Source organism: Malania oleifera, chromosome 2 (assembly GCF_029873635.1).
Source record: "Malania oleifera isolate guangnan ecotype guangnan chromosome 2, ASM2987363v1, whole genome shotgun sequence".
NCBI classification, from domain to species: domain Eukaryota; kingdom Viridiplantae; phylum Streptophyta; class Magnoliopsida; order Santalales; family Ximeniaceae; genus Malania; species Malania oleifera.
The window spans coordinates 32,937,179-33,009,267 of NC_080418.1; the positions used below are offsets into that span (position 1 = coordinate 32,937,179).

The window sequence follows — 72,089 nt, forward strand, 5'->3', positions numbered from 1 at the left end:
TTCTCATTTCTTCTTTTTTATCATTTTCATGATTGGAAGTAGGCGTTGATGGTCAAGCTGAGAGATGCACCTGTTGAAGAGGGGAGCCAGCAAATGAGGAATTACTAGATAACCACTCAGGTGCTTGAGGAATGAGCGGGGGCTGGGTGAAAGGGCTTGGAAGTGGATACATTGCCCCCACAGCATCGTCTTCGATGGGTGCATCGGCTCGTGCTGAGATAGAACGAGCACGTCGAGAGGCCGACGCTCGGGCGAACAAGATGGATCAGTGGGTGCAAATGGTGGAGTTGGAGAACCAGGAGTTGAGACACTTGGTGTCTAACGTCACATTGGAGAACTAGAGTTTGAAAGAAAAGGTGTCCACCTTTGATGCCATGCTCACAGCTATGATGAACAGGCAAGCACAGTTCAAAGAAATGATGTGCCAATCTCGATCAGATGATGTAGGTGGCTCCTCTCATCAAAAGGTATGTCATTATTCTATTCTTGTGCATTAAAAATTCAGCATTTATACCGCATAGAGTAGGATTTTTTAGATAATACTCTAATACATGGATGTTTGAACTGATAGGTAAATCCGTCCAGAGCATGTTTGAACTAATAGGTAAAAAAAAAGTTTATTTCATGATATATAGCATATTCTTGCTGCTTATTAATTTCAAAGATTAACTTAATTTTGTATGCATGTTGCTGCATATTCTCTTGCACATTAATTGGCCATCTCACTATACATAAATATATTCATCATCACACAAAGATTTAGAATCACACTACACATAATTTATTTGCATAGTGTATGTGTGCATATATATATATATATATATATATATATATATATATATATATATTTGTAGAAGCGGCCTTAAATTTTTAACTATTTTACGATAAGGAGCTTAAAACTTATACATGAAATACATGGATATGCTAGTATGCGTGTCCTTACAAATTAATATTAGAAATTTTAAAATAAAATAAAATAAAAACTCCATTTCAAATACGTTGTGTATGCTTAAAAAAATGAATAAATTTTGTTGGTTTTCAAAATAGAGATGAAAATTATTTTGTGTTTTTTGAGTAAATGAAGAAATGAATAATAGGTAAAAGTTATATCCTTTGTTAGATGGTAACATTTATATCCATTGTTAAATTCTTAGTACTTCATCGGATGTAATAATGAGCCATTGTAAATTCACTATTAGACACATCATTAGATGCTTTTTCTCATTAGATGTGCAAGTCTTACAAGCAATAATAAATTGTGTTTTAACGTTTTCCTGATAATATTTTCTTGATGGATGGTATTATGTTATATAAATTGTATATTAAACTACTGGAATACGTGCTTGTGTTGAACGCCAACCGCATGGCTGGTATAGTACATTGTGAATTGCATGCTGGTAGTGGATTTAGGTTCTTGCATGCTCAAACTCGCTGGTATCTGCATGATGAACATTATTGTGATTTGTTTGCTTGAATCTAAGAAGTTTTAGTGCAGGAATTTTTCTGGAAATGTCCAATTTGCAAACGACATGCTACCAAAATTTCTTCATGCTTGACTCTCCTCTTTCTGATTTTAAGTTCCGAAATTTTCTGTTGAACTTCTTATTCTTCTTTAAGAACTTCCTAAACTTCTTTTTTAGCAGGGTCATATCGTCTTCTGTATCAGAATCACTTTCTTCACTAGAGTTGTTTGACGATGCCTTAAACGCGCTAATTTTCTTTGCCTTATTCTGCTCACTTTTCCTCTCATTTATTGCAAGCTTATAAGTGATGAGCGATCCAATGAGTTCGTCAATAGACATATCCTTGAGATTTCTTCTTTCTACTATTGCTGTAGCTTTCGCTTCCCAAACTGGAGGTAGTCCCCTGAGTATTTTCCTGATCAACTCATAAGTAGGGTAAGATTTTCCAAGTGCATTTAAAGAATTTGTGATGTGTGTGAATCTAGTGTACATGGATTGAATAAATTCATCAGTAGTCATTCTAAATGCTTCATATTCACTGGTGAGCATGTTTATCCTACTATCTTTTACTTCCTTAGTACCTTCATATGTAACTTTTAATTTTTCTCAAATTTCTTTAGTAAAGTTACATGTCATTAGCCTATTAAATTCATTTACATCTAATGCACAGAAAAGCAAGTTCATTGCAGTAGCATTTATTTGCACTGATTTCCAGTCCTCTTCACTATACTCATCTTCAGTTTTAGGTACATTTACCTTATCAATTACTTTTATAGGAATATGATTTCCCTTAGTAACTATTTTTCATACGTTACAATCTACATTTAACAGGTATATGCTCATCCTACGTTTCCAATAGGTGTAATTTACACCAAGAAAATAGGTGGTCTAGTGGATGAATGTCCCTCACCGAATGGAGTTACACCAATGTATGCCATGTGATCTTTGTACAAATGAACTATTAAGTCTATGTACACCCACATTGATACCAAATGTTGATTTAGGTGTAATCCCAAGAGGGGGTGAATTAGGTATTTTAAAATTCTTTAAAACCTATTTACCTCTTAGTCCCTCTTTCTAGTTTAACAAATTACTTATCAAGTTCGTGTGAGGTTATTCAACATACATACATGCAATATAAGTAATGAAGTGCGTTGTGGAAATTAAAAAGATAAGGGAAGAGAGAAGGCAAACACGATTTTACAAGGTTTAGCCAACCCGGCCTACGTCCTCGCCTTGAGCAACCTACTCAAGGATTTCACTATTGTTGACCTTATTGGTCACGCCTGGTTTTGATTATGACAAATACTTATTGTATCTAATGAGTGTTTGAGTTTTTGTGCAGGAACTAAGATTGTTGAGATTAGGAAAGCTAGGTGCGTCGTCCTGTTAAGGCATGTAGGTTGAGGTTAGCCCTGCTAATTGACCTGGTTAAGGTTGAGCTCAGCCCTATGTTAATTTGACCTGGTTGTAAACGGTGTCGCTCCACCCTTAAGTGAGCTATTAGTGGAATCCTCAGGCTTGCAAGCTAGAGGCAAGGACATAGGCACAATTGGCCGAACCCCGATAACATATCGTGTGTTCATTTACATTTTCGTACTTTATATTTACCGCACATATATGTTATTGTGTGAATGATGTGTTTGATTTAATTTCCATATCACCTTTATCTACACATTGAGAAATTGCACAGACAAACCTTAGGTCGTGTATATACATCGCCATTGGATAGATTTACCTAGGAGAAAAAGTTTAAAATTCCAATTCACCCCCCTTCTTAGGAATACACCTTTTCTAACAACTATAATCTCTGCTCCTTAAATTGGGATGGAGCTTCCCTTACATCCGCTGCTTACAAGAGGTACAGCTTCCTCCTACTCCGCTACTTACAAGAGATACAGCTCTCTCCTCAAACCCGGTTCACAAATCGAACTGTGATTACAATATAATTTTCAATCTACAAAACACTCAATATTGCTTCTAACAAAGTTAGTGAGTACAATTGAAATTTCTAGCACATAAACATACATATGATGAAACTTAAAGTTCAATATGTATGTAACAATATAATCGTTATATGCAAGAATATGCTTCACCAAATTTCTCTTTTATCAAATCTTCCAAAATATTTGTATGAGTAATAGCTTTGAAGACAAGATGCACAAATATCAAATATGATCTTGTTAAAAAGTTTGTCTTGAATATTATAAAGATCTAACTCGATAAGCTTTCTCCCAAATTTTTAACCACAATATGATCTTCGTAATATGCAAATATATATATATATATATATATATATATATATATGATGTGATTACCAAAGATCAAAAACTAATATAAAATTTTTTAGAAAATATCCCTCAATAATATATATAGTTATGAACTTCTAAGGATATTTAATCAAATGATTTGGAAGTATCAAAAATACCAAGTCTTTAACTAGATACACTCTTGAATCAAAAAACTATTCAATCAATGGCATAATCTTTCACAAGTAATGCTTTTGTCAAAACACTCTCTATATGTATATGAAAAAACTCAAGATCGATCTCTCTCTAATAATATTCAATAATAAATGATGAGATGAGAAAATCTTGAAAATAATAAATTGATTTACCAAAGCTCAAAACCAAGTTGAAATCAAGATGTGTAAATGAAATCACTTTTGTTTTTCTGAGTTGATTTGCCCAAGCTTTATGAGTATAAGTTGGAGTGTAGGCGATCGTATAGCAATATATTCAAGTTTCTCAATTCTCTTTCCAAGAAGATGTTCACTTCTCTTCTCGTTGATCTTGGCTTCAGCACTAGGGTTTAGATGTTCAATATATAGGTATCTTGCCCTTTGAATAGATCTCAACTGTTGGTACAAAGATTAGCTCGCGTGTTCTTTCATTAAAAATTAGATTTTTTAAACTTTCCTACAGGTTCAAATGACTGAGGTTAAAGGTTCAGAAGACTGAAGTTCCTTAGAGCTTCAAAAAAAAATCAACCTGGACACAAGATCAGACGACTAAAGTTGGGGTTCAGTCTTCTGAAGTGTCAAGTTCAGACAACTGAAGTCTGAGTTCAGTCTTCTAAGGTGCTTCTGTCAAGTTCTGTGTTTCACCATAAATTCTTCAGATGACTGAACTTAATCTTCGGTCTTTTGAAGAAATTTTTTAAACGACTGAAGTTATCTTCGGTCTTCTGAAGTTGTAATTTCAAACCACTGAACGTGGAGTTCAGTCTTCTAAACTGACCATTTGCTGGATTTTTTTCTTTCTAGTTTAAAACCTCATTTGCTCTCTTTCTTGACTCTTTTATAAAAATATTTTTCGGGGTTTTAAAATATCTCTAAGTCCATAAATGTCCCCTAATGATGTTCATAAGATGCATTAGTCCTAAGGTCATTCTAGAGTATGTTGAGCCTTAAATTAAATCATATGAAACATGTGAATACATAAGTTCTAAATACCTATTCCCATGATATTCTTGAACTTGTCGCTTGCATCTTCATTCTTCAACTCTTTCAGTTCCATGGATTGTGCCAAGATATGTATGCTTTAATCTCTATGGCTTCCATCCCTTGTCTTCCTTCTGTGCATGTTATACATTATTCACGTTCACAATCTTAATGCACAGATCAAATACCAAGTGATTTGTCATTATCAAAACCGGATTAGATTCATAGAGTCAACAGACTTCATTCTTTCCAAGCAACTAACCTTCCACAAGACCACAAGCCTCACATCTAATTAGCACTCTAATTAATACATTTACCACAAAACTGAACAAAAAATGAAATTATACACTGCCATGAAGAGAACGGAAGATGTAAACTAGGATTCCACCACTATCATTGAATAAAAGAAAAACAAATCATAATTCATTTCCTCAATTTATAACCAAAGCTTTTTATGTCCATAACTGAATCCAAGAAACCCTAACTCAAACTATCTTAAGCCTTCTCACAATCTAAGTAACAACTTCATGCACAACCCAAGCTGCATCAAGAATGCTTGAGAAGCAACCTTATAGACAAAACTAGAAAACCTTAGTTGAATTGTGTTTTAACATTTTCCTCGTAATATTTTCTTGATGGATGGTATTATGTTCTATGAATTGTATATTGAACTAATAGAATACATGCTTGTGTTGAACGCCAACTACATGACTGATGCAATACATTGTGAATTACATGTTGGTAATGGATTTAGGTTCTCACATGCTCAAACTCACTCTTATTTGCATGATGTGTATTATTGTGATTTGTTTGCTTGAATCTAGCAAGTTTTAGTGCAAGAATTTTTTGGGAAATATCCAATTTACAAACGGCATGCTGTCGAAATTTCGTTAAACTTTTTCCAGAATAAAATCATGTACAAAGAAACATATGCATTATCAATAAAAACTTAAAGTCATTCTAACTCGCGCTTCTCACATGTTGAGATTTGTAAGAAAAGAGGCAATCTTAGGCTACAATGTATAGAATATAGTGAAAGGTCAAGAACTAAATGTCATATAAGTAAGTGAAAGCCACTTATAAGCATTAAAACCCATTAAAGAATCACAACTCGAAACCTCCTATAATTTGAAAACTTTTATAGTCAAACTCAAGTTAGTAAATTAAATCCTGAGGACCAAAGACAAGCTAAAAAATCTCCAACAAAGTAAAGGCAATATTAAAACCTTCTAAAAATCATCAACAAAGTGTACATGAGAAACAGACTTCATTCCTACCAAGCAAAAAATCTTCCACGAGACCACAAGCCTCACATCTAATTAGCACTCTGATTAAGACATTTACCACCAAACTAAACAAAAAATGAAATAACAGACTGCCATGAAGAAAATGGAATATGTAAACCAAGACTCCACCACTATCATTGAATAGAAGAAAAACAAACCATAATTCATTTCCTCAATCTATAACCAAAGCTTTTTGTGTCCATAACTGAATCCGAGAAACCCCAACTCAATATATCACAAGCCTTCTCACAATCTAAGTAACAACTTCATGCACAACCCAAGCTGCATCAAGAATGCTAGAGAAGCAATCTTCTGAACAAAACTAGAAAACCTTAGTATAATTTTATTTTAACGTTTTCCTCGTAATATTTTCTTGATGGATGGTATTATGTTATATGAATTGTATATTGAACTACTGGAATGCATGTTTGTGTTAAACGCCAACTGCATGGTTGATGCAGTACATTGTGAATTGCATGCTGGTAACTGATTTAGGTTGTTACATGCTTGAAATGTTTTATTTTGTGAAGACAATCATGTTTCAGGTACAGGTTTTATAGGAAAATGTCCAATTTACAAATGGCATGCTACCGAAATTCTGTTAAAATTTAAAAAAAAAAAAATCACGTACAAAGATAATTATGATAAAATGAATGTTAAAATATTTTTGAAAGGATGAGTAAAAGTTAAACGAAAAGTCATTTCATTAAGCCCTAAATTTGCATCTATTAACATACATGGCATATCATTTGCTTTGAACTATGGATAAGCATTATCATTTGTCCACCACTAGGGATACTTTGTTTTGAGAACGAGTTTAAGTGTTTACGTGCATGGTTTGATGCATGCAACTATATATATTCATACGTACGTCATTCACATTCATTTCAGTTATTTGTTTAGGGTTGAAAATTATTGTACGGCGCACTCTCTATATTTTTCTTCCTGATTATATTGAGCGTCAGCTCTTCATTCTGTTCTCCATTTGTATATTATTTTTTTTTAATGACTCTTAATTTGTAGGGTTTGTGGCTGTTATAACATCAGCACGATGTCATGAATGCACAACAGTCGTTGGATGCAACTTTTGATCATTTCTTTGTAATTTTTATTTTTATTTGGACAAATAGAATTTTTGTATTTTAATTTGAACTTGTATAATGTATTTGTATTTGAATTTTGAATTTTTTTCTTATCTGAATAGATGTTATTTTTTTTTATTTTAATTGAATTGGTATTTGAATTCGAAATTTTGAATAATTTATGAATTTTGTAGTAATTATGGTTTCAGGTTATATATGCGAAAATGTAATTACAGATTTTTACAGGAATTGATGATTCAAAAAATTAGTATTAAAAAAATGTTAATTTCTTAATTATTAGTGAAGGATTCAAATTCGTCACTAATAGTACAGTATTAGTACTATTAATGACGAATTATAACTAATACTGTACTATTAGTGGGAATTTGAGTTGAGCCGATGTAGAATTTATAGTGACGGTATTAGGGTTTTAGTGACGATTTTTAAATTCATCACTAGTAGTTAGTAGTAATGGCAGACATAGCAACTAATTTAAAATCGTCACTAATACTTATAAATTCATCACTAATACTAATAGTGACAAATTTCTAAGTATTAGTGACAGATTTGATCTTTCACTAATAACCTGATTTTTTGTAGTGTGTTAAAGTGTCTTCATGGGTGGAATTGAAGGTGGAATTAATTTTTTCATGATTTGCTGAAGTGCCTTCATGGGTGGAATTGATTTCTTCATGATTTACTGAAATGTTTTTGTGGGTGGAATTGATGTCTTCATAGATGGAATTGATAGAGGGAAGTGTGTTGCTAATAGCATTGATCTACTATTACAGTTCCTCTAGCATGTCATCTCCCTGCCACATGGAAGAATCAACCCTTACATGTCATCTCCCTGCCACATTGAGTTGATTTTGTCTCAGAAGGAAGAACATGTCAAGAAGGAGCCTGAGACCTAGATGGCTCCTAGAAAAGGAAGTCAGTCTCAAGCGCTGAGGAGTGGCGCATCTTCCTGAAACTGCAAGGCTTGGAATTACTAAGATGCTTCGCCTCCTGTGCTGGTTACTATGTGAACATTTTTGTTTTGCTTTTTTGATGAGACACTTTTCATTTCATCAAATGTTTAATTTCAAAGTTGATGGAATCATTATAAAGTATTTTATTTTTGGATTTTTGGGGGAGGAGTACCCCAGCTTGGTTACCGTAGATTTTTCTGTGGCATGATGGCTATGTTATGTGACTGAAGGTTGTGCTTGTTTTAGGTTTACTGTTTTCTATGTCTGCTTTAGCCATTCAAATGTTGTTTACAAAAAAAAAAAATTGCAGTTCCTCTAGCAGGTTATGAAGTGCATCATTTGTTATCTGAAAGGCACCCTCAGCCATGGGCTCTCTCTTCACCATCCGACTGATCTTTCCGTATGTGCCTTTTCAGTTGTCAATTGAGCCAATGATCCGGATTATCAAGCTTCATCTCAAGGCTACCGCGTCTTCCTAGGATGTAACTTAAAGTTGGTTTTCTCAAAAACATCACTCCTTCTGGTAACCAAACTGAGTATTGCAACCTTGCATTCACCAGCACTGAATTAATTTGGTTCCTCAAACTTGTTTGGGCTCCTTATTCTTAATGCACCAATCTCAAATTCAAGTTATACAGATAATATTACAAGTGTGTGGAGGCCTGTTTTTCGCAACTTCTACTTCCATGTGATGTGCTTGAGATATAACCACCTTTTTTTTTTTAATTTTTGAGTCTCCTCTTACCATGATGGAGTCCATCTACCAGCTTGTTCCCTCTCTGGAGCTTCAAGCCAAATCTTGAGATTCAGCATGCAAATCTAAAGTTCTAATCAATTCTTGAGCTTTCTCTCAACCTCTTATTCACTTTTATGTCTAATTCGAGCTTCTGAGCCTCTGATAATCTACATGGTTCTGGTGACTTGGATGATTTATTTTAGAAAATTTACATGTTGATTTTTAGCTTTAGACATTCCTTGGATAATCTGCATTTGAAAATCATTCAACTTGGTTATTGGGGCTCAATATTGCAGAAACGGTATCAGAAAGATGTTTCTTACAAGTTCTCTCTCTCTCTCCCTCTCTCTCAGAGGGGCTTGAATTTTTTTATGAAGTTGATTCGTTTCCAAAAATTTGTTAATTACTTGAAATGGACTAAAAAATAAATTGACCTAGTCTTCTACGCCTGCTTTGTGTTCCTTTTGAAATAGTCGATCTGTTCAAGCCCTGTTTGGAATGATCTATCAGTCTGATTACTCGCTTGTTCCAGATAATTTTATAATGGATTTATTAGAGATGATCATGATCACCATGAAAAACATAAAAGCATCTGAAAACCAACAGATTTTGCATGGTGAATATATTTCATTGTTTTCGAATAAAAATTAAGTTTACTGCTGCTAAACCAAACCTATTCTGCTTACTATTTTTGGATGAGCATTATCAACCGACTCCCTTAGAATTCTTTAAAAAAAAAAATCTGGGGAATGAAGTAAGAAATTGAGTCCCTAAATTTGGATTCATATGTTCGGTCTTTTGGCTCTCAACATGGGATCACCACCATTCACCAAACATTCTCATGTTTGGTTTCCTTGTTATCCCTGCCTTTGTTCTGATTAAAACACTACTATCATCCAAAAAAATGCAAATTTTTTGTCACTTCCGATATTAAGAAAGAAACCATACAAGATATGGGAATCGAATGACTTGAATTCCTGTGAGTTTAGGGAGGTGAGATTTGCCATCTTGAGACTTCAGCTATCCTTTTCCTCGTCTTGAGTTCATCACTAAGCTTTGGAACAAAATTATAACAAATAGCAATAATTCATGACATGTAGAATGCTATGCTTTGTGTCATAGTCCGACTATTTTCACACCCTTATGAAGGGTTGTGCGGCGCTAACTAAAGCACTCTTGTTTAACTATCCAGCCTATCGTTTACCAACATTCATCCACAAAATACTTTCATTAGCATTCAATCAAATGGCAGCAGAAACAGTAATCAATTCATAAAAGCCGTGGCAAGCAAGCAATAAACATTTAAGCAAACGTAATTCATTAACAACACCTCCGTTGACATGGCGTGTTTAGCGAGGGAGGCAAGTAAGCTAAACACGTTAACAATAGCTAGTGAGTTTTACAATGACGGATGAATACTCACCCTCCCCTAAAGAGGTTTTTATGTAATTATCATCTTGACACTAGGAAACATCAAAGTGACCGAGGAGTCATACTGCCTTATTTGACATACAAAAACTCTACTAGTAAAAAATAACCCTACACTAGTATTTACATGATGGAAACTCATCCCAAGCACACGAGATAAGCGGTCACAGGCAAGCATAAAGCCCTGAACAAGCTTAGCTCGTGACATTCTCCCCCACTTATGCGGTCGACGTCCTCGAAGACTTTGGTGGTAGGTACATTTCAACTTTCTCCACGAACGGCTTCAAATCTTCCACAGAAATCGAGCTAATTTCTTTGTCATCAAGGCATTTCAACTTTCACTAAGAACTTATGTAGCTTCTTCCTTGAGGATATGAACTTTCTGTCTACAAGGATCTCTTCAAATTCACGTTTGTCAGGTTGCACTATCTTCAACTCTGCCCAGTTGGACTGACTTCTGTTTAGGTCAATGGTGTTGGCGTTGAATGGCTTGAGGCAACTAACATGAAACTGCGGTCTTCTCCCCTGATCTGCCCACTTCTTTATCTGCTTAGAAGCTTTCTCCGGATAGGCTCGGGCAAACTCTACATTCTGTCTCCATTCTTTAGTGAAGATGTACGCCCTGAGACTCTTTCGTCTATCGGCTCGCCCACTGTGTAGGGTAACAGCGACAACTGGCCTGTAACAAGCTCAAAAGGGCTTTTGTTGATTGTTGAGCGCCTTTGGGCATTGCCATAGAATGGAGCCACATTAAGTAGTTGCACGCCATTATTTTGGTTGTCATTGACACAATGGCACAAGTACTCATCTAGTAGCTCTCTAAATCTCTTCATCTGTCCGCCTGTTTGTCAATGATAACTCAAAAAGATGTCAAGATGTGACATGAATATCCTGAAAAACTCTATCAAGAAGTTGTCAGTGAACATTAAATCTCGGTCACAAATAATTACTTAGGAACACCACAATGTTTCACAATAGTCACAAGGAACAATTGTGTCATCTCCTCTGCCGAACAATACTTTGGTGCGGCCCTGAAAGTAGCATACTTCTTCCGCACCCCCTTGTCTTGTTGGTAAGTGAGACAAGTTTTGGTATAATCAACCACTTCATGTGGCCAATAATACCTCCCTAGTAGTCCTGTCATTGGAGTCATTCTCCGCGAATACCCCTCAACGAACTTCCTGAAAAAACTAGTAAGGCCAAGGAAGAAACGCAACTCCTTCACTGTCGTGGGGATCTTCCGTTCTTGAATCATCCTTACCTTCTCCATACCCCTTCGGATACGACCTTGTTCAACCACATGACCAAGGAATTTGTTGCTTCACTGAGCGAAAGAGCACTTCTCTCTCTTCATTTCCAGACTGTTTCCCCTCAGCCAATCAAACACCTTCCGTAGATGCCCTTCATGTTTCCTCTGAAATAGCACTGATGCTCCCAATGGTGTTTTGGAAGGGCGAACACATCTCGCTTCCAATTCATCAAGTTGTTTCCCCAACTCTACTATCTCTGGAGGCGCCATACGACCTGGCCCTTTAGTAGGTGGTTTCACCTCCTGATAACAACTCGATTTCATGCTCCACAGTCCGTCGTGAAGGCAAATTGTGAGGCAGCTTATCCGGCAACAACTCATTATCCTCATCCAACACCACTTGGATGGTCGTAGGCTCCAGCTCTTGGCCTACTTCTTTGTCTACCACCACCGTGGCTAGACGTGTCTACTCACCCTGACCCAATCCTTAATTAAGTTGTATGGCTGAAAGGGACTTCCCATCGTCTCATTTCGTTGCAACGACTTGTACCATGCACAAGTGATCTCCCATCAAACATAGGGAACCAGCCGAAGGCATTAGCACTGCCCTCATTCTCCTTAGGAACTCCATTCCTAAAATGACTGGAAATTCATCCAATGGCACCGCTATGAAATTCGCATGACCTTCCCATTATCCAAGCTTTACAGCCACTTGCTTGGCTACTCCCAGAGTAGGTTGGGCTACAAAGTTAACTGCTTTCATGCGTCCTATATCCTCCTCTAAGGATAAGTTGAGTCTCCATGCTTCCAGCTACGAAACAAAATTATGAGTAGCCTCCGTATCCACCATAACGCGGGTACTCTTCCATTTATCCTCAAGTCTACAAACATTAACCCTTTTGCTCATGTAACTTTCGGTATTTTTTCCTACTTTTCCAATGCGCTCACCAGCCGCACTGAACCCACCCTCGGGGCATGATCCTCTTCCTCCTCACTTTCCACCCCTTTTCCCGAAGTAGAAGCTTGTAAGGCATTGAGTACTCCCTTGTGTTGACACTCACTCACTTTGTGAGATCCACCACACAAGTAGCATGAAATTTTACTCTTCCCCTTTCCATTAGGTGTGTTGAACCCTTGAGACGACAAAGTTTCCTTTGAGATTGATGATTTAGTGTCGACTCCCCCACTCTCGGGTTTGCCTATCTTGAAAGATTTTCGACCGTTTCCCTCTCTGCCAAACCGTTTGGACAAAGCGGTATCATCACCAGTGTAGTCAGTCAAGCGTTTTGCAGCAGCTTGTGCAGTTGACAAGTCTTGAACCCTTTGCTTATGAAGTTCAGTTCTTGCCCATGGTTTCATCCCCTCAAGAAAATAGAACAACTTGTCCTTCTCTGACATATCCCAAATATCCAACATTAAAACAGAAAATTGTTTCACATATTCCCTGATCGACCCCGTATGCTTGATCAGTTTTCTTCTTGCATTATACTCAACATTTTCAGGAAAGAATTGGGCTTTGAGCTCTCTCTTCAAGTCTACCCAACTATCGATTACATAGCTTCCATTTTCAATCTCTTAGTACTTGGTACGCTACCACAATTTGGCATCCCCAACCAAGTACATGGTCGCAGTATTCACCTTTGCCTATTCTGAGGCCATTCTCACAGCGCGAAAGTACTGCCCCACATCAAACAAGAAGTTCTCTAACTCCTTGGCATCTTGGGCACCCCCATACGTCATGGGTTCTGGTACCTTGGTCTTGCTAACTCCTGGAGTGTTGGAGTTCCCCATAGTAAGAACCATCAGATTCACCTTTGCATCCAGATCAGCCATCAGCGACTACAAAGTTTCAACTGTGTGGCGAAAGTCCTCTGACATGTCGCCTATCAAACCTGCTTGATGTTTTTGTGATCCCATCACTTCATCAACTAGTTCTCTCATCTGGGCCACCTCCGCGGCCACAGTATTGGTTGTTGTCTCAACCTGTGCTTCCAGCATGCTGATCCTCTCAGCATTATTTGGTGCCATGGTCACTTACAAAAACTTTCCAAGTCCAACAACGAAGGCAATCGAATTCACCTAGAAACTCAACCTTAGGCTTTGACCAAGTGTCACTGACTTAACTCTGATAGCAAATGTCACAGTCCGACTATTTTCACACCCTTATGAAGGGTCGTGCGGCGCTAGCTAAAGCACTCTTATTTAACTAGCCAGCCTATCGTTTACCAACATTCATCCACGAAACACTTTCATTAGCATTCAATCAAATGGCAGCGGAAACAATAATCAATTCATGAAAGCCGTGGCAAGCAAGCAATAAACATTTAAGCAAACGTAATTCATTAACAACACCTCCGTTGACATGGCGTGTTTAGCGAGGGAGGCAAGTAAGCTAAACACGTTAACAATAGCTAGTGAGTTTTACAATGACGAATGAACACTCACCCTCCCCTAAAGAGGTTTTTATGTAATTATCATCCTGACACTAGGAAATATCAAAGTGATCGAGGAGTCATACTACCTTATTTGGCATACAAAGACTCTACTAGTAGAAAATAACCCTACAATAGTATTTACATGATGGAAACTCATCCCAAATACACGAGATAAGCGGTCACAGGCAAGTATAATGCCCTGAACAAGCTTACCTTGTGACACTTTGCAATGACATTAAAAAGATTATACTATACAAAGAATCGAATTTTAAACAATAAAACCATGTGAAACAAAAATATTTGAAATGTTTGATCATAAGATGTAAGAATGAAAAGTCATAGCCCAGGCATAATATCGTAAAGTAGAAGCCACTTTGAAAGCTCTTCAAAGTGAGGCATCCTGACTGGGCCTCGGAATAGTATTTAGCAACTAGCGACAACATCCCCAGTAAGGCAATGCAGGGCTAAATTCCAATGGCCTTTAAATCGGATTTGGTTGTGCTGAGATTAATGTTCCAATTGAACTTTATGAGCATCCCTCCAGTACCCTCACCCAATTCAAAATACACACAACAGTAAAGCTTTGAATAATTATGTAAGCACATATACTAAATGGTCAAGGCATATTTGTCTGACAACGTATTTATTTATTTATTTTCATCTTTGTAGCTTTGAAGTGGTGAAAAGTAGAGATTTTGGTTGAGATTTTGTCACATTGGAACTTTATATGTTCATTAACATCCGGTATCTGCCTTTAGCATCACACTAATTGAAGTACACAACTCTCTTGATTATTTTCAGGTAACCATATAGTACTGTATCAATTCATTCGTGAAAAAATTAAGGCTGTGATGCAACTTTCGCATGTTACCAGCCAGCTATATTTGTGAATGAATCAAATTGCAACTATTACATGTTTCTCGGGAACAACCTGGCTGTAAGGACTTTAGGAGCCCTTGAAATATGCAAAAGACTTGGATATTCCTTTTTGGTGGCACCAAAACTACATAAAGCATTCATAAGATCATACGCATGCAGACTGCAGAGAGAGAACCACTCAATTTAATGAAAATGCTACTAGCGGTGAAGATGCAAAGATAGACAGTGTTGTTCATGTGACCATTCATCTACATGTAAATTACTTCTTCTTCTTCTTTTTTAATTGCAATAACAATCCTTCTTTGTGGAAACTAACTCTACTCCTTAATCATGTTTGTGTACTACATATATTGCACCTTTTCTGAAAATTACTCATGCGAGTTTTGAATTTTGATATTTTCGCCGTAGTTGTTTGGCCAATACGTAAAGTGAGTTTTGCTTATGACAACAAATGCATTCATTATAAGAAACTCATACCGAAATGCTTATTGATTAGTTGAATGCAACATGTACTTTTCAATAACAATACTTGTACATAAAAGTATTCATAGAATAACTTATTAGAGAAGTTTTGCTTTTGACATCAAATGCATATCAGTAAGTAATCGTTTGGATTAAAGATTTTTATGAAAAAAAAAAAAAAAACAAGAATAAGAAATTCACTTTCCATTATATTTTCCCTTCATGCCAAATAATATTAAAAATAAAATGATGCCTAAAATTAAAATTTTATTCATTGATTTGACATATATTTTATTTTCTATTACTTCCCTTAATAACCAAACAAGAAAAAATAAATTCCCCCATATTTTCCTTTCCCTTCCCTTACATTTTTCAAGTTCCAAACAGGACGTAAAAAAAACTCTCACAGAAAAGTGCTTATTGATTAATTGAATCCAATACGAATTTTACTATAGAAGTACTCGTACATAAAAGTGTTTGTAGAATCACTTAATAGATGTATCCAACAACTAAGTTTACCAAACTTTAACCTAAATATACTAACTCTATGTTTGGATAAGCCTTAGATTTAAATTTGTATTGAATTTGAATAAGATGTAATGTAAAATTATATTGAAATTTGTCTAAATCCACTCAAATCCAAATCCAAGGTCCGAAATCCAACTCCCAAACACAGCCTAAGTTATTGCTTAGGTTGAAAAACACATGCATAATGCTTGTGCGAATGCTTCATTTATCTAACCCTATGTAAAGGGTGCACAAATTTCAAGAAATAGGAAAACATATTAACATTGTGTTTGGGAGCATAGATTTTAGGCCACAAATTGTGTAACATTTTAAGACCAAGTCTAAATTCTACGCTGCCAAACAAAGGTTAGAATTGGTAGGTCATTCTTTTTATATGAGAGGATAGACGGTTGTAATTACACAACTAACAGATAGATAAATAATCATAAAATCTGTAGCAAAACAAGCAGATAATTGAAAGGTTAGAATTGGTAGGTCATTCTTTTTATATGAGAGGATAGACGGTTGTAATTACACAACTAACAGACAGATAAATAATCATAAAATCTGTAGCAAAACAAGCTGATGATTGATAAGCTTTACAGTTTAGCTCGGACTTTCTCAATAAGCTCTCTTCTGAGGATCTTCCCTGAAGCTGACTTGGGGACACTGTTTATGAATGTCACCTTTCGCAGTCTTTTGAACGGTGCAACCTGTAGCAAAACAGACAAACACATTAGGATATGGGAGCTTGGCTTTTATATGTCAAACAAGCAGAAATAGAAATGCTTAGGCATTTTCTCCCCTACACTTTGCATTCAGTTATAGGCAGAAGATCAGGGGATATAATTGATTTAAGTTCCCATATAATTCAGTGCTTACAAAAAGAAGCTTCTGTAACTTTTGTGTTAAGTTACAACAAATACTGTTTCTGAGAAGTTACTCATAATTTTTGAGTCTTCGGAGTCAAAAAGTAAAAGGTTTCAAAAATGTAACTTCAAACTCATCCTTATGAGTTGAGCTTCTCATAATGCATTACCAAGCGTTATTCTATAAGAAGTTGACATGCACAAGTCATCCTAGATGGAAAACTTTGAGAAGTCAAAAGGCACATGATATCACCAAATTAAGTTGAGCCAGACTGAATATAGAATGATGTTTTATTTTCATTTTTTTTTTCCTTTTCATCCTTTTGCTCTACCTGATTTGAAATGAATGTCTGAATCTCTTCTTCAGTCAGAGAACTGTTGGGTGAGCGGACAACATATGCAACTGGGATCTCACCAGCTTCGGCATCAGGAAATCTAAGGCAAAATGATGAAGCTTTCAATAGCAAGAAAATAGAATTAAACAAGATTCCTGAAGTTTAAGAAATGAATATTACATGATGTTACATCTCAACTTACGGGATGACGACAGCATCTACTATTTCAGGGTGAGAAACAAGCAACCCTTCAAGCTCAGCCGGTGCAACCTAGTGAGAATTGAAGGGAATAAAACATGATTCAGTTGGACCAATGAGTTTGTCAAATACATAGCAATATAAGTGCATTTTCAAAGAAAGATCCAGTAAGCTCAATACAACAGCATCCTTCAAAATTGCTTAAAAAACATCACAGATCCCTGCTCCTGATTTCATAGTCAAATACCTTATTGTATCAAGGAAACATTGGGCTGAGCTAAATGGCAAGCAAAAGAAACTGGTGCAACTAAAGAGGTAAAACAAATGAATTTACATGTTTCATCGAAAAACAAGATTACACCCATTGGCAAATAAGACAACTGAATTCTAGCAACAATAAAGATTACTGCATGGAACACTTTCAAAAGGAGTCCACCAGAAAAAGGCATCCAAACCAAAGACAGATGTGAGAAACCCAAAACCAGAACATGCTCAATTTATCCCAAGAACCACCAAAGCAATCCAAATTAAAGAGAGCTACTAAATCATGAAAGCTCGCCCCCCATAAACCACACCAAAATGTGGTCCTCATCAGGGGAACCCTTCCCAGTTTTGGGTACAATGACTCTTCTACGAAGTCGCAAACCAAATTTCATCTTCAACCTTAAATTTCACCATCAACTGGAATTGAACATTCTTAAAATATTTCTCCCAAGAGAAAACTAAAAATAAATAAATAAATAAACAAAAGAGAGTCACACTAAAATTAATTTCTAATAGAATAAAAAATTTAAGCCAACTTCCCAGCCTGGAATGAGACATTCTTAAAATATTCACCCACAAGAAGATATCACGGAAAAAATTTTAAGGGAAATTTCAAAAAATCCTAATTTCCTTTAAATTAAATAATTTGAGACAACTTCCCATCAAGATGGCACTCCATTCCATTAGACACAACAGGAGGCATGTTAAAATGAAGGCTTGTTCAACTATTTAACAAAAAGCAAGCATAGCATATGTTTGAATAAAATTAAAAAAATATAGTAATGCTCCCATATAGTGTGGTAAGGCTTCAAGAACACAATGATATTAAACTCTAGGCATACTCATCTTTGACAGCCAAACATGTACCAAGAACAGAGATAGAATATGAGGGAATTTACTCAGATGATGTTTACATAAATATTATCCATTATTCAAAACACACCATAAAAGATGAAGAGCACATAATTGCATGCAAGAAGAGCACAGAAAAAACAGGAAACATGAAATGATTCTCAACAAAACATTTAGCTAGTGAATAAAGCACAAGCTAAAGAAAAATTGCAAGAAATAAAAAACAAAAAGAGCATAATCACAAGATACAAAAATTTATGCAGCTCACGTTAGGCCTATGTCCATGGGGAATGAATGATCCACTATCAAAGCAAACAAAATTAAAATGAAAGTTGCGCAGAAGGAAGAACCCAATGTAACTCTCTCAAGAACAATTAACAACTCGTTGGCAGGAGCCAAAACTCCCTTATTCAACCCAAGCTCCCATGCTCTTATACACCATTATTTCTAACTAAAATTACTTCAATGGTGGTAACCACAGCACTGCATCAGGAAATTATTTAATTGAGCAAGCCTAGCTTCAATGCAAAGGATCCTGAGACTCTATCCTTTGCCTTAAAAGAAAACAAAACCAACCATTCATGCAATTAATCTTGGAAGAACAAGCATGCAAACCAACCAAAATTAATTTTCCCATGACAATATTCAAGCTTCTCCATGCTATTTCTTCAAATTACAAAGCAGTTAGCTCCCACCACATGGGCAGGACAAACCTAACATTGTAGAATGGCATTATAATTTTTGAAGTCATAATACCCCTATTGTTATACCATATTCAATAATGCATACGTATTGTGATTTCACCCAGAGCCTAGGACTAGGCGTAGTGTCACGAGCTAAGCTTGTTCAGGGTATTATGCTTGCTTGTGACCGCTTATCTCGTGTGCTTAGGATGGGTTTCCATCATGTAAATACTAGTGTAGGGTTATTTTCTGCTAGTAGAATCTTTGTAAACCAAATAAGGCAGTGTGACTCCTCGGTCACTTTGATGTTTCCTAGTGCCAGGATGATAATTACATAAAAATCTCTTTAGGGGAGGGTGAGTGTTCATCAGTCATTGTAAAACTCACTAGCAATTGTCAACGTGCTTAGCCTCCTTGCCTCCCTCGCTAAGTACAACATGTCAATGGAGGATTTGTTAATGAATTATGTTTGCTTCAATGTTACTGCTTGCTTGCCACGGCTTTCATGAATTGATTATTGTTTCCGCTGCTATCTGAATGAATGTTAATGAAAGTGCTTCGTGGATGAATGTTGGTAAATGATAGGCTGGCTAGTTAAGCAAGAGTGCTTTAACTAGCACCTCACGGCCCTTCACAACGATGTGAAAATAGTCGGACCGTGACATTTGGTATCAAAGCCAAGTTGGTGACACTTGGTGACAACCCAAGGTTGAGTTGCTACGTGAATTCGATTGCCTTCGTTGTTGGATTTGGGAAGCTTTAGTAAGTGACCATGGCACCAAACACCGCTGAGAGGATCAGCGTGCTGGAAGCACAAGTTGAGACAACAACCAACATTATGACCGCGAAGGTGGCCTAGATGAGAGAACTTGTCGATAAGGTGATGGGATCACAAAAACATCAAACAGGTTTGTTAGGCGACTTGTCAGAGGACTTTCGCCACACAGTGGAAGCTTTGTAGGCCCGGATGGCAGATATGGATGCAAAGTTGAATGTGATGGTTCTTACTATGGGGGACTCCAACACTCCGGGAGTTAGCAAGACCAAGGTGCCAGAACCCAGGACGTATGGGGGTGCCCGAGATGCCAAGGAGTTAGAGAACTTCTTGTTTCATGTAGGGCAGTACTTTTGCGTTGTGAGGATGGCCTCAGAACAGGCAAAAGTGGATACTGCAACCATGTACTTGGTTGGTGATGCCAAACTGTGGTGACGTACCAAGTACAGAGAAATTGAAAATGGAAGCTGTGTAATTGATAGTTGGGCAGACTTGAAGAGAGAGCTCAGGGCCCAATTCTTTCCTGAAAATGTTGAGTATAATGCAAAGAGAAAACTGAGAGATAAGTAGCTAAGGAATTTAACATCCCTATCACTCACAATTGTCCTAGGAATGCCATGCAATCGCACAATGTCCCTAAAAAATAAATTGGCTATATTTGTAGCATCATCAGTTTTATGGCAAGGAATAAAATGTGCCATTTTAGAAAATCTATCAACCACCACAAATATAGAGTCCCTACCCCCTTTGGACCTAGGCAAACCTAATATGAAATCCATTGAAATGTCTACCCAAGGTTCACTAGGTACAGGCAAACGAGTATAAAGGCTATAAGGTAAGACCTTAGACTTATCAAGCATACGAGGTCAATCAGCGAATATGTGAAATAATTTTCTACTTTAATGTTGGATATTCGGGATATGTCCGAGAAGGACAAGTTGTTCTATTTTCTTGAGGGGATGAAACCGTAGGCAAGAACTAAACTTCATAGGCAAAGGGTTCAAGACTTGTCAACTGCACAAGTAGCTGCAGAACGCTTAGACTTACTACACTGGTGATGATACCGCTTCGTCCAAACAGTTTGGCGGAGAGGGAAACAGTGGAAAGTCTTTCAAGAATGGCAAACCCAAGAGTGGGGGAGCCGACCCTAAATCATCAACCTCACAGGAAGTTTCGTCGTCTCAAGGGTTCAACACACCCAATGGAAATGGGAAGAGTAAACTTGAGTGTTTCTTGTGTCAAGGTCCTCATAGAGTTTTTGAGTGCCCTCACAAAGCATCACTTAATGCTTTACAGGCTTCCATTGCAAAACAGGCAATGGAAGATGATGGGGAAGAGGATGATGCCCCAAGGGTGGGTTCAGTGCGGTTGGTGAACACATTGGAAAAGCAGGCAAAAACACCGAAAGTTACACGAGCAAAAGGGTTAATGTTTGTGGACTTGAGGATAAATGAGAAGAGTACTAGCGCTATGGTGGATACGGGGGCTACTCATAATTTTGTTTCGTAGTTGGAAGCATGGAGACTCAACTTATCCTTAGAGAATGATACAGGACGCATGAAAGCAGTTAACTCTGTAACCCAGCCTACTCTGGGAGTAGCCAAGCAAGTGGCTATAAAGCTTGGACAGTGGGAAGGTCATGCGAATTTCACAGCGGTGCCATTGGATGACTATCCAGTCATTCTAGGAATGGAGTTCCTAATGGGGACGAGGGCAGTGTTGATGCCTTCGGCTGGTTCCCTATGTCTAATGGGAGATCACTCGTGCATGGTGCAAGTCGTTGCAACGAAAGGAGACGATGGGAAGTCCCTTTCAGCCATACAACTCAATGAGGGATTGGGTCAGGATGAGCAGACATGTCTAGCCACGGCGGTGGTAGACAAAGAAGTAAACCAAGAGCTGTAGCCTACGACCATCCAAGCGGTGTTGGATGAGTATAAGGAGGTGTTTCCGGATAAGTTGCCTCACAATTTACCTTCACGACAGACTGTGGGAGATGAGATCGAGTTGTTATCAGGAGTGAAACCACCTGCTAAAGGGCCATGTCGGATTGCGCCTCGAGAGATAGTAGAGTTGGGGAAACAACTTGATGAAGTGGAAGCGGGATGTGTTCACCCTTCCAAAACACCGTTGGGAGCATCGGTGTTGTTTCAGAGGAAACATGAAGAGTATCTACGGAAGGTGTTCAACGGGCTGAGGGGAAACAATCTGGATGTGAAGAAGGAGAATTTCTCTTTCGCTCGGTGGAGCAACAAATTCCTTGGTCAAGTGGTTGAACAAGGTCGTATCCGGAGAAGTATGGAGAAGGTAAGGATGATTCAAGGACGGAAGATCCCCATGACAGTGAAGGAGTTGCGTTCCTTTCTTGGCCTTACTAGATACTGCAGGAAGTTCGTTGAAGGGTATTCGCGGAGAATGACTCCAATGACAGGACTACTGGGGAGGTATTATTGGCCGCACACGCAGGAGGATGTGGTTGATTATACCAAAACTTGTCTCACTTGCCAACAAGACAAGGAGGAGCGGAAGAAGTATGGTACTTTCATGGCCACACCAAAGTACTGTTCGGCAGAGGAGATGACACAATTGTTCCTTGTGACTGTTGTGAAACATTGGGGTGTTCCCCAAGTTATTATTTGTGACCAAGAGTTAATGTTCACTGACAACTTCTTAACAGAGTTTTTCAAGATATTCAGGTCACATCTTGACATCTCTTCGAGTTCTCACCGACAGACAGACGGACAGATGAAGAGATTTAGAGAGCTACTAGATGAGTACTTGTGCCATTATGTCAACGACAACCGGAAGAATGGCGTGCAACTACTTGATGTGGCTCCATTCTGTGGCAACGCCCAAAAGTGCTCAACAACCAACAAGAGCCCTTTTGAGCTTGTTACAAGCCAGCTGCCGCTGTTACCTCACACAGTGGGCGAGCTGTACAAACGAAAGAGTCCCAGGGCGTACATCTTCACTGGTGAAAGGAGACAGAATGTAGAGTTTGCCCAGGCCTATCTAGAGAAAGCTTCTGAGCAAATGAAGAAGTGGGCAGATCAGGAGAGAAGACCGCAGTTTCATGTCAACTACCTCAAGCCATTCAATGCCAACACCAACGACCTGAGCAGGAGTCAGTCAAACAGCACAGAGTTGAAGATAGTGCAACTTAACAGACATGAAGTTGAAGAGATCCTTGCAGAAAGAAAGTTCATATCCTCAAGGAAGAAGCGACACAAGTTTCTAGAGAAGTGGAAGTGCCTTGATGACAAAGGAATCAGCTGGATTTCTGCAGAAGATTTGAAGCCATTCGTGGACAAAGTTGAAGTGTACTTATCGCCAAAAGTCTACGAGGACGTCGACCGCATAAGTGGGGGAGAATGTCACGAGCTAAGCTTGTTCAAGGCATTATGCTTGCTTGTGACCGCTTATCTCGTGTGCTAAGGATGGGTTTCCATCATGTAAATACTAGTGTAGGGTTATTTTCTGCTAGTAGAATCTTTGTAAGCCAAATAAGGCAGTATGACTCCTCGGTCATTTTGATGTTTCCTAGTGTCAGGATGATAATTACATAAAAACCTCTTTAGGGGAGGGTAAGTGTTCATCAGTCATTGTAAAACTCACTAGCAATTGTCAACGTGCTTAGCCTATTTGCCTCCCTCGCTAAGTACAACACGTCAATGGAGGATTTGTTAATGAATTCCATTTGCTTCAATGTTACTACTTGCTTGCCACGGCTTTCATGAATTGATTATTATTTCCGCTGCTATCTGAATGAATGTTAATGAAAGTACTTCGTGGATGAATGTTGGTAAATGATAGGCTGGCTAGTTAAGCAAGAGTGCTTTAGCTAGCGCCGCACGGCCCTTCACAACGGTGTGAAAATAGTCGGACCGTGACATGTAGCCGCGTAGGAGGGTGAAGTGGGGAACGAGGCATCCCATATGTGTCTTGTAACAAATAAAATAAATAAATAAATACTGATATTTCAGAATAAGACTTGAGAAATATTGCAACAGAACTATGTAAGTATTAGTCAATAAATTATCATCAAAGAAAAAGGTTACCTGAAAGCCTTTGTACTTGATGAGCTCTTTAATACGGTCAACAACATAGAGTCGTCCTACATCATCAAAATACCCAAGATCTCCTGTATGTACCCAACCTTTTTTATCTATAGCTTGCTTGGTGGCCTGCGGATTGTTCAAATAGCCTGAAATGAATTTTAGAATGGTGATATTATATATCATCTAACTACAGAAGCCAATACCTAATGCATTTTAATAACATGCAATTTGAAAAAAAGAAAGGCCAACGTCACTTCACACTTGCGGCAAGTTGAACAATCTCATTATCTCATACATCATTTGCTATGTAAGAAGATCAATTGAAAGTTAAGGGAGTCAGACCCCAATACAAACCCAGATCGCATTGAAGAACCTAAATAGCATATATTTGGTATGAATTCACTTGCCCTGGCAAGAATGTCAGAACAGTAAAAGACTTTACCCCATACAATAATCTGGACAAATACACAAAGCCACTAATCAACTTCCCATGAGATCAACAATGACAGCATCTAAAAATTTTGATCTGGTCATCACAAACAAATAAGGGACATTGGATGATTTAGTAAAGTATTTACTTGGTTTATCCATTGCATGCACTATTGCGCTTGATTTTAACTCCATTTTTCTTTTCTTCTTTTATGCAACTTGAGATAAGCATGAGCCCTTTATCCTACGTTGTATGGATTGTCTTTGTCACCATGAAGTTTGAGGTGTCCAAATGTGCTCTAATGGGAGCATTGTTCAGAATCAAATAAATAGGATAAAAGGTAGCCTGTAAATTAATTATTGGCACAAGGATAAAATCACAAGGTAACATTGGGTAAAGGACCAAAAGAACATGGCTTCCCAAAATCTAGCTTAGCCTGTTCTCTCTACAAAAAAGTTTAGTGAGCTAGGACAAAAGTTAGCATAAGGTTTGGCAATTCATCTCACAACCTAAAGTTTGGATCCCATGATGTTTAAAGTGTTCAACTTAAGAAGTAAAATTTTTTAAACCATTGTGTATATTCAAAATTGTAATAACTATCGTGGAATTAAACTTATGAGTCATACAATGAAACTATGGGAAAGGGTAGTTGAACAAAGATTAAGGTTAGAAACGAAGATCTCAGAAAATCAATTTGGTTTTATGCTTCGGAGATCTACCACAGAAGCTATTTATCTTTTAAGAAGATTAATGGAAAAGTTTAGGAAAAAGAAGAGCGACTTGCATATGATATTTATTAACCTTGAGAAAGCATATTGTAGGATACCTAGGGAAGTTCTATGGTGGATTTCAGAAAAAAAGGGTGTATGTTGTAGGTATACCGATGTCATTAAGGATATGTACGATGGAGTAATGACTAGTGTAAGAACTATAGATAGAGAAACTAGAGAATTTCTAATTACCATAGGTGTACATCTTTTTGCTTTAGTGATGGACCAACTGACTAAGAGTATTCAAAAGGAGGTTCCATGGTGTATGTTGTTTGTAGATGATATTATATTAATTGACAAAACTAGGGATGGGGTAGAGGCCGAGTTAAAATTATGGAGAGAAGCTTTGGAATCTAAAGGCTTTAGGATAAGTAGAAATAAAACAGAATATATGAAATGTAATTTTAGTAATGATAGGAGGAATATTGGAGACAAAGTTAAACTTGATGATGAAGAAATAAATAACACTTGTAGATTTTGATACCTTGGATCTATTATGCAAGCTGAAGGAGAAATTGAAGATGATGTAATGCATAGAGTTAAAGCAGGTTGGATAAAATGGAGAAGTACTTCAAGTGTGCTATGTGATCGTAGAATATCCTTAAAATTGAAAGGGAAGTTTTATAGGACAGCTATAAGACCCAGCTATGCTATATGGATCGGAATGTTGAACAGCGAAGAAACATAATATCCAAAAAGTAAAAGTTGTTGAGATGAGTGCTTAAATGGATGAGTGGTATAATATTGAAAGATAAATTAAGGAATGAACATATTCATGGTAAGTTATGTGTAGCTCCTATAGAAGATAAGACGAGGGAGGGACGACTCAGATGGCCTAGACACTTGCAACGTAGGCCTTATAGTGCACCTGTGAGGAAGAGTGACTTAATTACTGTGGGGGGCAGTAGAAGGGGTAAGGGTAGACCTAAAATAACTTGGGGGGAGATAGTGAGTAAGGATTTAATATCCTTGAATCTATCAAAAGAAATGGCCCATGATCGCATAAATTGGCGAAAAAGGATTCATATAGCCGACCCCACTTAGTGGGACTAAGGCTTGGTTTTATTGTTGTTGTTGTTGTTGTTGTGTATGTTTCAGTGCTATGAATGCCACAAATGGCCCAGATCCATAACACTGAATGAGCTTGACAATATAATTCAGTCATCGAAATGCCAGATCATTTTCTCTTAAAATTTTAAAACAAAAAATCATGAAACTCGTCAATTATTGAAGAATTGAATCTTTTAGTTCTCAAATAGAAATGAATATTAGCATCTCCAACACCAATATGTCAAAATAAATACGTAAATAACTAATATCACATACCTTGCATCATATTAGGTCCTCGAACCCATATTTCCCCTAACTGATTAGGAGGAAGAGGCTTCAGTTTTTCTACACTTACTATCTGAGCTTCAATTCCTGGGGAGAGCATCCCAGTTGAACCAGAATGTCGACCACCAATCATCGGATTCTCCAATGCAATAATACCACAAGTTTCTGTCATGCCATAGCCCTGAAACCAAAAAGCATTTCCTAAATTATAAAGCAACTCGTCCACTCTATGCTATTTCTCAAACCAAAAGACATGCATGGAAATTCACAATGAATCATTAGTCAAAAACAATCAAGCACACAAGTTTCAACAGGATAAATTACTCAGCTCTCTAAAGATTCACTATATTGTTCACTACTCCCTAAACTTCAAATAATGGCATTGATCTCCCTAAACTATTTTTTTTTTTTTTTAAATTGCAATACCATACCGAAGCACAAGTGACTATCAATTTTCCTAACGCTGCGTTTGGGAGTATAGATTTTGGACCTTGGATTTGGATTTGAGTGGATTTGGACAAATTTCAGCACAATTTAATATTACATCTTATCCAAATCAAATACAACTCCAAATCGGGTAACTTCCATCAAGTCAAGTGACTAACACATGATTACATTGGGTGAAATGGCTCTTTTGCCCTTGCTAGTTGCACCAAACAAGTGCACAATCCATGTATTGAACAAAGCACAACGATTGATACAAAGACACATTCAAACAAAGCACTAGGGGCATCCCTGGGCTAGAAGGCTCCTTGTTTTGCGATGGTAGGGTGAGGGTTATCACCATGTTTGCAGCCTTACACCTACTTTTATGCAGATAAGATCAACCAAAAAAAAAGTGCTTCTAGCCCCTGCTAGCTGGACCACTATTTGGCATAGCTAGCAAGGGCAAAAAATTCATTTCACAAAGTGTAGACTGTGTAGTCATGTGTCAACCACGTGGCTTGGCGGAAGTTTGGGAAAATTGATGGCCATTTGTGCACTCTTTGCAATTTTTATTTTTTATTTTTTTACAATTTATAGAGGTAAATGCCATGATTTATGGTCCAAGGAATACCATACAATCTACCGAAACTTGAGGGACTAGGTGCATAATTTACCCAATATTATTCATATGTTTTTGGATAATAAAAGAAGTCGTCAGATGCAGGAAAAAGACATGGAGAATTATCGGTGTAGCTTTATACACGAATGCATCTAATGGACTAATATTACCATAAACAAATTGAAAATGTGATAGTCCAACTTTTTTATATGTAATTAATATGCAGCACAAATCCACTCAAGTCTTCCAAGTGTGTCTGTGTGAGTAAGATCACTCTCATTGCTCACTCTGTTTGGATGCTTACATATGAGGTTCATGCCCCTATTTATACTATTCCACCTTCCTAACCAATTGCAAAGATTGATTTGATCCTATGCTTTGATACAATTATCTAGAATTCTCCATGGCAGCATTTACAACCTTCCTAAATCTATAAAATCATTACATTCTCTAGATCTTTCTCCAAGTAGACTCTAGAGACAATCCGCATAATGCCCACATAAGAATTCACATGGCGCCATGTCACCAATGAGTTGGTGGATTTTGACATTTTTCCTTACCTATTTTGTCAACATCCTCGTCGCAACTTCTTCATGCAAGTTGGCTATCTCATCTTAAATTGCGTTGAGTATTCATGTTCCTAACTTGCTTCTGTATCAGGAAATCCTTTCCACTCTGTCAAGTGCTCCATAATCCACATAGCTTGGTATGAGCCCCTGTTTGGGAATGACCCAATGAGCAAGGATGTAATACAACTTCATGTCATAAAAAGAGGTTATGGATGTGGGAGCCCTCTTTAAATACACTTCTTGAGTCTTCCATGCCAACATGATACGACTTGATGGAAAATAAGATGGATCCATTACTTTGGAGGTGACTTCACTTGGTATGTCACCTTGCGGCCTTGTCGAATTATCATAAGAGGTCCTTCATACCTCCTTACCAACCCCTTGTGTAACTTTTTGAATGCTTTGGCTTGATAAGGAACAGCCTTCACCAAGACAAGGTCCCTTTATTGATACTCTATGTGTCATCACTTCTTATTTTCCAACTTCTTCATTTTCTTAGTTCCCTTGGCCAATGATTTGGCCACTTAGTTTTCGCATGCTAACTTTTGCAAATTTGTAAGCAATCGTACTATTGCTCATATACCCCATAACAATGTTGTTAAGTGTCAAAGGTCAATGTCCCATGGCTAGCTCAAAAGAGCTCTAATTGTGGATTTGCTTCTTTATACGTTATAGAAGTACTAAGCTATGTCAAGCAACTTTGCCCAATCCTCCTAGTTAGCACTCACATAGTGCCTCAAGTATAACTCCAACAAAGAATTCATGCTTTCCATTTGGCCATTAGTTTGTGGATGAAACTTATGGAGAAATTAAGATTCGATCCATGAAAGTCACACAAATCCCATCCAAAATTACCCTATGAATCTTCCATCCCAATCACTTATGGTGGTGATTGGAATTCCTCCAATACTCAACCATGCGCTTAAAGAATAAGCGAACCCCTCTTCTACCAAGAAGTCATTAGGAAAGGTAATAAACACCCTATGTTTGAAAACTCTATCCACCATGAAATCCATAGAAATTGTTTCCTAAAGCCTTTGGGAATGGCAAATACTCCAACCATCCCACTAGTTGGTTTTGATCCACTTTGACTTGTGCCACACAAGACAACTTCATACATAAAGTTCTACACCATCCCTTGCCTTTGGCCAAAAGTAAGAATCCTCCATAAGCGCAGTTGTACAAACTACAAAGAATCCCTGAATGTCCAACCCATTTGGAGTCATGATTTCTTAAGAATATCCTTACTCAACCCCACTTGGCCACATAGATGCAACTCCCAATAGTGAAGAGTAGACCATCATTTAGTCAAAACCATCATGTCCTGCAGTCTTTAACATATTCCATCAATGTTTTAAAAGGTGAAAGCATTAGGTGTTGTGTTTTAACTGTTAAGATTCAAGGCGTATGGCTTAAGGTGTTGAAGCATAAGCCTTTGAGAATTTTTTTAAGATTAAACTTTAAAGTATGTAAATAAATTACATATATTTTTAAAAGATAAGAAAAAATTCAGAAAATTACAACTAAAAAAATTAAATATAATCTGCAAACTACTTGATGGCCATTCAAAAACTACTAACTTGAATTCATTAAGCTAAATAGCTATAGCATTACAAAGTTTAAATTTTTTTCAAGATCTACAATGGAGCTCTCAATTATTTTGGAAAACTTGAGGTTCAAGAGTTTTAGAAATCAACTCATTTTACAACATTCCTTTCATATAAATTGCTGTGAACAAATCTAACTCAAGATGGACACACTCCACGTTCTGAGATATATTTACCATCGGAAAAGAGGAAAAAACAATCTTTGTCTAAAGAAATGCGTTGAGAAAGGGCAGATGTATAGAACCTTGCAACAAGATAGTGCTTTTTAAACTCTCTCAAAATGGAATAAATTCCAAACGTATATGCCATGGTTCCTTACCTCGAGGGGTGCCTTTTATACAAATGTGTAAGGCTCAGTCTGTGTTGCGTTGGCCTTTTTTGGATTTGGTAACTTCTAGCCTCAAGGCGTCTTAGGCATGCCTCTTCTCCCCTTGATTACCCCTTTTAAAACATCGTATCCCATTATGGTCTTGGCTAGAGGATTATGCTCTACCTCCTCCTTGATTCAATCCATTGGGTTGCTTTAGAGTCTACCAACAGCTGCAACCTCTTGCCTTTAGTTCCAGTTCATCTGCCAGCAAGTTAACCTTGTCTGGATTGTTTTTTTTTTTTTTTTAAGATAACAAAAACTCCATTAATGCAAGAAAAGGGGAAAAAAATCACACAAAAATAGGAATTAGCCCTTGAAAACCCCAAAAGAATTAGCAATGCAGCCAAAAAAAAGCTTTCTCCCAACTCAAATTCGTTGGAGTCTTCTGATCTGTGAATATCCTGGCATTCCTTTCAAGCCAAAGAGCCCACAATATAGCAAAAACAACCCAAACATAAAACCTTTTCTCTTTTCTCTCTTCCTTCTGAAGCCCCAAAACTGTAATGATATAAAATCATAAGTAATCTTTGGAGCCGCCCAATCCTCACCACTGCAGGAAAACAAATTATTCCACGGCACCCTTGCCACCTCAGAACAAAGGAATATATGACAACTGGTCTCACTTACCTTGCCACACATCAAGCAGACATGAAGACTGAGGGCTTTATAGGGCCTCCTATCTGAAGCAAGTCATTTGTGTTATCCCTGTTGAGAGGTAAACTCCATATGAGCAGCCTTCCACTCTCTTTTATTCAGATGAAAAGGACTGGGAATCAGAACAAAAAAAGACTTTGAAGAGAATGAGCCCAAAGAGTCCCCAACCCAAAGCCCACTAACCCCCCTGGTTTTGGGAATGAATAAATTCAAAACGCTCAACAGGGAAGTGAGCTCTTCTACCTCTCTCACTTGAGGCTCCTAAAGAAATGGAAGTCCCAAGACACAAGACCCCACTAAGAAGAATAGAATCCAGAAATAGGAGCATCATGCACAGATGAAAGTCTATACAATTGAGGCATAAGGTGTTCCAACAAAGTCTCATGCACCCAAATATCTTCCCAATAGCAAACCTATCCCTGACACAAACAGAAAAACAAATGAGAGGAAAGAAAAAACCACAAAACTGAGAGACAAAATTCCAAAGGGCACACATAAGAAGTGAGAACCAATTCCACTCCCTTTAGTATCCCACCCATTCCTATGAATAGCATACCTACTCTTTATTACTTTATGCCTTAAGGAACCAGAATGTAAGGTGAATCTCCATAACCATTTGCCCAGTCAAGAAATGTTTTTAGAAACCAAATGACCGATGCCCAGGCCTCCCTCAGATTTTGGTCTCCTAAGTACCTCCAACTAACAGGATGATCCCTCTTATCCTTCCCAATACCAGACCATAGCAAATCTCTCCTAAGCCTCTCTAAACCCTGGCTACTTTCATAGGAATTTTAAGAAGAGAGAGGTAGAAAATATGAATATTAGAGAGACAAGCACTGATGAGAGTAATCCTACCACCCAAGGAAATATAAGTCTTCTTCCACCCTTCTAGTCTCTCCCATACCCTCTAAAGCACCGGATCCCAAAAAGCGACAAAGGATTACACCAAAGAGGAAGGCCAATATACGAAATGGGCCAAGACAAAAAATCGCACCCTGCAGGAGATCTAAAATCCTCCAACTCCATACTGCTCAAATAAATACCAGCCAAACTACTTTAACCATGGTCTTAAATTTCTGCAAAATTGTTGAAACTTCCGCTTTCCATCACCCTTGAAATCAAAATGCCAGTAAATTACCGTTTTGCAAAGTTTCCATCGAAATTTCCAGGAATCATCTAAAATTCATCAAGATCTCAAAATTTCAACGAAGTTTGGCAAAATTGTAACTATAAAATTAAATTTCCTTGAAATTAAAATATGAGTTTTAAAACCTAAATAGAAACTTCTCGCTTAATTAATTTTTTTCATTGAAACTAAAGATTCTTGCAAGAAGGATATGAATGATAACTTTTATACTTTTGAAATTATATGGAAAATCAAAGTTACATAGCTATCACAATCTGCTTGGTCAATTGTGTTTAAATTATTGATATTTGTATAATAAACAATTTTTAAGTTGTGAATTTCCTATATTTTAATTGAATATGTTTAATATGATTTCTATATTGCAATTATTGCACCTTATACCCCACATGCATGTCATTGATGTATTATATTTATAATATTTTAGCTCTAAATCTTCCATTTTTATGTTTATTGACGATTTCACAAGTTTGATAAAAGAATTCCATGTTTTACTAGTAATTTCCATCATTTTTTAAAATCAAAATTGACATCTATATCAAATTTCCATAGAATTTTTTGTATTTTTGTAGCCTCAAAATTTCAGTCAAAATCAAAATTTAAGACCTTGCTTTTAACCAAATTAATTTTCAGTCCTGAAACCTTCTCAAAAATTTATAGCAAAGTACCTTGAGAAATTTCTCAGTACCATTCTCTAAAAAGAAAATAGTGTCATCAGCAAACTATAAGTGAGACACCTTCATCTTATCCCTACCTACCACCAGAATCACACCATAATCCTTAGCACACGATCATCAAGCTACTTAAACCATCGACAAACAATGTGAACAAGAACGGAGATAACGGGTCCCTTTTTCTTAACTCCCCTAGACATCTCAAACCACTCCCTAGGCATCCCATTAATAATCTCAGACAAATTGGCAGAACTAAGGCAAGCTTTAATCCACTTGCACCATAAAAACCCAGAGCCCTTCTTAACCAGCACCTTATCCAGGAATCCTAATTAACCATGTAGTAAGCTTTCTCAAAATCTAAATTAAAAATAATTCCCTGATTACATCCCCTTCTAACACCTTATAACACTTCATTAGCTACCAGAACTGCATTCAGAATTTGTCTCTCTTTAACAACAGCAGACAGTATGCTAATGAAACAGCATCCCCCAACATCTCCCTTAGTCTCCTCTCTGTCACAAGACTTCAGTAAGAATCTTATTGATGCTAATGACTAAACTAATCAGAAATTTCTAGTGTCTAAGGCCACTAATTGACCCTCAGAGACCCCAGAAGAAGGGGGAAAAATAGGCCACTCCCTATACCTCGAATTCCAAATACTCCTAAAAAACTGGGAGCTGATGTCCTCTAGTTTGGCTTCCCGGAGAATTAAAATATCGGGGCCAATTATGTTAATCAAATCTCTAACAACCCTCCTCTTACCCAACCCCACTAACATTCCAAGAAAGATCTTCATTTAGCAGCAGCTAAGACCCCCCAAGACCCTTCCCCTTTACCATAGTTAACTGAGGACGCTATTCAACCCAATTCCCTAACCAATTTTTTGCTTTTTCTTCTCTCCCCAGCCCCCTCCAAACAAGTACTGAACTCCTCCTCCCCACCCGAACACACAAACTTAAGAATTAAATTGTTCAGAAGAACCTGGGCATTCTCGTATCCCTCTCAGCCTCAAAAAGGCTTATAGTACTGTGCATCCCCCTTCCAACTAGTCCCTTATGACACAAGATAATTCAGAATTAGTATGAATAGACCCAAGAATGGAAGGTTTACCTTCAAGTGTGTCATTGTATTCCTGTTCTGCTATTGAAAGATCCCTTTCAAGGTTATTGGCCAAAGCTGAATGGCTCGAATTGAACTCATCTAACCTAGGAGAAATATTTTATGGTGTGACTAAGCCGTTACTCTTTAGAATCAAGCCACATCTGAGCTCTGAGCTCCTTGAACAGAACCCATCTGAGACTTTTCAGACTGTGGAGGCCTGGAATATCACCCTCAACTCCCTCCCTCCCCATCTTCGTGCCTCCCTGCATCTACTTCCTTGCTACTTTCTTCCCCACCCACTATTGTAAGATTATCAATAAGTAACTCCTCTTCAGAATCATATGAAGAAAATGAAATTTGCTCTTCTTCTTTGCTAGAATGGGCTTCTGATTTCTGCATTGCAGCCCCTTTTGTCTAAACCCATAACTTCTTGTTCCCCCATTTTCAAAGTTCCCATAACTGCCTCCCTCAAACCTCTCACCATGAATGTGCTGAGAATCCCCTAAATATCCTCCCCAAAAATTCTGAAATTCAAAATTTTTCCTTCTCTGCTGAGTATTCCCTGAATGTCCTTCCCCAAAATTCTGTAATTAAAAATCTCTCCTTCACTGCTAAGAATTCCCTGAAAATCGTCCCTGAAGGTTCTGATATTCAAAATCTTTCCTCCTCTACTGAAATTTACCTAAATATCCTCCCCAAAAATTCTGAAATTCAAATTCTTTCCTTCTCCTGTCATCTGTGTTAGAGCTTCCCCTTCTCTGGCAAGCCTGAGCATCACCCAACTCCATGGCTGGTTTCAAGCACTGCCTCGAGCACATGGTCAAATTCTCTTCATGTCACTTGTGGGGAGAGCTTCTTTTGAGTGAGCAAGTAACTAGCAGCCACATTGTCAATCTTTACAAAAAAAATATTGGCCCTCGACAAGGATTGTCTTTGTGTACAAAGGCAATGTAACACAGCAGTAATATCCTTCTCTTGGATGATAAATCACCTCCCTATATCACTGAGTTTGCGATTCTCATAAGATATAAAATGTCTTTCCTGCATAAACACTCCTCTAATTGCAAAATTCAATGCGTTGGTATGCACCTTGTAAGGTTTAGTATTGTGAACTAACACCAGTTCCTCCATGATGCTCTTCTTGAGTGCTTCAAAGCCCCGACCACATTGATCATCCCATTCTCACATTCAGTTCTTCTTGAGTAGGTCCATCAAGAGTGCTGCCAAGGTTGTATCCTTTGATGAACTGCTAGTAATAGTTAACCATGCCAAAGAAACACCTTAACTAGGTCAACTTCTCCAGTGGTTCCCCATTCTTGGATGCCAACAACTTGGCCTCATCCATGGGAAGTTTCCCACCTCCCGACTATGTGGCTCAAGAATGTCAACTCATCACAAGAAAAAGCATCCTTCTCCTTCGTCCCATAGAGTTCAATCTCTCTCAGCACTTGGAAGACTTCTTGTAGTCATTCTACATGTTCATCAAGGGTCTTGCTATGCACTACAATGTCATCTAAATGCACCCCAACAAATCTATTCGATAAGGGATGGAATACTCTATTAAAAAGAGTGTAAAAAGTAGCAAGAGCCTTTGTAAGCCAAAAGGCATAACCACGAACTCCTAAGAACCATACCATGTCACACATGCAGTCTAAGGCCCATTCCTTTGAACAATCCTTACTAGGTGGTATCCCGAAGGACCCAAACACAAGTCTAACTTGGTGGACCACCGCCCATCTCAAAGTTGGTTGAACAAATATGCAATTAATAAAATGGGATGCTTGTTCTTCATTGTGATCTTGTTAAGTGCCCTAGGGAGTCATCATGCCTCTTTCAAAATAGAATGGGTGTACCATAAGGGGCTTTTGATGGTTGGATGTAGCTTGCATCGAATAGCTCCTTGAGTTGCTTCCAAAGTTCCTCCAACTCAAGAATATCCATCCAATACAATATCATGGCTACAGATCTTGCACCTAGTTCCTTGATCCTATGGTCCACCACCCTCTTTGGTGGTAGCTTCTTCAATAGCTCCACCGGTGTAACATCCTTGTAGTCTCTAAGGGCATGTTGGATCTCCATAGCTAATCTCCATTGAGTAAGGAATAAGGTCTCCCCCATCTTCAAGTCTGCAAGATACGTTGGTTTTTTCCCCCCTACCCCTTTAAATAATTGAATGGCAAGAAGAAACTTGGCTTTAATGGGTTATTAGTGTCTAGTAACATGCAAGAACTTCCCTCCCTAATGCACATGGTGTCGGCAAAAGGGAGCGGAAATGTTGGAACAACATCATTTATGAACTCCATCCCAAGGACAATAGAATAATCTTCCATAAGCACCACCAATAGATTCACCCTATTACACCACTCACAAAGGCATAGCTTTATCCTATGAGCTACACCATCAATAGGCTTGGCTTCGGAGAGTCAGAGTTCACAACCTTAACCCAACCTTGCTCCTTTGTATATTTGATTACCTTGATGAAATTGTTGGAGGCATCCATATCCACCGTATCACAAGTCACGACTCCATTACCCATGTTCTTCATGTACATGTGCCCTTCTTCTCGGTCTTGGACACCCTTTGATGGCATTCAAAAGTTATAATGAAACCACCTATGTTATCCTCTTCTTGAAACAAGGGAAAGATTTTGCACCTTTTTAGGCACTTCATGGCTTCACGAGGGCCTTCACAAAGGAAACAAGCAATCTTTGGTTTGTCAACATCACCCTTGTTTCCATTCTTTGATCTTCCATTGTTGCTCAAAGGGTGACTTGTCACTCCCCTCTTTTGCTCAATTCCCATTGTTCCCTCAACTTTTGCCCTTGTTATTCTTTGCCCCCTTGGACTTGGTTGGGTCAAACTCCTTGCATTCCACGAGAGATTCCACAACCATTATTGTCAAAGCAAGGTATCACATGCTAAGCTTGTTTAGAATCTTATGATTGCCTATGACCCCTTGTCTTGTGCTCATTGGTGGGTAACCATCATGAAATAGTGTAGGGTTTATCATTCAACTCAAGTAGTACCCTAAGAAAAAGGGGTAGTATGACTCCTCATACATAATGACATTTCCTTGTGTTGGAATAGGAATTGCACAGAAAGCCCTTATGACATGTGATATTTCCTCGTGTTAGAGTAGGAAGTAGGAACTCCGTAGAAAGATCGTAAAGGGAGGGTGAGTGTTCATCCACCATTGTAACAACTCACTAGCTATTGCTAATGTGTTTATCTTGCTTGCCTAGGATGAGTAATAGGATGCTCCTCACATAGCTCGTGTTTAGTTCATGCTTACTTGATGCTTACCATATATTTTGTATTCAATTCTTGTGAACGTGTTTATGTGGTGACAGGTGAGCTCACGAATAACTTTCGGCTGACTAGTTAAGCTTGTTTGCTACAACTAGTGCGACACAGTCCTTCACACAATGAGAAGTGTTCAGCATGTGACAAAAGGTCTTGCACACCTGCCTTTTGTAGTTCCAACCCAATCCACAATTGTAGGCCATCCAAGAATACAAAGAAGGACTCCTCAAGTATGTCTGGGATTTTAAGCAAGAGCTTGCAAAAATATTTGACATAATCCTAGAAACTTCCTTTATGGCTAAGACATTCAAAGCTTGCCACAAGCTTTGTGCTCCACATTCTCAAGATAAAATTGTTTTTTGATCCCCTTCTTGAAGCCATCCAAAGCATTGATTATGCAAGTGCTTCTCCATGTCAAAATTATCTATATGCCTCCACCACAACACAGCGGAGTCTAGAAGATAAGAAGGATGATTTGATCTTCATAGAATCCTCCCTCATGATCATAGCATAAAAATATTGTTCAATGCTTCATGAGAAATGGTCACATTTTCTAGCACTCTTAGAGTCACCATAGGATGTTGATCGTGGAACATCAATTCCAGATGTAACATGCAAAATAATATTACTTTTGAGTTATTTCCATTTTACAAGGAGACCAATCCTCCTTGATCTCCTTGATTTCTTTCTCCATCGGCTTAGAGTAGTTTCTTCAAAGCATCAAGTTGGCTCCTACACCGTAGAGTTGAGGAGGCCTTGCACCTAACCACAAAACTCATCGTCCATCTGCCACAAGAAGCTCCACCCTTGCATGTCGTGGCCTCCATGGAAGCCGCAATGTCTCTTTAGTGGGATATCTCCTTCCTTCCCTGTTAACCTTATAGGTCATACCCTATTTTGATTATGACAAATACTCTGGTATTTAATGTCTGTCAAGTTTGTGTGCAGGTTCATATTAGCAAGATCATATGATGGCATGAGATGACTTGAAGAATAAAGACCCAGAATAGTTATTTATTGTAATTTATATTATGTTTGATTCGGGTCTGTAATAGTAAAGTAGGAATGATCTGTAATAATTGATGTGCATCATGCATGCAGGAACTTATAAGCTCAAAACCATAAATGGACCTTAGGGATCACCCTTCGGTCGACCGATACTAGATTTTTGGGTCTAGGTAAAAAGACCTTAGAAAGACCCTAAGTCCTTGCACTTGCACTTAGGTTAGTTCCCAAAATCTCATATACTATATCAGGGGAAACAATTGAATTGAAATAGGACTTAAAGGACTTAAAATCATAAGGGCTTCGAGCGACCGAACCAAGCAAGTCAAGTTGCCACGGTCAACCGAACTGTTGAATGGTCAAAAGTTGACCTGACTTCAGGCAACCGAACTCAAATGAACTGAGTGTCCACGGTCGACCGAACTCAAGCCCTAACTTTTTCCAAACAACTCGGGCGCCCGAACTTCATGTTCAAAATACCCCCAAGCGACCAAACCTCGAACAGATTGGAAAGTCGCCTTGGTCAGCAAACCGAACCCTCATTCAGGCACCCGAACTTCACAAGTAACTTTTTTTTGTATATGAGTATTCAGGCAACCGAACCTATGGCTCAATCGACCGAAACTCTCGGGTTGACCTAATTTTTACCGAGGTTAATTGGAATTAAACAGGGTTAATTTTCTTAAACTCATTTAAAACAAATTTAATAATTCCCTATGTATCCCCAACGGTTATAAAATTGGCCAAGTCTATAAACATAAGTTCATTTGCTCAGACTAAGGATGGATTAACATTTTGATTAGTAGCAAAATCCTCTAAAATTTTTCAAAGCCTATTTTTCATACAAAGTCTATACTCTCTCATACACTCATTCCTTTGCTAAATCAATCTTTGTGAGAGCTCTTTGAGTGATTACACATTATTCTATTTTGCTAGAAACTCTCATTGTATTTGTTGTTGTTTGATTTTCATATTGAGAGTTGAGCAAAGATTTTTTCCCTGATTTTATTTAATAAATCTGTGTGTGGGAAAAATCTTATAGCTAGTGAGTCTTTGCATCATTATTGCAAGACTCATTGAGCTTGTATTTTTGATTGTGCAAAAATCTTTTCACAAGCTAATTTTTTAATATCTCATTGCGCTTGAATATTGAGAAAATATTTTTGAGATATTTAGAATACTCTTGGTAGAAATCTTTGAAACCCTAAATTGTGATTGAGATTTACATTTATACATAATTTCAAAGATTAGCTTATTGATACACTCTTGTGCTTGATTGGATATAGTTATTACTGTTGAGTGTTGATTACACACATATAGCACTAAGGTTATAGTTCTTACATTATTGGTGTGCATTGATTATACTGTGCTGAATTGTTGTACAAATCTGCTCGTGTTAGAAGCACTTTTCATTGTATGAAAAAGTTTATATGATTGTATTCCAGGAGTGGCCTGAGGGGGCATTGATCCAGCCCGTAAGGATCGGTAGGGTCTTCTCCACCCTGTAAGGAGAGTGTGTAAAAGTTGAGGTCAGCCCTGAGAATTTGACCTAGTTGTAACTGGTGCCACTCCACTCATTAAGTGAGCAATAGTGGTAATCCTCAAGCTTGTGAACTAAGGTAGGGACATAGGTAGTATTGATCGAACCCCGATAACATATCGTGTGTGCCCTGTTTTATATTTCCGCAATTTATATTCCTGCACATGTATGTTATTGTGTGAATGTTGCGCATGATTTAATTTCCGCATCTTACATTTATCTACGCATTTAGGTTTATGAGTATATAGATACACCCTAGGTTGAGTATTACTGCTGCTGATTTGGACATACCTAGGAATAAATTTTAAATACCCAATTCACTCCCCCCCACCCCTTCTTAGGAATACGTCAATTCCAACATCCCCCATACTGGTAACACTAGAATCGAACATCTTGCCTAGTCATGCCCCCACGAACCTTATTCTCACACCACACCTCAAAGGCTTGAAAATTCAAATGCTTCCGGTACAACACCTACAAACTCTCAAAAGATATAAAGTGCTAAGTCATCCTTAATCTCAAACACAAAATGCAAAGAAGGATGTGAGTACGAACATCTAAGCACTCACCTTGCTTGGATGCTTACAAATGAGGTTTATACCCCTATTTGTTTTACTCCACCTCCCTAACCAATGATGGAGATTGATTTCGCCCTACTATTTACAAGGACCTAGAATATGTTGGGCTTTTGTGGAGCCTAGTTGCATTCAATCTAGATGATGACCTGAATTTTTTCTTTAATGAGAGATTTCTATCCTAAGGCTTAGTCAATGGAGCGAAGGATTGGGCCCATTTTGTAACTCATTCAGAACCCTGTGCGCAGCATGTAAAATAAATTATTTTTGGGCGATTAGGGTATGTAGTCACACTTCGCGAGAGAGCGAGAGAGAGAGCATTGTACCGCCATACTCTTTGTATTTTTTTTCTTGATAATAGTGAAATCCCTGCAACTCCGTGGACGTAGGCAAAATTGCCGAACCACGTAAATACTATCTTGTGCGTATAATTGATTTTTCTTTGGCGTGTATTCTTTCTCTATTTTGTTTCTCACAAGTTTCGGGAATTTGTTGTTAATTCCCAACAAAAATACTCTATGGAAGCAATTACAACTATTAAAGGCTTGATATACATTAGCCCATGCCTTAAGCTTAAGCTTTTAGGTAAAGTGGTGATCTAATATTGTATTAGAACTAGTTGCCAGGAGTTTGTTTATCTTTTCACGCGCCATGAGGTTGCACATGTTGGGAAGTCTTAAAGGCTTGATATACGTTGTTGGCTCACAACCTTATAGCTAAAAATTTTGGGCAAAGTGCTAATCTAACAACAAGAAGCCCTAAATCCCATTTGATTCAGCCTTCAAACATGAATATAAATAATAGTAGAAATCCAAGAAATTAAGGGCAAGTTTAGTTGTGGAGAACAGCTTTAATTTTCCATTTTCAATTCTCTAAATATTTACAAAATTACAACATTATTTTTCAGTTTTCCAATAGTTCTATACAAAATTTTAAAAAACCTATATTCATTTATCCTATAAAAATATTATAAAATTTTAAAATAAGGTGTCATTCTTGCTTTTTTTTTAAAATAAAATTAAAGTTATTTTCCACAACTAAACAAGTACAAAAGCCTTTTTAAGTGCACCATGTCAATCATCCAAAACCCATAGCATCCATTTCTAAATATTTACAAAATTACAACATTATTTTTCAGTTTTCCAATAGTTCTATACAAAATTTTAAAAAACCTATATTCATTTATCCTATAAAAATATTATAAAATTTTAAAATAAGGTGTCATTCTTGCATTTTTTTTAAAATAAAATTAAAGTTATTTTCCACAACTAAACAAGTACAAAAGCCTTTTTAAGTGCACCATGTCAATCATCCAAAACCCATAGCATCCATTTTGAGATAGAAAGGAAAAGAAAATAGTAAGGCAATTAATTTCCAATGCATTTCTTTGTTTCTATTGGCGTGATGTGACATGGAGGTCATGGGTTTGAGGCATAGAAACAACCTCTTGCAAAAATTCAAGATAAGGTTGTGTACTATAGACCCATCATGGTCTACCACTTGCCAAACCCCATGGTTTTAAATAATGGTTGCGACCATTACGTAACGAGAATGGTTTTCTAGGTTCCCAATATCGTTACACACTGCGATATTGATGGGAAGAAAAATCACGATTGTAGCAGCCATTACAGATCGCGATCGTTACGTAAAGACCGGTATGGCCATTACATAACCACAACAAGATTATTAAGATTATTACGCCAAAAAAATTTATTTTATTTTTCACTTTTTCTTCTCACTTTTGTTCCCCCTCCCCCTTTTCCATAAATCATTCTCAATATACCATGTGGTGAGAGGGGGGAAAGATTATAATAAGGATGATAATGATATAAAATCTACTATTTTTTTAAACACTCACAAGAAATGCATTAATTAACAACTTAAAAATACTAACTTGTTAGGAAAATATTTTATTTTGATAATATTAGCAATTTAATATTTATGTTCGATATTTTTCAGCTTCAACCTTCTTTCTTTTCTAGTTATTGTATATTTGTATTTTTCATATGCCTTATGTGTCTAATAGATTAATGGAGTACATAAAATATTTTGTTTTAATAATTAAGTTAGTACACATAAGAATTTATCATGCATAAGAACAATGAGAAGTATAAATACGCGCACATAATTTTTCTATCAATGGTGGTTTAAAACAAATGTAAACTTCTTGCCCTTACCAAACAATTTAGTTAAATAAAAAGATCCAAAATATATTAAAACTCTTTCTAAAAAGGGTTAAAAGCTTAAAACATGCAAATACACTCATATGCATAAGGTCGTGTGTGTTACATGGTTCGGCAATGTGCCTATGCCCACAAGAGCAAGCGGCTGAATTTTTACTATCATCTCAAACAAGGGTTACGAAATAATGTTTATATGCAAACCCAATACGTTAAAAAGATCCAAAATATATTAAAACTCTTTCTAAAAAGGGTTAAAAGCTTAAAACATGCAAATACACTCATATGCATAAGGTCATGTGTGTTACGTGGTTCGGCAATATGCCTATGCCCACGAGAGCAAGCGGCTGAATTTTTACTATCATCTCAAACAAGGGTTACGAAATAATGTTCATATGCAAACCCTATACGTACAGAAGGCTTAGAAATTATCTAAAATACTCCTGTAATAAACCCCGGAGAAAAATCCTCCGAAATCCCCAATATACTGATCTTCCTTATTCAAATCCCGTAAACAGCGCCAAATAATACCGTCGATGGTTTCAGAAAACCGTTGATGGTTTAATGCAGAGACTGAAGTAACTAGATTGAAATCATCGACCCAACTGTTGATGGCTTCTTCGTGCAGCTCAGCTTCCTTGTTCTCACTTCACCTTACTTTCCCTAAGCATGTTTTCCATTCAATATGAGTCACATACTCCAACAATCTCCACCTTGGAGAATATTCACCCCTTAGGAGAAATACGAAAGCATAACCTGCAAGTCCACCTAGGAAAGTAGATTGGGACACCTCCCATCTAGCACCTAGAGACGTTAATCAAGTCCAAGCAATGCTTGAATTTGTCTATTGTAACAAGCTTTGTCAATATATGAGCTGTGTTCTCAAACGCTTCTCAAGTAGTAGTTCACCAGAAGCAACCAATTCCCTGATCCTGTGAAACCACACATCCATGTGCTTTGTCCTCGCATGATACACCTGGTTCTTCGCTAAATAGATGACACTCTGACTATCACAACGCAGCTGAACTCCACCTTACTGGATACCCAGCTCCTTGACCAATCCTATAAGTCACAATGCTTCCTTGGCAGCCTTAGTCATTGTCATGTACTCCAATTCAGTAGTAGATAAAGCAACGAGTGACTGCACCATAGACCTCCAACAAATAGGTCCTCCCACAAGGGTGAATACATACCCGGTGGTAGACCTCCTATCTTCCAAGTCCCATGCATAGTCAGCATCTACATAACCTACCATTGATGGAACACACTGTTGTCTCCTGAAGATAATGCCATAGCCTGTTGTACCCATCAACCATTTGAGAATCCACTTGACTGCACCCCAATGTTGTTGACCCGAATTCGAAAAGAACTTGCTCACCACACTGACAGTTTGTGCCAAGTCCGGTCTAGTACATACCATAGCATACATCAAACACGCCACTGGGGACCTTTGACCCGTCACAAACCTCATCGTCCGTCTTTGGGCACTAGGTGGTAGACAGCCTAAAATGATTTGCTAATGGTGTACTCACCAGTTTAGCATTAGTCATGCTAAACCTCTCCAACACCTTCTCCACATAGCTGCCATAAGATAACCACAATCTCCCTGCCACTCTGTCCCTGCGAATCTCTATCCCAAGAATCCTCTTGGCCACACCCAAGTCTTTCATATCAAACTCTTTACTCAACAAAGTCTTTAACTGATTTACCTCAGTCATATTCCTTGCAGTAATCAGCATGTCATCAACATAAAGCAATAGAAATACGAATTAATCGTCCTTAAGACTCCTCACATAGACGCAGCAATCATACTCACACCTCCTGTAGCCAATATGGATCATGTAGGAGTCAAATCATTTGTACCACTGCCTCGAAGAGTGCTTCAGCCCGTAAAGTGACTTTTTTAGTTTACAAACCAAGCGCTCCTATCCAGCTTGGCAAAACCCTTTTGTCTGTTATATGTAAATCAGCTCCCCCAAATCACCATAGAGAAATGTTGTCTTTAGGTCCATCTGCTCCAAATGCATGTCGTAATGCACCACCAATCCCAACACTACCCTGATGGAAGTGCGTCTGACCACGGGGGAGAAGATTTCATCATAATCAACTCTTTTCCTCTACGAGTAACCCTTTGCTACCAACCGAGCCTTGAACTTCTCTCTCTCTCTTTCTGAAACTGCTTCTTTCTTCCTGTACACCCACTTGCATCCTATCGCCCTCTTCCCTACTGGAAGCTCCACCTAATCCCACGTCTAGTACTTACGTAGTGATTTCATCTCCTCCACCATAGCGCCCATTCAACTACTTTTCTCCTAACAGTGCACTACCTCCTGAAAGGTAGTAGGATCCCTGCTACTAGTGATAAGTGCATAAAACACTAATTCATCAAAACCGTACCTGGGTAGTGGCCGGATAGTGCATATGGGTCTATCTACGGCTATATTGCGATGCTGCTACTGGTCTCCCGAAGCTAAAGCTCCCTGCATCTTGACCATTGTCATCTCCACCTTGAGTCTCTAACTCCACCTACACCACATGCTCTTGATGCTACAGTTTTCTGGCACATGTTCCTCTTCTTCTTCCTGAGTACACTGCAACATAGTTTTCTCATCGAAAACCACGTCTCTACTGATCATCACTTTGTTTACCACTGGATCCCACAATTTGAACTCCTTTACCCCTTTCTGATATCCTAGAAAGATGCACCGTTTAGACTTCACCTCATGTTTTGATCTCTCCTCACTAGGAACGGGCAAATAGGTTGGACACCCAAATACTTTCAAACTGAAGTAGTCAACCTCGTTACCTGTCCATACCTCCTCTACAACTTTCCCATCTTGTGATGCCCTTGGTGATCGGTTAACCAAGAAACAAATCATACTCACCGCCTCAACCTAGAAATTCTTAGCGAGCTCTGCATTCAACCTAAGACTACCAAGTCCTCTCAACTAGGGTTCAGTTCATCCTTTTCCCCACACCATTTTGTAGCAGTGTCTTGCATACTGTAAAATGTCTCCTTATGCCATGCTGCTCGCACAACTCTTGATTACGCGTCAAAATTGCGTAATTTGGCATCTTAATCCAGGCTTTACAGCTTATATTTTTAATTAAATGTCCAAATTTGTCCAATATTTTAATAAAGTGCCAAATTTATCATTTTTGTGTTTTATTGCATAATTTATGAATTTTTGGTAATTTTTATCACAAGAAAATTCTCGGGAACCAAAACCGACATCTATTCGTCTTTCGTGCATAACTTTTCCGTCCGAACTCCGATCGAGACGATTCAAACTTTTGGAGAAAGAGGAAAGAATTATCTACAATGTTCGTGTTTTGAGTCTCGCGAGAAACAAGCTCTAGGAAGGTCAAACATAGCCGTGATCACAGAGAGCAAACATGAAAAAAAAAAAAAAACAAAACAAAACAAAACAAAAACAAAATGGAGTCTTGATGTGACCCGGCCATGCAGGCCGGGTTGGGTTAACTCCAGCTGCGGGTCTCTCTAGGGCTACCTCCCCCCTCTCCCTTTAAATATTTTTTTTCCTCTTCTCCTTCTACCTAGTTGGGCAGTGCCGCCACACTCTCTACTCCCTTTCTCTTTCACTCCTCTGTTCTCTTTTCTGACTCTGTTTTAATTTCCCTGCCTTGCTTCCCCTCCGTTTCCCTTAGTTTTCTTCCCTTATTCTTGCTCTTTCTTGTTTCCTTCTGTCTCTCTCACTCTTTTGCTCCTTCTCCCTTAATCCTTTTCCTCCTCTGCAATCCTCCAGCCTTCCCCTACTCCAGCTGCATCCTCAGCTCTATTGCAGCAAGCACAGCAGCTGTTTCTGCTGCAACACCAGCACCCGACGCCAGCCTCCCAGACCTCTACCCGAGCAGCAGCTTCAGCAGAGACAGACCAGCCGTGTGCTTTCCACCATAACAGCAACAGGACCCGAGCCAGATCAGCAGCCTTGCTGCAACCCGAGTTCTCAAGAGCAGCAGCTCCAGTGACAGCCATGGCAGTCCAGCTCCACAGCAAACAAGCAGACTCGGCAGCATCACCACTCTCTGCAACCGAACCTCTATTTCTCTTTTGCTCTCTCTTTTCTTTCTTTCTTTTTCCTTTTCTTTTAGTTGCAAAATAGTACTTGTTTTTATTTATTTATTTAAGTTTATTGTTATGTTTAGAAGATGTTTTTTTTATTTTAATTTTTTTATTGAAGTTTAATTTTTATTATCTTGCTGTTAGTAGATTTAAAAATTTTAAATTGTTTGTTTTTATCTTTCTCTTAATTTAAATTCTCGGTTTGATTGAAGCTTATGTTTTTATTGTGTCCCTTTATTGTTTAGGTTGATTGATAGTCTAATTTTAATTCGAGTTCTGTGTTCATGTTAAAGGTTCAATTTTTATTGTATGCGTTTATGTCCGATTGAGTTTCCATTATTGTGTTTTAATTCCATGTTCAAAGTTACCATTTTTAATTAGCTAGTTCCAATATTTCCTTAAGTAGGTTAGGGTTTCCATTCTTGCTTTTTAATTTAGTGAATGTTAGTTTTAGGATTTAAATTGCGTGTCATTTAATTTGTCAAAAGTGAAATTGAACAATCTTGAAAATCCTGAATCTGAACCGAGTTCAGTACCTTTTTAATTTCGATTAGAAGACCGTGAAATTTGAGATTAAAACACATTCCCTGAGGAGATGATCTAGCCCTTGGGCTAAGTATTATACGACGTAACTCCTATATTTGGGTTAGCTCTCGAGCTACTCATTTTTTGAGTGAGTCAACTCTCTGAAGCTCGAATTTGTGTACTCAGTGTCATTGTCTGACCTGAGGCACTTAATTTTTCTCTCAGACTGATTTTCCACCTCAGCTTTCCACAATTTAAACTTGACAAATGTCTCTGACTTGTACCACATGAAGTACACCAAAACCTTTCTTGAGTAATCATCAATGAAACTTACAAAGTACATATGCCCTCCTCGTAATGCTACTCTCACCAGCCCCCAAACATCTGAATGAATATAGTCAAGGATTCTTTCCGTCTTGTGCGTGGCTACCATCAACTAGACTTTATTCTATTTCCCAAGCACACAGTACCTACAGAAATCCAGATTGCCTGATTTGACCCCTTTCAAAAGATTTCTCTTATAAAGCTCCTTCATTCCACGCTCACTTATATGCTCTTACTGTATGTGCCACAAGACAGTGTTGTCTAACTCAGACTCTGCGGTTGCAACCCCACCTATAACTGTAGTACTTAGCATTATATTGATATTCCCTGGTATATTTTGCCCCTTCATCACAGTCAAAACACCTTATTCACCTTCATTACCCCACTTTCAAACTAGCAACTAAACTCATTACAATCTAAAGTGCCTAACAAAATCAAATTCTTCCTTAACTCCAGTGTATGCCTGCCATCACATAACGTCCTCACCACACCAACATACATTTTGATTATGATGTTCCCCTTTCCGACTACTTTGCATGAAGCATCATTCCCCGTCAGAATAGAACCAGAATTCACTAATCTATAAGTGGTGAACCACTATTGTTGGGCGTTATGTGATAAGAACACGCCGAATCTACGATTCAAGAATCCATGAGACCATCTTAACAGGATAAATCCGAGAGCATATCACCATCACCGCTCCCAGATTCTCCTTCTTCCACTACATTCACCGTGTTTGATAAACCTTCTTTATTTTCAACATTTCCCTTTTTCCTCTCTGGACAATCCAATTTTATGTGCTCCTTTTTCCCACACTCAAAACATTGTACGTCTTTCCTCTTCCTAGAATTGGACCAAGCTTTATTTTTACTCGGTCCACTCCGGAACTTACTTCTCCCACGATCCTAATTACCTTTCACCACAAGTACTTCACCTTGAGAATTCTCATTGCTGGCCTTCTTCCTCCGATGGAAACTCAATAGAGCACTCGTGATGTCCTCCAACTCCAGATTTTCTTTCCCTCATGTCATAGTCGTAACCAGATTCTCATACGTAGGAAGGGAATTCAACAACATCAATGTTTTGTCTTCTTCCTCGAACTTTACATCAACCCGCTTCAGATCACTAATGATCTGATTGAATACATTGATGTGTTGATTCAGATCCAAACCCTCTGTCATCTTAATCCAATATAGTTTTTGCTTAAGATACAACTTGTTCGTCAATAACTTGGACATATACCGGCTCTCCAGTTTTAGCCAAACTACCACCGGAGATTCCTCATCTATGAAATGATACATCATGTCATAGGCCAGACAAAGTCTAATAGTAGTCACAGCCTTCACTTCCAACTCCTTCTAACTCATGTCATCCATGACTTCCAACTGTTTTTCGTATAGTGCCTTCACCATACCTTATTGCACCAACAAGTACTTAACCCTCCTCTGCCAAAGTTTGAAATTTTCTCTTCCATCGAACTTAACAACTTCAAACTTCACAAAAGAAATCTCAACCATTGCAACCCAGCTCTAATACCAATTTGTTGTGCAAAGTGTATACACCAATGCGCAACGGAAACACAAATTGAATCGGAACACGCAATGCAGCAACCAACGATGAACAATACGTAAACAATCAATCACAAAGAGACTAAAGGAAAGCAATAAAAATACATGATACAAGAATTTACATGGTTCAGCAATGTGCCTACGTCCACGGGAGCAAGCGGCCGAATTTTCACTATCATCTCAAACAAGGGTTACAAAATAATGTTTATATGCAAACCCTACGTACAGAAGGCATAGAAATTATCTAAAATACTCCTCTAGTAATCCCCAGAGGAAAATCCTCCCAAATCCCCAATCTACTGATCTTCCCGATTCAAATCCGGTAAACAGTGCCGAATAATACCGTCGATAGTTTAATGTAGAGACTGAAGTAACCAGACTAAAACCATCGAGCGTTATCTCCTGAAAGCAAACCGTCGACCCGACTATCTATGACTTCTTTCTACAACTCAGCTTCCTTGTTCTCACTTCACCTTACTTTCTATGAGCATGTTTTCCACTCAATATGAGTCACATACTCCCACATTAACGTTGCATTACACTACCTGCTACCGTGATTTGAAATCATATCATACCCCGCACGTGCATTAGCTTTGTGCACCAAGCTACCTTTTTTTGTGTTTCTTTGTTTCTCAATACGATCAAGAATGAAATAAATGAAAATTCATAAAAAATAAAGGTTAATGGCATGTAATAAAGATGCATTCATTGATTTCCTATATTTTTTCTCTTTTTAATTTTCCTTAATTATCAAACAAGAAAAAGTAGATCATGATATTTTTCTTCCCCTTTCCTTCATGTTTTCTAAGTCCCAAACACCACGATAAGCTTTGTTGCTCTCACTTCAATCTTTATTTCAAATTAGGAGCTCCAATTTTTGTCAACTTAACTAGTAACCAGTTTGAAGCAGGCGTACCTGAAGGACCATTGCCTGAGGAATGCTCTTCGCACAGTCCTCCATTAGATCCTTCCCCAAAGGCGCAGCGCCAGAACCCACCTGCTTCAATGACGAAAGATCATACTTCCTGAGGAGCTCCCTCTGCTTTGCCAGAGCAAGTATAATTGGAGGAACAACCCACAAATTTGTCACCCTATACTTCTCAACCGCCCTCAAAAGCATCTCGAGCTCGAATTTCGGCACTGACACCACCGCATTGCCTCGCTGCAGCTGCGAATACAAAATAAGCGCGAGCCCAAACACATGGAACATCGGAACCAAACAGACGAATACATTGTGCATCTCGCCGGCGAAATCTTGGTCAGACGCTGACATTAGCGACGCTGAAATGAAATTCCTATGCGTCAGAATTACCCCTTTGCTGTTTCCCGTCGTGCCCGAGGAATATAGAAGTACCGCCGTGTCGGTTTGCTTCGCGGAAGCTCTTGGAAGATCCGGTGCCGGCCCGGAAATCCCAATCAATTCGGAGAAAAACGCGATTCTATCAGACTTTGAGACAATACTATTTGAAGAACCTTGAGATTCCAAAATTACAACCGGAAGACGAAACCCTTTGACTTTTTCCCACAATTCGGGAATAGTTATCACAAGTTTGGGGTTAGAATCCTTCACCTGTTTGGATAGCTCCGAAACCGTGAAACTTGGATTCGCGGTGGTCGCGACGGCGCCGATCGCGACAATTCCGAAGAAACAAAGAGCGAATTTGATTGAATTGGGAGAGAGAATAAGCACGACGTCTCCTTTCTTGATACCCAATTGAGTAAGGCCATGAGAGACCCTGGCAACCATGGACTTGAGCTGCGCAAACGTCAAGCTTTCGCCGGAATGGGCGTCGGCGAGCGCGAGCTTGTGTGGATAGGAGGAGTGCCTGAAAAGGAATGGTATCATGGAGAAGTAGGGGTCCTTGGGGAGTACAAGGGATGGCCGGAGAGATCTGTAGATACCATCGCGGCCAAAGCCTGACTTCTCCATAGATGTCATGGAGGAGGCGAGATTCAGTAGGAGAAGGAGAAGGAGAAGGCAATTGAATGTTGAGATTATGAAGTTCTGCACGCAAGAAGATGGAGTACGATGGAGCAGCGTGCAAAGAGTCGAAGTGTCTATCGCTCACTCTGGCGGGGAAAGGTCGCTGGGGTTGACAATGTGTTGATGATGATGACTGAATGAATGACAATGACGACAACGATAACTCCTAGTTCAAATAGTGGATAAGATCGAACTATGAGAGAGAATAATAGAACACAAATATCTTGCGAAATGCGAAAGGGAAATTAAAGATTTAAGACAAAAAACTAAAAAATAAAACAAAAATAAGCGTCGGAAATAAAAGGCACTACTGTTCAGTCAATTCTAGACGTAACATGCAAAGTAATATTACTTTTGAGTCATTGCTTGATTTCTTTCTTCTTCTTTTTTTTGGATTCCTCCGAGTGTCTACAACCGTCAACGACGTCCGTTTTACGGTCCGTCGCACCGGTCGTGACTAATCCCACGCCCACGTGACAGCGGCCCTACACCACCACGCAGGAAGTAAACTCAGGCGCTCGCCGCAGGAATCGAACCCGGGGTGGGAGAAATCCCTGACCTCGTGAAAGGCCCGCCCTTGCCAACTGAGCTCAGCCTTGGGGGCTTGCTCGATTTCTTTCTTCATCCGCTTACATGGAGTTGGCTCCTACTCCTACTCCTACACCATAGAGTGCACCTCCCCACAAAACTCATCATCCCTACCTTGAGCCCTTTGATGCATTAACAAACCTCCTCAAATTTATCTTGTCCCTATGCCATGAGAAGCTCCACCCTAGCATGTTGTGGCCTCCATGGAAGCCGAATGTCTCTTTAGTGGGATTTCTCCTTCCTTCCCCATATTAGTAACACTAGAATCGAACATCTTGCCTAGTCATGCCCTCACAAACCATATTCTCACACCACACCTCAAAGGCTTGAAAATTCAAATGCTTCGTGTACAACACTTGCAAACTCTCAAAAGATTTAAAGTGCTAAGTCATCCTTAATCTCAAACACAAAATGCATAGTAGATGTGAGTACGAACATCTAAGCACTCACATTGCTTTTTTTTTTTTTTTAACAAAAACCTCAACTTTATTAATCCTCATTTATGATGGAAGAAAATCATGGTTACAAACATGTCACGAGGGATTTACAAAACAACAAGCAAAACCATCTCAAGCAACAAAACTAAAACAAGTCTAACAAAACATGTATCATTAACCAACTAAAACAAACTAAATAAGATCATATGAATCAAAACAAAACAAACACAAACAATAAACAAAAAACTTGCGAACTAAAGACAAATACCTACAAAACAAAACCTGAGAAAGACAAGGATAATTAAATGATGACAATAAACAAAAAACCTGCGACCTAAAGACAAATACCTACAAAACAAAACCTGAGAAAGACATAGGATAATTAAATGATGACAATAAACAAAAAACCTGCGACCTAAAGACAAATACCTGCAAAACAAAACCTAAGAAAGACATAGGATAATTAAATGATGACATTTAAAAACGAAGGTTTGGAATACTCATCTTATCCATCCGAATTAGACCTCTCATTTAACTAGTCATCACATCACCTACAAAATATCTTCTCGCGTTGCCTCCCTCGCCTTGATGAGTCAAGTAATCTGTCACCTGATTATCCTCTCTAAATTAGTGTTTTATAGCGAACTGAAGGTGTAAGAACCTCAAAAATGGCTATACAAGATTAGTGAGGTGATTCCAAAAAAAATAATAATAAAATAAATTTATAAAAAAGAAAAAAATAATAATTAAAATTTTTTTTTATTTTTATTAATAAAATTTAAATTTTATTATTATTAAATACCGTTCACCTTAAGCTTCAGGATTTTTTATCTGCGCAGAGCCCCCCCTCCCCCAGTCTCTCGTCTCTCTCCTCGTTCTCTCTCCCTCTCTCCTTGTTTTTCTCAATGGATACTCATCTGATCGGAAATCGAAAGATACCACTGGACTTCATTTTCTATCGCCATCATTTCTACCAGAGCAGATTGGTGGTAGGAGCGACATATGCGTACCTCCTGGGGTAAGCTAAATCTCTCATTTTTCCTCAATTTCTTGTAAATTTTAAGCACAATTGATAATCGGACACCACCATGAAAATCTAGGGAAAATTCTCTACAAGTTTAGCGAAGCGGATTTCTCGTGGGGTCGTCGTGGGTATAACCTCAAATTTAGAATAAGGGGGTTATTAAATGGCTAATTGTTATTTAATTAGTGTTGATTTAGAAATGCTAGAATATTGAGCATCTGAGGTTGAAGTAAGATTTTTGAAATTTAGAATCCGGGTGAGCACCATGGGTGTAATTTCGGGGCCCCGCAAGCATAGTTCAAAAAATCAAGTGAAGGTGTTAAATATTAGTTTAAATGTTAACTTGGGTATATGAAGCCTAGTGAAGGATATATGGGTATTATTCTGGGAAAATGAGTTAATTAATCTGAAAAAAATGTAAATTGCAAGATTTGAGTTTCGGGCGCCAAAGGCGTAGGATTTGGGTTTTAATAAGACTTTTAGTAAGTCAAGTAAGGGGAATAAATTATAACAATGTTTTTAGAGCTACTGTTTGAATTGATATGTGAAAATAAGCATATGTTATATTGCCTAAAAATTATTATGATATAAATATCAGATAAATTGTGTGACATTTGAGTAATATTAAATTATGATATTTTGGAATATGAAATATGATTATAGAAATATTGTCCATAATAAATGGAAAAATATGAGAATATGATTTGTATTATTGAAAAGTGTGGAAATTCACAAAATGGGTTATATATACTATTATGAGAATGAAATGTGTATATTGAGATGGGGAATTCTAAAATTATGAATATTGGAAATGTGAAAATTATATTAAGAATTCTGCAAGGTAAATACTGAAATGTAAAAATGGGAAATATAAATATTGTAATGTAAATGTTGCAATATGAATAATTGAAACATGAATATTGAAATTAGTATACTAAAATGTAAATATGGCATTGTGAATATTGAGTTGAGAATGAGAAAAAGAGAATATTGCAATGTGAATACTACAATATGGGAATTGAAATGTGATTGAAGAAATGTCATGCAGCATAATAATTGCGGGTATGTGATAATGATAACCCTAATGGATGGTTATGGAAACACTAATGATCGGTTGTGATATTGAGCACGGTATCGTTGCTAGTAGTGTAGTGCAACCACACGGACTCTTGGAGCGTGTGGCGTGATAGTCGACTAAACTGTTTAGTAGAGTTGTTGTGCCCCCTAAGTCCGGATCAAGGCTATAGGCCAGCCAGTCGTACTACAGATGCGAGATATGTGATATGATATTTTGATCTAATCGGGTCAGCCAACCGCAATTAGATCCAGCCTTTGGGCTACACAACCTTGACCGTGGGGGGAAGCATAGCGTGGAAAGAAAGATTCTCAGGGTAGCCATGAGTTACAGAAGCAATGTTGATACTAGATACCAAGGATACTCATAAGCTGGATAGTGAAATGGAAACGAGAAGTGAAAGAATGATAAAATGGGCTAAAATGATAAATGAAAGAAATAATAAAAATTGAGAAATAGAGAATGATAAAATTGAGAAATGGATCCGTATGAGTTAATAACATAAATATTGAGGCGAAGTGAAACTCTCCGCCTAAGGGCTTACTGAGTAAGGTGAGTGCCCTGATAGGTATCAGATGTGGTCATACCTGACTGCATAACGTGTTAGGGTAGAGGGAAGCTACCTGTATGGGCGGGTAATCTTCCCTATTCTCAAGAATTTCGTGGGTAAAGATGTGGTGGAAATGATTGAATTTGAGAAATGATTTTAAAGCTTATAAAATCTTCTGTTGTATATCTATATGATTATAAGAATATGTTTATCAATGTATTTTTCTTAGATGAAATGATGACTTGAAGTAAAGTGTGCTATAACTGAACTCATATTGTCACACACTGTAAATAATTTATTCCTTCTTACTGAAATGTGTCTTACCCAAATTATCTAAATTTTTCAGTGAACAGAGATAGGCCAGGTGATAGAGTTACGAAACCATAGGGAGCTGAGACCCTGACACACAGGGTGAGTTCTTGGACTAGGGGGGTGTGATTCCCTTAGGGTTGTGTTGTTTTGGGTATGTGGTGGCAATGTGTATATATACATATGTATGTTGAAACTCTGGGTATTGTATTCTGATTATTATATATATATATATATTGTCTTCTACTGTTAGGTTGTATAAATGAAAAGACTTTTTAACCGCTACCCAATGTGGGTCGGATTATATGAGTGGTAATAGGGTTGTTGATGTGGCCGATTTGTGAATAATGTTGATGATGTGTGAATATTTATTATTGTAGAAAATAAAAAAAAATTGTACAAAAATCGGGGCGTCACAGAAGGCCTTGTAGCTCCTCCTCTAACAATTCCCAAAAGTCCCATAAGTACCAGGGAAAGCAAATTTCAAATGTGATCCATCCCACCACTAATTTTGAGTCACTTTCAATACAAATATTCTGATATCTCAACTCTTTACAGAGTCAAAAACCACTAGTAAGAGCCTGCAGTTCCGCTCCATTATTAGTACATGTCTCAAATTTTTTAGAGAAAGCGGCCTTAATATTACCTGATGAGTCGTAGATGATACCTTAACCACCACAAGAAGCCGGATTTCCTTTACAAGAGCCATGATAATTTTTGAAAATTAAAGGATAAATATAAAGGCAAATAAATTAAGGTGGTTGTGCACAATAAAATAAAACAAAGCAAAGGAGATTTGAAGGACAAAATAAGAATTGGGCCACGCAAAAGAAATGATAAAGGAGGCTGATTTCATGGATAATGGGCTGCCTTAGTTGTTTTTGGTGAGGCACACATATGGAAAGAAGCAATGGACCATGCATGCTTTGAAGAGGCCGCAAATAGGTCTGGTCGTGAATAGGTTGGAGCAGCACGTGAGGCTTTAAATTCACGCATTGGCCATGCATAGTAAGGCCCATGCGCTGCAATGAGAAAATAAGAGGCTGTAAGGGTTCAAAGCAAAAAGGAGGAGAGTAGGGTTCCATGTTTTAAGGGGTCTAGGGTTCCATGCTTTAAGGGGTCTTAGGTAGCAGCTTTTAAAGAGGAGGGCTATGTGCTGAAATAAAAGGAGAGGTCGTAGGGATTCAAAGGAGAAAAAGAGAGAATAGGGTTAGAGTTGGGGGAAGGGAGTAGCAGTTGCAAAGAAGAAAGAACACAGCAGCTAAAGTTGTTGTGTGTAGGAAAAGTCACAGGAAGCAAAGAAAAACAGCAGCTAACGCTGTTGTGTGCACATGCCTCCAGCTGGAATTTTGGCTATCTCTCTCTCCCTCTCTCTCCCTCTTCCTTTGTTTAATTGTTTTGCTTTACTTTATTGTTATTTCAATATTTTGTTTGAGTTTATTATTGGATTGAGTTATTTTTATTTAAGCCATTGTTGACTTTAGTTTATTTTGTTTAAGCTATTGTTGGAATTAATTTTGTTGAAGTTATTAGTGTGTTGAGTTTATTTTAATGTTGAAGGAATCTTATTAGACTCTCTCTCTCTCTCTCTCTCTCTCTCTCTCTCTCTCTCTCTCTCTCTCTCTCTCTCTCTCTCTCTCTCTTCCTCTCTTCTTTGTTTCTTTATTTCAAAATTCATTTTAATACATCATTTGAATATTTTATTGTTGAATTAAGTTGTATTTTACTTTATTGGTTGAATAGTTTATCATTAGCTTAATTAGTTTCTTGTCTTGTAGTTTAATGTTTTGAATGATTCAAGGTTGGGTTAATTAGTTCTTTTAGTTTTAGCATACATTTAGTTATTATTTTGATTAGTATATTATGGAATTAATTAGTGTCATTGTCTTTTATTTTATTGTCTTATCATTAGGTTAGTTTGCTTCTTTATTTTTAATTGTTCAAGTATTTTAGTGTCTTTTTTTTTTTTTATTACGCACTGGGTTTCCACATGTCCGTTTTACGATCCACGTAACTAATCCTGCGCCCCTTAAAGCCGACCCCACAACTCCAAAGGGAGGTAAATTTTAGGAATTCAGGAGTGGAAACGAACTCGGTAGGGTTTGAACACCTAACCTCGTGAAAGGTACTTCCGCAGCCCGCACTACCACCTAAACCACACCCTGGGGGTAAGTATTTTAGTGTCTTGAATGAGTAATTGTTAGTTAAATTTGTTCTTTTAATTTGTTGTCTTTTATTTTGTCGTTGCAATAGTGTGTTGGTAGTTTAATTTGTTCCTTTAATTTTAGTATCCAACCCAAAAATATGAATCTGAATTGTTCAGTAAATGCTTTTTATTTTCTCCTTGTTGTTTTAACGCAAGTTTGAAATTAATTTATTTTTCCTGAGGAGACGATCTAGCATTTTGGGCTAATTATTATGCGATAGAACTCTTATACTTGGAATAGCCTTTGCACTACTCATTTTAGAGTGAGTCAACCGCCTAGTTGAAAATTTGTTTTAAAAGTCAAAGAAAAAATTTATTAACCATAAGTAAAAAGTTTGAACCAAACATAAAAGTTATAAGAGAAGATTATAAGCATAAACTCAATAAAAAGAATCGAGATTAATTTTTTGAAAAATATAATAAGGAAGAAAGGGAGAAAATAAGAGAAGAATTGTTAGAAGAAATGCAAAAGACTCAAAGAAATGTTTTATTTTTCAAATATATAAATGATAGACAAACAATTTATGTTGTTCATAATAACAAGTGGAAGTTATTAGATAATAATTATGTACACTACAAAAAACTGGTTTTTAATGACGAAATTATTAGTGACGGATTAAATTTCGTCACTAAAAGTGGGTATTAGTGACGATTTTTGTAACGACCTACTTAATAAATATATATATATATATATATATATATTTTATACTATAACATTTTACATGCTCTGATACCATACTAGGAGTAAACTCAATCAATAACCTAAACAACGAGAAGCATAAATCACATAGATATAGCCATATGAAAATATATACAACACCATACCACACAAAACCAGAGTGCTACATATTTCCCAAAAATATACACATATCTCTGTTTCCAAAGCACCCTCAACTAGTTAGGATATACAAAATCATTCCCAAACATTTACTCACTCTCTGATAGGGCACCACTGAAGCCCCTCTACCTGCGAGCCTGATCTGCTCGCCTACCTAGATCACCTGAAAAAAAATTCAATACTGGGATGAGCCAACGCTCAGTAAGAAGAAATATGCTATTACTAGTGTGTGGCAAATGAGCTACGGTATCATGAAAATCTGTTTTCAAATAAACATGTATAACTGAATATATAAATAAAGTATAAGTAATAAAATCCACCACCCCTGTCCTTATTGCTTAACATGACAGTATTGGAGATCATTATTCAAAATACTTCTAGTATAAGTAAGTATGTTCCCTATTTCTGCAAATCTATACATACGTAATAATAACTAAAAATGTTCATTGTGGCTATCTGTGTGTCATGACTTACCCCCTCATGATAGGATTGTGTGGCCCGTAGGTGGGATTTATCCTGGTTGGCCAACCAGGAATAAATCACTATACTCCATCGGTCAATCTGCCCACCTCAACCCATATCTGGATGGGGAGCCTAACCTCTTCAAGGGCCTAGGTGATTGACCTTACCACGTATTATCTAAATAGGTGGTTGCACTCATAAGTAACATAATATCTGTAGCAACGGTACCGTGCTCTATAGCTGCAAGTCCAACAGGGTCTGATATCATATAATATATTTCTATATATATATATATATATATATCTGATTTATCATGATTCTGAGGTATTGAAATAACCATGATGCTACATAATCCTAATGCTGAAACTGCATAATCATAATACTGATATTCGTGTAATCATGGTACTGAGATTCATAAAATCATGGTACTAAAATCCATAAAATCATGGTACTAAAATATCGTAAAATTAGGATACTGAAATATCATAAAACATATCTCCATACTATGTTTATATTCATTAGCCACAAGATACTTTAATACATAATTTTCATAATTTAATAATTTGAATAATATTTTAAAAATACTTAGCATAGCATATTTTCCTTACTTGACTATTGGAAAGCCCCTATGGAATACTAGCCTAACACCTGCAGGGCCTCCTATAAAATACCCTGAAAATAATATTTGTTAGAACTAAATATCAGTATTTCATCGCCTACATCATTTCTTATAACTACCATAAGGCCAAAAATAGGCTAAAAGGTCTTACCCTGAATTTGGGATGAAACCCAACTTCGATTCCCCAACGATTCGCTCTAGCAAACTTGTAAAGAACTTCTCCTGGAGCGTTGTGGTAGCTTCAGATCTTTGATCCGGCGACTAACAAGGCCAGAAACGAAGAGAGAAGGGAGAGAGTGACGTAGAGAGAGAGAGGAGAGGGAGAGGGAGGCGTGAAAATGTGATAAAAATTCGATTTTTAGCTATTTATAGGGTCAGATTTATCGATGAGACACGTCACCTCGTCGACAAGTCTTTCGTTAAATTTGTCGACAAAACCCTGTATTTGTCGACGAAATTCAGAGCAACCAAAAACCTCTCTTGGTATTTTCTCGTCGATGAAGCCCTATATTCATCGACAAATTTCCTTATGCACTCGTCGACGAAGCCATGTATTTGTCGATGAGTCCTAGCAGTCCCTCGAATTTATTATATTCTCCAAAATGCAATGTCGTCAACGAACGCGAAAGTCTACGACCTCCTTCTGTTTCTGTTTCTATTTCTCTCCCTCTTATTATTATTAAAATGCTATTATTCTTCGGGTCACTATAATTTTAGTCACCATTACTAATACGGCACTATTAGTGACAAAATGAATTCATCACTAAAAATTGTAAAAAAATCGCGGCAAATCATTTTTCACGCAAAAATTATCTCGGGAAAATATTAACGATGATTTCTACAGTATTAGTGACAAATTAAATCTGTCACTAAAAGATATTCATTAGTGACGATTAAATAACCGTCACTACTATTATTTTAAAAAGAATAAGAATTTTTGTTTCAGAATATTAGTGACGAATATACAAATTCATCACTATTGGGCCCTTATTAGTGACGGATTTGAAAACCGTCACTAATACTTCCCTTAGTTAAAAATAATAAAAAAATTTGACTAAAAGTATTAGTGACGAATATCTATATTCCTCATTATTGGCCCCTTATTAGTGACGGATTTGAGAACCATCACTAATACTTCTCTTCTTTAAAAATAAATAAAAATTTTTGATTCAGAGTACTAGTGACGATTTGAGAACCGTCACTAATAGTTCCCTTATTTTAAAAAAATAAAAAATTTTGTTTCAGAGTATTAGTCATAAATCTGGTCATTCGTCACTACTAGATCGTTATTAGTGATGGATATGAGATCGTCACTACTGCGTTTTTATTTTCAAAAAATAAAAAAATAAAAAAAATCTAGAAGGAGAGTTTTAGTGACGAATGCTTGACCGTCTCTACTGCGCTTTTATTTAAAAAAAAATTAGAAAGTGAATATTAGTGACAAAACTGATCATTCGTCACTACTAGATTGTTATTGGTGACAGATGTGGAACTGTCACTACTACTCTTTTATTTTAAAAAAATTAAAAAAAAATTAGAAGTAGAGTATTAGAGATGAATCTGGTCATTCATTACTACTAGGTCGTTATTAGGGACGTATATGGGACCGTCACTACTGCCCTTTTATTTAAAAAAAAAAAAAATTTAAAGGGCGAGTATTAGTGATGAATTTTGACATTTGTCACTACTAGGCTGTTATTAGCAACAGATTTGGGACCGTCATTATTGCTTTTTATTAAAAAAAAATAAAAAAAATAATTTAGAAGGCGAGTATTAGTGACGAATTTTGACATTCGTCACTACTAGGCCGTTATTAGCGACGAATTTGCTACCGTCATTACTGCCTTTTTATTTTAAAAAAATAAAATAAAAAATTAGAAGGCAGGTATTAGTGACGAATCTAGAAATTCATCATCACTATGCCATTATTAGTAACGAATTGGGGACCGTCACTATTGCTATGTTATTTATAAAAAAAAAATTAGAAAGAGAGTATTAGTGACGGGTTTGAAACCGTCACTAATGCCCAAATTTTTCGCAGCATATTTTCTCATACTTTCCCAAATCCCCTCCTGCTTCTCGTTTCTCCTCCTCCCTCATGCTCCTAGCTCCTCCTCCTTCCTGCACACATCTGCCTCCTCTTCTTCTTCTTTCCATGAGTGGGTAGTGTTGTGTTGTCTATCTTTGCCGCCCTACCCGTTTGCATTCCCCGTAGATAGAAAGCAAGCTTCATCGGAGCCCTAGCAGACTCGCGTTCCCCGTCGATCCTCTTTTCCAGTCTTTTGCTACTCCCAGCCTTCTATGCCCCATTCGCCGGACATCTCAGGCTGCGTCAGAGCCCTAGCGAACTCGCGACCCCCATCGAACCTCTTTCCTAGTCTCCCGCTGCTCCCAGCCTTCTTCGCCCTTCTCACCGGACATATTAGGTTTTGTCAAAGCCCTAGCCAACTCACAACCCCTGTTGAACCCCTTTCCCAGTCTCCGGCCGCTCCCACCCTTCTTCGCCCTGTTCACGGCCATCTTAGGCTTGCTCGACAACGATCTTGGCTAGGCTCCAGGCTGCTTGTAGATGCTTCTCAACCATCCAGTCGACCGATACCCAAAACACTATTTGGCATTTTCTTCGAGATGAATTGAATTTGAATAAGCTGACTTGAAATAGGGTGCAGCAGTGCAGCTTTCTTCATTTTTTATTAGGATTTTTGTCATCTCTTTTTGCTCTATGGTAGATTTCTTCTCATTGTGTACCTTAAAAGAAATTGATTTGTATTTTTTAATAGATTTAATGTGCTATCTATCAATTTAATGTATTTAGTACTTTGTATATTGTTTGTTTTTATGAAAGCTCAGATCATTAGGCATTCAGTCAACCCACCTCATTACTGTTGCAAGAGGAAGATTTTCTAGTTTTATTTGTGACCATGTCTTGATTAATTAGCTATGCTACAAGACTAATATTTTAGTACTAGTTTCTTTGTTTAGAATTTTCATTCCTCGCAACACAAATAACTCCTCCCTACGCACTTTGTTGGTGTGTAATTGAATTTCTTTGATCATTGAAATAACATTCCCCTTTTTTTTTTTTTTTTCCTGTAGGAAATCAACCATGCAGGGGCTGGTGGGCTATGGGCTGAGCTTGTAAGCAACAGAGGACATTTCTAAATTCTCTTGATTTTTGCCAAAAAATGATTAAATAAAAAATTAAAAAGCAAATCCTTTATCATGTTATTCAAGATAATGATGAGTAGTCATTTGTGGATCCTCCATTAGAACATGTTTAACATTTGTTTATAGAACTTCACAAGGAAAAACTCATTTCCTAAGTCCTTAAGAGATAGATCTCCCGTAATTGGCATTATTTTTAAAGTATTTAAGAAATAATAAACATTACAACCAGTTCATATAGCATTTTAGCAAGAGGTGATGGCTCTTTGGCTAGAGGTTGGGTGGTGGTGCACCATGAGTACTAAGGTTTGAGTAACATAAGAAAACATGCATAAAAAGGTTTTCTCTTAGAAACCCTACCTTCAAAGTCTGAGCTTTCAAATTTTCAAAATTTCAAAATTTCTAAAACCATTTACCATGATCCAAAGGTATTGTTCCTTTCACCAAAGACTTCCCAAAAAGAAGAGAATTTTTTATGGTCCCCAATGGTTGTGATTCATGGATGGTAGCCATCACAAGACGTTGAGAATGTGAATGAATTCTGGAAAATTAACCCTAATGTGCTCGATCGTTGTTCATGAACCTCCTCGATGTCAATAACAACATCAACCTGAAATTTTTACTTGCCCAAAGGCCAGCCTACCATATGAGCACACATGCATTTTACTAGTGCTCTCTCCAAAGGGTACTTGCATTAAAATGTCTTTCCCTCCTACAGCCCGTCATCCCATCGCACCGTCGCCGCCCGTCGTTGCGTCGCCCCATCGTCGTGTCTTTCCCTCTTACCAACGCTGCCTCTGCCACTCTTAGGTAAGACTTCTTCCTCCTCCTCTTCTTCTTCTTTTCTCCAAATTTAATTTAAGTTACCTCTAATTTTTATACATTTTCTCTTACTTTCCCTAATTCTCTAAAGAGTTTTCTTCATCCTCTTACTTTCCCTAATTCCCTAATTTTTATACATTTTCTCTTATAGGCAAAATTTTATAAATAAGTTTAATTGTTTTAGGTTTTTAAAGAATGTATTTGCCCAAAAAGTTAAGAGCTCTATCAAAGGGCATATGCAAACAAAAATGTAACATTTGGAAACAAATTAAATTAGTACTAAAAGATGTTTAGTAAAAAATTGTGATTATTTCAGCGACCATTATTGAGTTTGTAAATAGACTATGAAATTGACTTTTAGGAACTCAAAAATGTCATTGGTCTCGCATATAAAATTATAATTAATTATTATTTTTTATTGCAAAAAATTATAAAATAACTAATTTTTAATTTTTTTGCATAAATATTGAAAAACTAAAAAGTAAAATAACCTTTTGTGTTTTAACAATTTTTTAGAGAAAGAAATGAAAAATAATTTTTTTTCACAAGTGAACATTCCATTATATTCATTAGATATTTTCAAAATTTTCATTTTTATTTTATTTTATGCAAATATAGATTGACGATAATTTTGTTTATCCTACAAAATAATCACTTGAACTTAGTACACATTCACTTGTTACTTCATGATAACAAGTGAACTTAGGACACATTCAACTCTTTTCAAATATAATAAATAATGAACATGTTAAAATTGCTCTTCACCACAAATGTATTAACCCCATTATATTGTTGTCCCGAAGGGTACACAACTTCAATAGGTTGAATGGTGAAATGGGTCTTCGGCTTATGTCACATGAATTAAAAACAATCTCTCTAGAGGGAAAAATAAAAATAAAAAACATTCATTAGTAAAAGGCTAGGAGACCCTACATAAAAAACAAAACAAAAACATAAAACAAAAACATAAGTTGTGGAAGGTCTTGGTTGCATCTATTCATAAATGCAATTTATGAACTGCTAATTAGAAATTTCCAAACTCTAAATAGATTTTGAGAATTCTTCCTTATCGAGTATAAATGCACGCAGGAATATTACTTGCTGGTACCACCACACCCTCATCAATCAACTAATGTCAGTGTTTTAGTGGTGCATTTAATTTTTAAATGATGAGAGTGTTGGCTTTCTTTTCATTAAGACCAACCACTTTGTATTTGATTCCCTATTAAGTAGGCAACTTGGCATTTTCCTACAAGGAAATTATGGCAAGAAGGCAAACTGCAAGTGACTTTTACTCCAAAACCCCTTCCTCAAAAGCCCCAGAAAAAATTCCTTTATCAAATAGATTTTCTCCTCTTGAGAGACCTTCAAGACCTCAAACTCCCAGCTTCAAAGATATTATGGAAGGAAGAGTGACCTCCCCACATCCTTCTCCTTCAAAGAATTCATCAAAAGGTCACTTTACTAAAAATCTTTACGGAGATTTATTTCCTGTTGAAGTTGAATGGGAAGCATCCCAACCTTTTGAAATTATCAAAAAATGTTTTTTCAGAGGATGTCATTTTGATACTCCTGATATTATCAAGGACAGAAGGTTTTATGAATTAATCCTTATTGAAACCAACTCGGTTATCATTGATCATACGTTTGATCTTCAAGAACCTCAAAAAATAAATTTTTCAAAAATAAAGATTATTAAAGTAATTTCTCCTTCTGAATGGGGACAACATCCTCGAACTTCAAAAGAATTTAAAAGGCTTTTCATTCCTCAAACTTATGATTATCAAGATTATCAAAAAGTCTAGTATTTTGTTTTCTATGTAAGAAATTTTACCCACTCCTGGTTCATTCATTTTGATCAAAAAATTATTAAAAATTTTCCAAATGGTTTCTCACATGGCTTTCTTACTTTGGTGCTGAAGCAGGAATTTTCCCAAAAGATATTCAAAATGATTTTGATCTATTTAGGAAAAATTTTAAGCTTCTTTTAGATTACTCAAAAGGACGCCTTGAGGAGACTGCTTACCTCATTTTCTTTTGTTCATTCTTCATGATCGCATGGATATTCTGCTGGGATTATGTTCTGGTTTCCCCATCTGATAGTTCATTTGGTCATTCCAAAACTTTAAGAAGAATTTTCAAGATTCGTTGATGGGATAAATTCATTATACCTGAAGGCAAAGTTCGTGCATAGCTTTCAAAATCCCATTGTCCAGAAGTTCCCATTATTCAGAAAGAAAAGAAGATTTTACTTGAAGATGATGATGCTATGTCCATAGTTTCATCAAGAAAGTCAAAATCTTCAATGAAGTCAAAATTACTCAAAATTATTGCTCAGCTAAATTCGGATGATTCAGGATCCGAACCCGACTCGCCAACTGCTCCAAAGTTCAATCTACTTGGATCTGACATTGACTCCTGGTATAAATTTATTCATGATCCTGAGGAAATTTCCTCGAAGGAAACTTAAAGCAGAAGAATTATTCAAGATTGACAGACCACCCTGTCGGACTTCTCAAAGATCTTATCAAATAATTTTACAGCTGTTAACCATCTGGTCCGGCTTGTATTATTTTATTGTAAATTATGAGTGTGTAAGGCATGAGTGTTTTACACCTGTCCACCATTTGGGGCTACGGTTGTATTTTTTTTCAGCAATTTAATTAGAGGTGGTGGGTTCCCACACAAATGCAGCCGTCCATGTGCTGTCACCTTTAATTAAAGTCTTTTGTTTTGTTGCGTCGACTCGAGTGTCTTGTAAGGAATTTGCGAAATTTTAGTGGTCGATGGGGCCCAATGAGCACCTGCACTATCTTTTCCCGGACTCCAAAATGTCAAGCCTGAGCCAATCTGCCTATAAATTTGAAGTTTAGTTTCATTTTTAAGTTGCACCAAGTTAAGGGTTTAATTTCTCCTAGAGAAAGCCTAAGTCTTCGAGCTCCACTCAACTTCTCTCTTCTCCCATCCCTCTCACTTCTGTAAGTCCATTCTCTTATGTAAAATTAACATAAGCATTTAATAAAAAGCTTTTGTGAATTTTGTTTCATATATTATTTAAACTTCCATAAGTATGCTCTGCACTTGCGATTTTATTCGATCTGATACATTAGAAAAATTGTTTTAAGTTCTCAAGATTGTTCAAGGGTTGTCTGTCAAGCTTGGCTAGGCCAGTTATTCAAACATAATAGCATGTCCCTCCAGTGGACTATTAGTCATTTCTTAAATCCAAGAATGTTTTCTATTTGCTCATACTATTTATGGTATTTCTATCTTTTGCTTGCCAAATTGTTTAAACTTTCCTTGTTCTAAGAGTGATCTGGGCACTTGGTATCAGAGCCAATATTATTCATTGTTCTTTCAAAAGTTTTCAGCATTTGTATGTTTTGATTTTCGCTAAGCGTTGGTAAGGTAGTGAAAATCCGTTGGTCAGCCCGTCAAAGCCAGGAGAGCATATTAGGTGGTCCCGATGCCGTTCCTGATTAGGAAAAGAAAAACATTCAAACTTAGAAAACCTAGAAAGAAGATGGATAAGCTAGTTCAAAATATCAAGAACACTGGAAAATTCTTAAAAGAAGTTAAGAATAAATAAGAAGAAACAAGCAAAAGATTTGATGGAAAAGAATTACAAATATCACTTGGCAAAACTGAAAGAAGATTATCAAATTGGAATGGTAAAAGTCTACCAAGTCAAGACTCAAATAAGATCTGGAAAATGACCAGGTCTGAAAGTCAAATTATTAAGCATAAAGGATCAATTGAAAAAGATGAAGAATATTTCATAAAAATAATTAACAAATCGATTTCATTAACAACTAATGAAGCAAGACAACAGAAAAGACTCTTTAGTCTAGAAGATCTAGAATCCCTTAGATCAAAATATGATAGACTTCACATCGGAATGGTTCAAGTAGGACTATTTCCTTAAATAAGAGCAGGACTTAACAAACCAGTTTGTGTTGTTCTTCGTGATGCCAGACATCATGAATTCAATGATTCCCTTTTAGGAATGCTTGAGTCAAATATTGCAGAAGGACCAATTTATTTTGAATGTTATCCCAACATTAGGGCGAATCTTAATGATGAGTCATTATATAAATTATTAACACTTGACATTCAAACTAAAGGTTATAATATGGACTCAAGAAGTTCAAACCTTGAACTTATTCATCAAATTTATTATAAAGCAACGACTTCAACAATATTACCAAATTCAATTCAAACAAGTGAAAAAGGCGAAACACTTATGTTACAAGCCAATTATAATATAAAATCCTTTGCCTCTCATCCCAAGAAACTTCTGTGGAATGAGATTCAGGCTGGGGGAGATTGGGAATTTACAAACTTAAACGAGACAGATCATCAAATTATTCTGGAAACACAAAATACAGTTACCACAAGAGTTATTCAAGATCAAGAAGGAAATGTTAAAATTAATTTTCAACCTTTACTCAAAAGAAGCCACAGTCTAGGACAAACTTCAAAACAAACAATTGATTTGGGAAGAAAAGTATTTCAAGTCTCTACACTTATATTGAACCAAATCAAACAAATCTTAAGTTAAAAGGAGTTGATTTTGGTCTTGAAATACCTCAAGGCTATTATCAAGAAATCCCTGAATCAAATTTTCCAATAGAATCACAAATTTTAACAGAAGAACAAAGGGAAAATCTTTATGAAGAAAGCCAAAGAAAGAATGTTATGGTTATCTATAAAAAATTTAAATTAAATATGGAAATGATTAAAAGAGATTATTATCATGAACTTAATGAGAAAAACAGAAGGTTATTTTTCAAAAAATACAATTATATAGAAAGAGAACAAATTAAGATAGAATGGTTTAAAAAGATGGAACAGATAAAAGAAACATTCCTTTCTTCAAATTTGTTAAAGACAGGCAAACAATTAATGTAATACAAAATCTTGTAAAAATTAGAAAACCACTGATAATTATTTTATCAAAGCAATTCATCCTCCAGAAAATTCAATTAGGTTTAATTACAAAGGAACATAAATTTTAGCCTCTCCTTTTAAGGAAGCTAAAGGTAAATCAGAAGTTGATCAATTAATTAGTCAAAATAATTATACAAATCAAATGTTAAGGTCAATGGCCACTCAATCAACAAGGATAGAAGAACAACTTGAAAATATTCTTGAGATAAAAATTAACAATACTTATGAAAAAGGTGAATCAAGTAAATCGAAAGAAAGACTAGAAGAACCAATTAAATTTAACATAGTAGATCATAATCTTAAGAATTTTAACTTTGACAAACAAAACAAATTACTTATCAAAAGAATCGATGAATTAGTTAGTCAAACTTCAAACCTTAAGATTAATACAATAACCAAAGAAGAAGGAATTAATGCACTCGAGTCAAACTTTACGGAAGAAAGCTTTGATATAAATAAAATCAAAGATTGGAAAAGTCAAAGTCAAAGAACTTATTACAAAAATCTACACCTCCAAGTCTTTTATCAGAAGAATCAAACGATCTTCTTCCTCAAAGAAATTTTCAAGGTAACGATTTATTAGTAAAAGGCTAGGAGACCCTACATAAAAAAAAAAACAAAAACATAAAACAAAAACATAAGTCGTGGAAGGTCTTGATTGCATCTATTCATAAATGCAATTTATGAATTGCTAATTAGAAATTTCCAAACTCTAAATAGATTTTGAGAATTCTTCCTTATCGAGTATATATGCACGCAGGTTTATTACTTGCTGGTACCACCACACCATCATCAATCAACTAATGTCAGTGTTTTAGTGGTGCATTTAATTTTTAAATGATGAGAGTGTTAGCTTTCTTTTCATTGAGACCAACCACTTTGTGTTTGATTCCCTATTAAGTAGGCAACTTGGCATTTCATCCTAAATCTAGCAGCTTATAACTCCTACAAATAAAAGGCCCCTAGTATTGATGCAAGAAGTATACCTCACCTATAAAAGGGATTCCTAGGGAAGGTAAGGGAAAAAAAACACGTAATGTATCTATTTATTCCAATCGAAATTAACTAGTTATAAAAAATTAATCAAAATAACTACTGAAATGTTGGAAATCTTGTCTTGATGGATGGTATTATGTGATATGAGTTGTAAATTAAACTATTGAAATACATGCTTGTGTTGAACGCCAACTGCATGCCTAAGCCAGTACGTTGTGAATTGCATGCTGGTAGTGGATTTAGGTTCTCGCATGCTCAAACTCACTGGTATTTACATGATGTGTATTATTGTGATTTGTTTGCTTGAATCTATCAAGTTTTAGAGTAGGAATTTTTTGGAAAACGTCAAATTTATAGACGGCGTGCTGCCAAAATTTCATCAAAGTTTTTCCATAATAAAATTATATACAAAGAAATGTATGCATGATCAGTTGAAACTTAAAGTCATTCTAACTCGCGCCTCTCACGTGTTGAAATTCGTAAGAAAAGAGGCGATCTTAGGCTTATAATTGAAAATCTAAAACACTTGGCTAAGAACAACAATGTATAGAATACAGTTAAAGGTCAAGAACTAAATGTCATATGAAGTAAAATGCCAAATTAATTACTGTCATTTCATGTATTCATTAAAGCTTAGACCTGTCCAAGAACGATTACTATACATTCATACCTAATTGTACATGTGAGACAAATCAATTGTTATAACTCAATTAATTATTAGCCATACTATGTTGACTAATAATCAATTGAACATGTTAATTATTTGCTTCACTTACGATTAGTAATGTTTGTATTTCAACAAATTTTGGATTGTCCAATGTGAATAGTTTAGGAAGTTGTATTTACATTGTTGTCATCATTCACGCTTTGTCAATTGTCATTATATATTTCGAGTGCGTCTCTACTTGTGTTATTTGGGTGCATAGTGGGGTGTCATGACAATTTATTAATGATGGAAAACTAGCAACATGTTTACTTCCTCTATCTCATGTACTTGGAGAGCCATGGGGAGATGCTACCAAAATTTATAATGACTACGACGAAGGAATTTGAGTGATTGATCGCAATGTAAATGCAACATTCTTGAACGGGATAAGATTCGTACCCTTTAGAGTATGATGGTTGATTATAGGATTCATGATGCATGCGTTATAAAGATTATGAGAATGTAATGAACACCATTTACTTGAACATGTTATAGGGTAATTAATGAACATGGGTAAGAGTTGGATGAACGCTCGGGGTAGATTTTTGCTAGAATACGTGAAAGGGGTACATGATTTCATAGAGTTCGCACGTCCTCGTGCAGACAAAGCCAGTAGAATAAGGTGTCCTTACAAAAATGCCAAAACATAACATTCAAACACATTGATTTGGTCCATTCACATATTAGACTTTGGAATGGAGAAAAAGTACATGACATGGGTGTTCCATGGGGAATATTACGCAGTTCAGAGCGATGATGATAACGATGAAGATGAGGGGGCAAATATAGTAGGTTGTGATACATGTTCAGAAGGGTTAATTGAAATGTTAGGTGACTTGCAAAGGGGGATTGTAGTGGACACAGGCAAAGTCGGTATGTCACTTACTGGTGATGAATCTACTTCAGTAGGTACCATACCTTGCGATCCTAGTACATTGAATCGACTCGGTAAACCATTTGCTAATCTCATGAGGGATGCACGGGTGCCCCTATATCCAAACTGTAAAAAGTTCTTAAAATTAGAGTTGCTTCATGCAAGGACAATGCATGGGTTATCTCATAACGCATTCAACATGCATTTAAGCCTCATTAAGGCGGCACTGCCTGATGGTGAGACACTTCCAAAGTCTTTTTATGAGGTGAAGACATACATGCATAAATTAGGTCTCGGTTACACTATAATACATGTGTGTAGGTATGATTGTGCACTTTTTTATGGTGAACATGAAAATGTGAATGAGTACCCAGAATGTGGTGAACAGAGGTATACAACTAATCAGAAGAAGGGTAAAAAGATCCCCAAAAAAGTTTTGTGATATTGTCCATTAATCCCGCGACTGCAACGATTGTATATGTGCAAAAAGACTGCTATAGATATGAGATGACATCAAGAGAAACGTCTTCAAGATTGAAACGCCCTTAGCCATCTAGTGGACTCCGAAGTTTGGACCGATTTTGATAAAATGCATTTGTGGTTTGCTAGTAATCCTCGCAACATCAGACTTGGCCTTACTTCAGATGGATTCAATCCTTTCAGTAACATGAACAACCCGTATAGCATGTGGCCAGTTATGATGATACCATATAATATGCCGCCATGGCGATGTATGAAAGAACCTTTCATTTATATGTCTCTGCTCATTCTCGGACCGAGGGCACCTGGTAATGATATTGATGTTTACCTGCGTCCGTTAATTGACGAGTTGAAAGAACTATGAGAAAAAGGAGTGGAGACATTCGATGTGGAAACCGAGACAACATTTAGGATGCATGCTGCAATGTTATGGACAATTAATGATTTCCCCGCTTATGGAACCCTGTCAGGTTGGAGCACAAAAGTTTACTTAACATGCCTAGTATGTAATAAGGATGTTGGGTCCTTATCCTTGAAGCATGGCAGCAAATTATACTTTATGTGTCATCATTTTTTTCTACAAACTAGACATCCTTGGAGGACTCGTGGCATCAAAAGCCTTAATTGGAAACCTGAACTAAGGTCGCAACCAGAGCGACTAAATGGGGAAGAGATATTAAATAGCTCAGGTTGATCGGAGATGTGAAATTTGGGAAACCACCGACTAGTAGAAAAAGAAAACATGCTAAGTGGGAGTTGAATTGGACAAAGAGAAGCATCTTTTTCGAGTTGCCATACTGGAAAGATCTTTCACTACGCCACAACTTGGATGTCATGCACATCGAAAAGAACATTTGTGAGAATTTAATTTGTACATTGCTGGATATAAATGGGAAGACAAAGGACACCTCAAATGCTTGTCGGGATATGGAAGATATGGGGATACGGCCTGAGTTGCACATGTTTCGTAATGGGGACAAAATTAGTGAAGTTTCCTGATGGATATGCATCCAACATAGCTCGATGCATAAACACGAAGGAAGGGAAGATGTTAGGAATGAAAAGTCATGACTGTTACGTCCTTATACAACTTGTTCTACCCATTTTCCTTTGTGGATACTTGACTGAAGATGTTTGCTCGGTGCTGATTGAGTTGGGGATCTTTTTTCAACAATTGTGCTCCAAAATTTGAGCGTAAACGTACTTGAACGGTTAGAGGATAACATC

The 72,089-nt window shown here is 37.2% G+C and overlaps 1 protein-coding gene across 2 annotated transcripts; it reads right to left on the reverse strand.

Annotated features, from left to right (window-relative positions):
• Positions 1 to 16,414: 16,414 nt before the first annotated feature.
• On the reverse strand, positions 16,415 to 50,986 carry LOC131148028 (probable CoA ligase CCL7). 2 transcript variants are annotated; one of them, XM_058097775.1, is made up of 6 exons: positions 49,694 to 50,986; positions 26,501 to 26,690; positions 23,975 to 24,120; positions 17,347 to 17,414; positions 17,142 to 17,244; positions 16,415 to 16,653 (listed from the first exon to the last, which is right to left on the reverse strand). In XM_058097775.1, the coding sequence occupies exons 1-6, from the start codon at positions 50,714 to 50,716 to the stop codon at positions 16,540 to 16,542; spliced, it is 1,644 nt and encodes a 547-aa protein (XP_057953758.1). In that variant the 5' UTR covers positions 50,717 to 50,986; the 3' UTR covers positions 16,415 to 16,539. The 2 variants fall into 2 exon arrangements, with proteins under 2 accessions (XP_057953758.1, XP_057953759.1); XM_058097776.1 differs by lacking the exon at positions 16,415 to 16,653 and having other exon boundaries at positions 17,140 to 17,244; positions 17,325 to 17,414; positions 49,694 to 50,908.
• Positions 50,987 to 72,089: the final 21,103 nt, after the last annotated feature.

Bases quoted from the DNA above. Each gene is read 5' to 3' on its own strand.
- LOC131148028 (XM_058097775.1), bottom strand. From the start codon at position 50,716: ATGACATCTATGGAGAAGTCAGGCTTTGGCCGCGATGGTATCTACAGA. The intron at 17,415-23,974 runs GTAACCTTTTTC...AATTCTCACTAG, and splicing joins TCAAGTACAAAGGCTTTCAG to GTTGCACCGGCTGAGCTTGA. The intron at 16,654-17,141 runs GTAGAGCAAAAG...GTTTTGCTACAG, and splicing joins AGACATTCATTTCAAATCAG to GTTGCACCGTTCAAAAGACT.